Below are 72,089 nucleotides of genomic sequence, written 5' to 3' on the forward strand. Positions count from 1 at the left end.
GGAAAACAACACACTAACCAAGCAAAGTGCATTTCAGAATTAAGGCTTTTGTCAGGCTAACTTTAATTAAACATGTAAACGTTCACTTCAAATACATTGTTATACTTGTGCACATGTAACTCAAGAACAAATGCAAATGTGAGAAAAATCATCCATGATTACACTTCCAAGTATGACTTTCAGAATATATGCATACGTGACAAAGTATAAATGCAAATGTGAATACAGAATACGTCTTCCTCACAGAAAGGGACTTCAAAACTGCAGTTCAAGCCCTCATACTCCAACATATAGATGGTAACAGAGCTGTGTTCCATAGCATCCCAAACGTAGCACTGTTCTCCCTTAAGGACGTCATAAAAGCTGTAGCACAAACCATCCAAGGCCAGAAGACACATGACCGCATTACTCTCAACTTGATAGAACTACCAGCTCCCTAGTCTACCTGGCTGACAATCTCACCAATCTCACCTTCGGCAGCTGTCCTTTGCACATCAGCTGCCAAGACACCCTTACACTGAAGACAAAGTAGTCTAAAAAGGAAAGAAATGGCAGCATAGCTTTGTCATATAGCGCCCAAGATCTGGAATGATATACCTGTATCAATTAGAACCTCTTCACCTCTACCAAAAATTTGGAAAGCAATGAAAACTCACCTCTTCAAAGAACACTACTTCACAATGCAGTAACAGTGCACTTTTGCTACCAGAACCCAGCTACATCTTCAATCTTTTGTTGACTGTTTGACTTTGACCCTGTATGGTGCTTCACTGTCTTTTGGCTAGCTCTGCGCTATATAGATACCACATAGGTACATTATGCATACATAGTGAATGTGCTGGCCATGGCCTTTGTTAATAATTTTTTTCTAACATTTACCTATATGATTCATAATTCATAATAGTTAAGTTTGGTGTGCCCCCAAAATATTGAGATGGGATTCTTGATCACACGAAGTATAGTGAACAGAATATGGAGGCCAGAATATTGAAAGTTAAACAGAGATTTTCTATAACTAGCTCCATATCTTGTTGGCAACACAAGAAGACGCCGAGATCCACTTTCAAAGAGTTTCAAGCGCTTTATTTTCTCTCTGGAGATATGCTGCAGTTCACTTCCAACCTTACGCGTTTCAGCTCTCTCAGGAGCCTTGATCACAGGTGAGCTTTCATACCACTTTTTTATCGTAGCTCTCTAGTCATGTTCTTTCTAAGGAATGTGCAATGAAAACCATTAAAATCAATTCACTTTCCCAGCAGCATGTTTTTAAAAATCACAGTCCATTATTAAACGCTGCACTTATAATCGTATTTTCAAAACAGTTCCATTGCACATAAAACGTTTGTTGCCACATAACTTGCTTTTCCGTCTGCTTTTATGCGCTGTGAGTCCCTTCAAAATCTGTGATATATATCTAAATATATATATATATTACCTACTGGCGGTCGCCAGTAGGTAGTTATAGTTAGGACCACGTTTCCATAGGAAAACCTCAACATTCTATTTTGAATAACTTTGGCGCCGGTCGACGAATCCTCGCGAATTTCTCAAAATAGGTGGGGCGCTACGCTCCGCTCCTACCCTGAAAGTCTCGGGGGGATTCGTCAAGCGGGGGCTGAGATAAAAGGGGGGTCCCAAAACGCGTTTTTCCCATGCATTTTTCCATAGGACCTTTAGAACGAGCTACAGCCCGAACGGCTGAACAGAATTACTAGAAATTTGGCAGAGAGGTAGTCCCTAGGTCAAGGAAGTGCCTTTTGTAGGTTTGGTGTAAATCTGTTCAGTAGATTCTGAGAAAATAGCCTTTAAATCAATATATATATCTGAGCCCGCTTACGGTACGCTTACCGTACGCTTACGGTAAGCGTACGGTGGCGTGCGCGAGCGCGATTCTGATTGGCTCTTAGATCTTAGTAAACATTCGAATCGGCCGAAACCAGGAAGCAGCGGCCGCCATTTTGTCTCTCGCACTGAGTGTTGTTTATCAAACATGATGGCCAAAAACATGTTACGGGGATGTTTTGACAACTCCCTCTCACATAGTCATGTTGAGGGAGTCCCCAAACATCCCCCAAGAGCAAAAACGGCATTATTTTTTTTTCGGCAATTTCGCGGGGTACGCTTACCGTACGCTTACCGTAAGCGTACGGTAAAAAATTATAAAAAAAAAAAAATCCACACTTTCTCCACCCCGTGTGCAAATGGTGGCCGAAGGCCACCATTTGTGCATGGCTTATCAGAGCACAGAAATTCCCAAAAAAATTTCAACAGATTACCTATCACAAGGAAGCGCATAATATGTCCTCCATGTGCGCACGGTGCGCGAAGTGCATCGTGCGTACATGGCCCATCTAGCGTAACGTGGGCACGGCACTAACTGCGTAAAGTGGGTGCGCGGTGCGCGAAGCGCACCGCGTGCTCACTGTGCGCGCACGGTGCGCGAAGCGCACCGTGCGCGCACGGAACGAACTGCGTTAAGTGGGCGCGCACGCCAAGAATGGCGTAAAGTAACTTAGCATTTAAAAAACCGTACAAATTCACTGAAAAAACCATAGGTTTCACACACGTTATAGTTAGGAATTAGCATTTAAAAAACCTTGCAAATTCACTGAAAAAACCATAGGTTTCACACATGTTATAGTTAGCGGAAATTTTACTGATAAAAAACCAATGAAATTGCCCCGTTATAGTTAGTGCTGGCAACTATAACTCACGCGACCGCAATCTTCTGCTGATGACATATGTGTCTTTATGAAAAAAAAATATTTGTAATATATGTATAGCTAAAAATGTATGGAAGAAGACATGGGCAAATAAGTGTCTAAATACAGTATTAGCATCAGCAGAGGATTGCGGTCGCGTGAGTTATAGTTGCCAGCACTAACTATAACGGGGCAATTTCATTGGTTTTTTATCAGTAAAATTTCCGCTAACTATAACATGTGTGAAACCTATGGTTTTTTCAGTGAATTTGCAAGGTTTTTTAAATGCTAATTCCTAACTATAACGTGTGTGAAACCTATGGTTTTTTCAGTGAATATAGATATATATATATGTATATATAATGCTTCAACCATATGTTGCAGGTACCTGCAACATTTGGTTGAAGCATTGTCTGCAGCACGTCGCCCCCCCGGTGCTATCAATTTCCACAAGGAGGTAACTGGCGCATGGGGAGAGAGGAGGCAATATCGAAGTGCCTGATAAGGGAGACTGGAAGTGATATATACCCCCCAAGCAACAGCGAGGGTGTGGGGGAAGCTGCCAACTTGGTTTGGGACATCACATGGTGTTTTGAGAGGCCCCGTTACTGAATGGGCTCTCACAGAGGACTCCAATACCCATAATGCAGCGGCTTGGTGGGTGGAGCGCAAGCTGCCTAGTAGTCACTAAAGGCGGAGGAGGGGCAAGAAGTCACCTGATGGGAAGTGGTCACAGCAAACATCTACAAATTAACTGACCCCCAGAAAAATGAAGAGCCATAGAAACAGGCACTGATGAAGCTATTTGAAAGCAGAAACGCGTCTGCCAAGCGTTTCTTTGGACTTTGCACGCAAAGCGCTATAAGATTAATAAATTCATTTCCAGTCCATCCCGGAGCTGTGTCGCACTCTGTTCTTACCTGAAGAGAGCCTGGTTTCTATATATGTATATATATATATATATATATTCACTGAAAAAACCATAGGTTTCACACACGTTATAGTTAGGAATTAGCATTTAAAAAACCTTGCAAATTCACTTAAAAAACCATAGGTTTCACACATGTTATAGTTAGCTGGACATTTCACTCGTGAAAAACCATTGAAATTCCCCCGTTATAGTTATTGCAGGCAACTTTAATTCACGCGACCGCAATCTTCTGCTGATGACGTCAGATATTACATCACTGTATTTAGACACTTATTTACCCATGTCTTCTTCCATAAATTTTTAGCTATACATATATTACAAATATTTTTTTTTCAGAAAGACACGTCATCAGTGATGTAATATCTGACGTCATCAGCAGAGGATTGCGGTCGCGTGAGTTATATCTGCCTGCACTAACTATAACGGGGGAATTTCAATGGTTTTTCACGAGTGAAATGTCCAGCTAACTATAACATGTGTGAAACCTATGGTTTTTTAAGTGAATTTGCAAGGTTTTTTAAATGCTAATTCCTAACTATAACGTGTGTGAAACCTATGGTTTTTTCAGTGAATTTGTACGGTTTTTTAAATGCTAAGTTATGTATTTATTTATTTATTTTTTTTAAGGTTTTTCACCGTGTGCGTACCATACACGCACGATGCGCTTCGCGCACCGTGCGCGCGCCCACGTTACGCAGTTCGCAGAATTTCTCCGTTTCTACCATACGCGCACGCTTTGCGTACTCCGTGAGTTTTTCGCAAAAAAATTAAAGGAAATTTTGGCCCTTGGGGGTCCTTCTGGGACCCCCTGACTAAGGCTAGGGGGTCAGGAACTGTCCACCCTGCCCACTTTTCATGTTCTCCACCTTTGTTTTTCACCCCCTCAGACTGCGAGAGACAAAATGGCGGCCGACACTTCCTGGTTTTGACCGATTCGAATGTTTACTAAGATCTAACAACCAATTAGAATCGCGCTCGCGCACGGCAGCGTGCGCGTACGGTAAGTTTTACCGTATGCGCACGGAGCGCGCTTATAGATATATATATGCTTTTAAATGCTATTTTCTCAGGAAATACTGAACAGATTTACACCAGACCTGCAAAAGGCACATCCCTGACCTGAGGACTACCTCTCTGCCAAATTTCAAGTAATTCTGTTCAGCCGTTCGGGCTGTAGCTTGGACTAAAGTTCCTATGGAAAAATGCATGGGGAAAATGCATTTTGGGACCCCCCCTTTTTCTCAGCCCCCGCTTGACGAATCCCCCCGAGACTTTCAGGGAAGGAGCGGAGCGGAGCGCCCCACCTATTTTGAAAATTTCGCGAGGATTCGTCAATCGGCGCCAAAGTTATTCCAAATAGAATGCTGCGGATTTCCTATGGAAACACGGTCCTAACTATAACTATCTACTGACGACCGCCAGTAGATAATATATATATAGCGGTGCTGGCAACGGCTCAGCAGGTTGACCGTTGCTGAGCCGTTGCCTGCACCGCGACTTGAGGGCACAGCATGCCACACCGCTATGCTGCACACTGCAACCGTTGTCACGATCGGCCCGCACTGACGTGTTCGGCCGGAACCAAAGGTACTGTTTATGAGTCTGCTGGTCCACACCAACGCGGTCGGCCAGAACTGTTGGATTCCGTGGTTTTCAGCACAGCAGTAGCCCCGGACCAAGCTACCAGCTTTAAGGAAATGCATTTTAAACTTGTTCTTGTAAAATGCACATTTTATCGGTTTGGTCTTGTTTGCACAAATAGACCTTTTTTGATTCCCCAACTGCCATTTCCCAGATCACCATAACTGGATGGATGTGGATGGATGCCCTGCAGCTGATCAAAAAATGTGAATGACACTTTCAGCATCAAATGGCTGAAGGGGGCTGCCCCAAAGCTCCTCATTGTATTATTATTTGTATTATTATTATTATTATTATTATTGTTATTTTTATTATCAAAGTTCTGGAAATCTAATAAAGCTGCCTGTAGCCCAGACCTAAAACAGCAAGGTGCAAATTATTATCATGGAAACTAAATTGTAGAACATTACCATCTTTTGCATGGCATTCCCTCAGATCTTTGCCATAACTGTTTCTGCCGGCTGTAGAACTCTGTGCATTTTACCACTGATTACTAGTGATAAAGTGCCTTTGCTCCCCCTGTCAGCATGATGGAATTGGCATACCAATGACTGGAATATTTAACTTACCTTTGTGTCCCTAGTATATGGTATAAAGTGTACCCATGACATGTAAATTAAATGTCACTAATGGACTGCAGCACCCAAAGTGCCATCCACTACCCTGGCAGTACAAATTATGACCTCCTGCCTAAAATCTGCATCTGCAAATTCAGCCTGGCAAAATAACCTTTTTGGCAAGTAAAAATCTTGCTGTTAAATATTTATAAGTCACCACTAAAGTATGCCTTGGTACCCATAAGGCAGGGTGCATGGTACTTAAAAGTAGGACTTGTAAGGGTTTATTGTTAAATATGTCCTCATGTTCTTACAGTGAATAAGCCATGTAAGCTGTTTTCTCTGTGGCAAGGCTGGCTGGTCCATAGCAAAACATTGGGTTACGTTATTACATTTAATAATGGCAATTCTAGTTAGGAATCAGCTAGAAATATAACTCAAAGACTCTTGTTGAAAGTATTAAAAATCCAATATAATGGTAAAATTGAATTTTTAATAACTATTAAGCAAAGGGTACTTTCAGAAAGTTACCTTTTCTCTGCCTAAAACCTATGGGGGCCCACTGCATGGTCTCCAACTGTCACCTGGCAACTGAATAGCCCCCTTGAAGAGATGTGAAAACTGCTCCCAGAGCAGAGACAGAAGCCTTAGAATGGGGGGTCTGTTTTTTCCCTTGATAGGATGGACACAGCTGTGCTCAAGAATTTGATAAACCTTAAAGATAAGTACCCTGTTACATGCAGATGTCAATGACACCTGCACAGGTCCATTCCTTTGTTCCCCCAGTCAGGCAGGGTCCAACCCCAGTGGAATTGCCTCTAGAATTGGTTTAAAGTGATCACAGAGGAGGGTTTGCTCATTTTTCTGGCCACACCTGTGGAGTGTGGGCATATGCTCTGCAGAAGGGGAGGGAGGTTTTACCATCCTGGATTCAGGCAGTTAGGGTATTTGTGATTGTATGCTGTAGATTACATAGGAAATTCTTCAAAAGTGGGTAGAGTTACCCCTGGGAACATTCACCCTTTTGGTTAGTGAAGGCCCAGTAGTCACTCAAACCCACAAGATGGTGGCCAGGCATAAATGTGGCATTCTAATAACCTTCTCAGAACACATGCTTGACATCATGAAGATCTAAAGAGGACTAAACCTGCTGTCTGAGACCTGAGAAGAGCCCTGCATGACTGGACAAGCTCACCTTTGTAACCAAGACAATGAAGTGGACTCCAAAATTCATAAGGCTGACATACTGTATGAGCTGCACGGATTCCGCTCTATCTCATTGCTCCCCATTTTTTCAAAAATTCTGAAGAAGCACGTTAATGGGCAGCTATCCTCCTTCGTTGAAACCTAGAATTTTCTTCATTCCTCCTAATCGGGTTTCAGAACTGGCTTCTCTACTGAATCCACCCTTTTGGGGTTTACAGAAATGCTATGACACCCCCTGGATGAGGGTGAAACTGCGGCACTCATCCTGTTGGACCTCAGCACCGCCATCGATACGGTGTCCCATCATATTCTCCTGAGGGCTCTGCAGATACTGGGCCTGGACCGAATGTCCTTGGAATGGTTTTGCTCCTTTCTTACGGACTGAACCTTCCAGGTCTCTTCTGTTATGGCCAGTTCCACCTCCCATGCCTTCCCATCTGAATTTCCTCTGCTATTTAATATATATGTCCGCCCTTTAGCGGAGATGGTTGAAAGTGTGGAATTGTCTGTCTTTTCTTAGGCTGATGAAACACAGATTGTTTAATTTATTTTTATTTTATTTAGAGAGGTTTATATAGCGCTAGCAAGATCCGGAGGTATCAGAGCGCTTTACATAAGGAAACAGCGTGTTACCAGTTACAGAAAAATTCACATTAATTACAGAAAAATTACAAATTCAATACAGGAGTTATTGGCAGGATGAGTGTCAGGATTCAAAAAGAACAGGGGAAGCTGGGAGTCCATTGGAAGGCGACAGCGGCGGAGAGAAAGGCAAGACCGGCTAGGTAGGCGACGGCCAAAGCGGTGTGCCAGGGCCAATCTCCCCTATCGCTGTTGGTGCAGCTCCACCAGGAATCGGCCATGCGGTTCGGGCTCTGCCGGATGAGTTTCAAGATTCAAAAAGAACAGAGGGAGCTGGGATTCCATTGGAAGGAGACATCGGCGGAGAAAAAGGCGAGACAAATGTCCGAAGTTCGGCTGGGTAGGTGATGGCCAAAGCGGTGTGCCAGGGCCAGTCTCCCCTATAGCTGTCGGTGCAGTTCCACCGAGAATCGGCCATGTGGTTCAGGCTCTGCCGGACGAGTTTCAAGATTCAAAAAGAACAGGGGGAGACAGGATAATGTCATGCCCATGACAACTGGTATAAATATAAAATTGAGGGTGGTGACTTGCAGCAGGCAGCAGCCCTGATCTGGGTTACTATGCACTTCCTCATATCTAGAAGGAGGACGCAGTACAGGATGACTGTTCTTCTTGGATCTAGGAAACTGCTTTTGGAACTTGAACTTAAACTCCCATATTGGTTCTTGCCGAATCCCAATAGTCTTTTTTAGAATAAGCTAAATTGCTAGGAGTCGATTCCGGGATTGTAGGACTTTTTGCCAGTCAAGAAATAAATGGCTCATACATATGGTACAATGAACGGATCACACAGGCTCGCAGACATCGCAGTTTTTCAATGCACTCTGGCCTCAAGCGGACTGGAAGCAGAGCGGTAGTTTGATAGTGCCTTTGTTTCTCTTGCTCCTTTTCTTTTTCCCTGCTGCTAATACCTCCTTTGGCATTTCTGCCATGTCATTGTCACTTTCGCTCTCTCCATTCACAATAATGGATGAAAGATCTTCCTCCACTGGTACGAGAGATGCTTCCAACCCGCCAAGTGATTTCACTTCTTTTTGAATTGAGTTGGCCACAGCTTTCCTAACACGACCAGACTTCCCCACAGCAGGATCAGAATTGGCATAATCCGCCACTGTAACATGGCGCGCGGTAGTTAGGCTCACTGCAGTTCAATGAACGAGAAAAGAACGGGGCACCTCTTGCCTCCGCAGCCATGCTTGATCTTACAATTAGCCTGTTTTCAGTCCAGTTTTCAGATTGTGTTCTCCCGCTCTTCGTCACATGGTAACAAGCCCTCAGACTTCAGCTTGGGACTTAGCAAAGTCATCCTCTAGATACAGAATAACCTGCTCAAACTAAAGGGTGATAAAACCGAAGTCATGATCCTAGGCAAAAGACCTGATCTTTGGGGGCCTCAGCATTGGCCCCCCGAATAGGAAACTCTGCCCGCGCCTGTGATTAGTGTTAAGAACTTGGGATTCATTGTGGATAAATCTCTATCTATAAACAACAAGTGGCCAAAGTGGCATCTACCTGCTTTGCAGTCTTGAAGTGGTTAAAAAAGATTCTATGTTTGATTCCCCTCCCAGCACAGAGAACGGTGATCCAAGCTCTTATGATTTCAAGACTAGATTACGGTAATGTACTGTATCTGGGAGCTGAAAAATCCTTAGACTGCAAATGGTGCAAAACGCAGCAGCAAGGCTTCTTTATCGCCTACCCAAGTTCGCCTCTGTCTCAGGGATTCTGCGTCACTTACACTGGTTGACGGTGTTGAATCAGGTCAAGTTCAAAGCACTGTGTTATATGTTCAAGGTCAAATCAGGATCGGCCCCTAAATGTTTGGAGGATTTGGTCCAGTTATAGAATCCCTCACGCCACTTGCGTTCTGCTCGACATATCCGGTTTGTGGTTCTAAAAGTGCGACAGGCCCATATGTAAGGCCGGTCTTTCTCTTATCTTGGGCTGACATTATGGAGTTCCCTGCCTGCTTCTGTGAGAGATGCCACATCTCATCTCACATTCCGCAAGGGTCTAAAGACCTGGGTGTTTTAATCCAGCTTTTTGTGTTTTCCCTGTTTTCTCCCTATCCTCGCCTGGTGCCGGGAAACCCTTTTGGGTAGCTGTGTGCATTACACATTTTGTAATAATAATACAACAAGCAACAAGAGGCCTTAAATCGCACCTAGGTACCGATCAACCAAAAGTAGATCACCATGGTTGGTGTTTAATGATTTTGGTGCTATTTTTCATTTAAAATTTAAAACTCATGACTCCAGTTCGTTTAGTGGATTTTTGTTATTTTGGTGTAATTTTATTGATGAAAATATTCTCTATTTTCCTAAATTGTTTGGGACTTTTCTTTTCTTGTGTTGTGATTTGACTTTATTACTCTGTTTAAAGAACCATTGATGGACAGAATGCAGAACAATTTCATACATTCACCCCAGTACAGAGATTTGGACCTAAATCCATAGTTTTTTTGCTCACCATGCCATTCCAGTTTGGACCCAGCCATATGCAAATCAGTCTTGACCCTGTGCCCCATGGCAACAGTCCAGCCCGAACTGCCAGGCCAGGTCCTCCCTGGACTGGAAACAAGCATCCTAGGACCGGTTTCGGGGTTTCACCCCTCTTCAGGCAGGATAGCTTGATTCCAGTGGCATGGAGAGCACGGGACTGACGTCTGAGCGTACCCGTCCCACTCGGGGTGACAATTGCAAAAAGAACTATTGATGGACAGAATGCAGAACAATGTCATACATTCACCCCAGTACAGAGATCTGGGCCTAAATCCATCTTTTTTTTGCTCACCATGCCATTCCAGTTTGGACCCAGCCATATTCAAATCAGTCTTGACCCTGTGCTCCATGGGAACAGTCCAGCCCGAACTGCCAGGCCAGGTCCTCCCTGGACTGGAAACAAGCATCCTAGGACCGGTTTCAGGGTTTCACCCTTCTTCAGCCAGGATAGCTTGATTCCAGTGGCATGGAGAGCACGGGACTCTCGTCTGAGCATACCCGTCCCACTCGGGGTGACAATTGCAAAAAGAACTATTGATGGACTGAATGCAGAACAATGTCATACATTCACCCCAGTTCAGAGATCTGGGCCTAAATCCATCGTTTTTTTCTCACCATGCCATTACAGTTTGGACCCAGCCATATGCAAATCAGTCTGGACCCTGTGCCCCATGGGAACAGTCCAGCCCGAACTGCCAGGCCAGGTCATCCATGGACTGGAAACAAGCATCCTAGGACCGGTTTCGGGGTTTCACCCCTCTTCAGCCAGGATAGCTTGATTCCAGTGGCATGGAGAGCACGGGACTCTCGTCTGAGCATACCCGTCCCACTCGGGGTGACAATTGCAAAAAGAACTATTGATGGACTGAATGCAGAACAATGTCATACATTCACCCCAGTTCAGAGATCTGGGCCTAAATCCATCGGTTTTTTCTCACCATGCCATTGCAGTTTGGACCCAGCCATATGTAAATCAGTCTTGACCCTATGCCCTATGGGAACAGTCCAGCCCGAACTGCCGGGCCAGGTCCTCCATGGACTGGAAACAAGCATCCTAGGACCGGTTTTGCTCACCATGCCATTCCAGTTTGTCCCAGACATATGCAAATCCAGATTAGTTGACTGGGGGTGAGTGTTTGATTTGCTCAAACGCTCCGTCCATCATCCCCTTTGGTATCGCTTTGTTCGCCCTAAGTTGACAGGATATGCCCAGACGCGGGTCCCTTGCTCACTTTGCCACTGGATTCAAGATAGCCTGGCTGATGAGGGTTATGAACCTGAAACCGGTCCCAGGATGCTTGTTTCCGGTCCAGGGAAGACATGGCTTGGCAGTTTGGGCTGGACTGTTCCCATGAGGCACAGGGTCAGACTGATTTGCATATGGCCATGTCTGAACTGGGGTGGTGGAGTGAGCTAAAGAATGATGATGGATTAAACCCAGATCAGTTAACTGGGGGTGAGTGTTTGATTTGCTCAAACGCTCCGTCCATCATCCCCTTTGGTTTCGCTTTATTACTCTGTTGGCACTGCATAAATGCCTTGTACTTTGCCTCTAAGTTAATCCTGTCTGTTCTGTGCCATAGTTGCCAGGCGGTTGAGCTCCGGTTTAGTGAGTGACTCCAGCGGTTCCCCCTGGCAAGGATGATGATTATTTCTTGATGTGGGTGCATACACCCCCCAACTAATGCTCCAATTTCTTACATATATGCATAAAAGGCAAACAAACAATACCCCGTGTTGCCGATTTCCATACTTTTCGGGAAGCAGCTCCCGTTTCTGCCACATGGCTTTATAAAATACATTCATTTCTACACTTTGGAAGAAAGTGCAAATATGTTTTCAATCGGTTGTTCCTGAAACATGCCCTGGTTCTGCACGCACAATGCCTGTCAGAGAGAGAGAGAGAATTATAAGTGGAAGGCCTCTGCTTATTTTAGCTACGAAAGTAAGGGTTTGGTAAACCCCGCAGGGACACCATTATTAACGCCTTTATTAGACCATAAAATGAGTGTGATCCAAAACATCACGGGGGCACAACCTCTCCAAAGCATGCGCAACTCCGTGTGGCCAAGTATAACCGCGCAGTTTCCTTTTTGTCCCTCATCAATCAAATGGTTTGCTCTTGCCCGTGGGTCTCCCGAGACCTAATGTGATTGAAACGTCTTCTTTTAGACAGGACTCCGTCATCAGCATGTGGAAATCGGATTTCTATAAGCGCACAGGTAGCACAGAGTGCAGCCGCCACTGTGCCCTGCTTTCTTCACCTACAGCTTCTTCGATTACCTTAGTGAGAGGTCTGTTCGCTCAGTATAAGCTTTAAGCATACCTACCATAACCAAGTGTAAATTGTGCAAACCACTATGAACAATGTGTCTTGTTAACAAGTGTATATATTTTTTTCAATCGCTAGGAACTAAAATTAGCCGATACTTCAATTCCCAACATTTGCATCACATGCAAGAAAAAGTGAGCCTCCCAGCTTGCCGCCTTCTCAATAATGATCCAAGTCGGCCTTTTGAAATCAAAATGTTTGAAACTCGTTTAAATGTATCTTGTGTCCATAAAAATGATGTGTTCAGGAGCTGTCTTAATGTACTACCTTCTGACTTTTCAGCACGGCTGGTATTAGGGAGGTGCGACCTTTGGGGGGGGGGGGTGTTTTGATATCCTATATGGATTTAAAAGCACCTGCTGCAGAGTTCATTGTGTGTCCAGCACGTTTAATGGAACACTAAAGAGGTCAAGGTAACTCTGGAGATTAATAAGTAGCAAGAGGGGTTAAATGCCTCAAAGCACAAGTAGCATGCATATCACTGAATTTCATATCATGTGGATAGCTCAGTGGGTTACTACATTTTTCGCAGAGATCATTTTGTTACTTGTATTTCATAAGTTACAAGTGTCATCAAAGAGCTGCATGCAAGATTATGTTTTCCCTCAGTGTTTCATTTTCTTAGTGTTGCTCAAGGGGTTTACTTGAGCAGAAATACATTCTTATTAGTACAGCCAACTTTAACCACTGTTACATCTTAATTACAGTTTGTGCTTCTCCAGAACGAGCAAAATATACTGCCTACCAGTATGAATGATAAGTGTCTCCTACACATTGTAGTCCTCATTGGCATATTTGCATTTCCTATCCACTGATTTACACATGCATGATTCATTGCCTCTTTACAATGAGTGTGTGATGTAAAGTGCTTTGACACCTTACACTGGTCTGAATAGTGCTATTAAACAAATTAAATAAATGTGAGAGATGGGACTATGGAGTAATAAAGGGCAGTGTGGGAGCTTGGTAGAGAGGAAATCTGTGAAGAAGGGCACTGTGAGCACGAATAAAGATAGGCACACTAGGCACCACCAGTACTAAAGCTGGTTCTGTTTACAAAGCAATATACTTCCTGACCTTTGGAAATTGGTAACCTTTCAGAGTGTGGAGAGAAACTCAGTCGGATCCTTGCTTAGATGTCGTACCTGCTGTAGATATCTGTGTGTAAGTGTAGGTCCTTAGGTGTGTTGGACCTGGCCCTCTCAGCACAGTCACCCCCAAACCTTTTGCCTTCCTCCTCCTATTATTTTGCTGATGTTGTTTTTTCTGGCCTTAGGCCTCTGCACACTTCACCAGTGCTAATCATTGGTAAAGTGCTTGTGCTCTCTCCTTAAATTTTTTTTAGATTTACTTCTGCTCATTTAGCATATTTAATTTCCTTGAATGTCTCTAGTTAAAATGGCACTACCGGGGGGGGGGGCGTGGCTAGTGCCCGGAGTAATGGCGGCGTTTTCCTGACTCTCCGAGGCGGCGGTGATGATGGCGGACCTAACGCGGTACACATCACCTCCAAGATCCTGAAAATGACCGTCTGACTGCCTCTGACGGGTCGACGCATGAGGAGCTGCTTTTGAAGTGTCTCCTCTGCATGAAAGCAGCATTTTGTGTTATCTCTCTCACGGAGCGGCTCCGCGACCAGAACGGCCGGCATTTTACATGCGCACCTCACGGAGACTTTCATTTTACCGCGCGGCCAGCTGAATATTCCCTCAAAATTTGGTTATGGCTTACATTTGACTCTCAAAACTTGCTGTGCCTAATGCTTTACACACAGCACCAATTTTATGGGTCTCTCCGATAATTTTAAATAGTGCCTCAGACATTTTCTCACAAGTGAAGCATTAATAGATACCTCAAAGCAATTTCAGCACAATGAAGGAAATAGCCCTTAAATTGTTATGTAAGTGATTAGCGTCACTGGTTATAACATCTTCTGGAGGGATGTATGACGTTACAACGCATGCTGTTACAACGCATGCTGTTACAACGAAAGTTTTACAACGCGAGTGCATTGACAACGCAGGACATTACAACGCAAGTCTTTACATCGACTTGCACTAGATGGCGTGCTAACATTAAAAAAGTGTAATTTACTATTCCAACTCCAGTCCACATAACAGTAGGGAAGGTGTTGGGATAGTAAACTACACTATTTTTAATGTTAGCACGCCATCTAGTGCAAGTCGATGTAAAGACTTGCGTTGTAATGTCCTGCGTTGTCAATGCACTCGCGTTGTAACAGTTTCGTTGTAATGGTAGTGCGTTGTAAAAGTTGCGTTGTAAAGGTTGTTCCCCCTTCTGGAGCGTTGACTTTGAATGCTGAAAGCACGAGTAGCTTTTACTCTGCGTCTTCCTTATTTGAAGTGTTGGCGACCGCACAATTGGGCTGTTATGCGACATTGTGTCATGGATGTGGTCCTGGGGATTTCTCCTCATTCCACCAGACTTTAGCTGCGTGTGAGACGTTTGCACAGGAGGTGCTCTGCTGTTAAATGGAAATGATACGATGGAGTGGAGGGGATAGAAGGAGGAAAATTATAGTGCGTATTTAAAAGATGCTCTAAATGTTGCGGTTGTGCTCTCATGCTATATAATTGAGGGTTTGTTATTGCGCACACTCACTCTGTCTACTTTCCGGCTATTGGAGTGCTGTCTTTATATAAAAGATATTTGTTTCTTTGAATTAACAGGTATTATGCCATTTCTTCCCACCTAACTGCATGGGCAAGCTAATTAGGGTTCTGTCACACTCATCGACCCGGTCATGAAACTTGGCAAGTCTTGCTTATATTGCACCTCAATGGAAGATTCAGTAAATACCTCACCAAAAAGTTCCAATGCTTCCACCATTGCAGCTTCATCTGGCAGTAATAAAGCACCAGGCAAGCGCCTGAAAAAAGACCCCCAAACAACCTTACTCCATGTCCTTGGACTTCTTGTTGGAGGAGATCAGAGCTCTCCGCCCATTTGTTGAGGAAACTAATTCCAAAATACAAACTCCATCTGACAGATGGTCAAGCTTGGAGGATAGAGTTACGACAGGGGAGCAGAACATCGAATAATTATCCTCCTCTCACACTAAAATGGATGCCCTTCACTCTCAAATGTCTTTGCTCCAGAAACAAGTAGAAAACCTTGAGAACAGGAATAGACAAAACAATTTGCGCATTTATGGTCTAACAGAGAGTTCAGAGGGAGCCGACCCCCTCACCTTCTTCAAGTCTTTTCTCCAAAGATCCTCAAAGTTACCATAGGATACTCTTCTCAACATTCAGCGAGCCCACAGACTGGGCCCTGTTCACACAGCATCACCCTCCACCATGAAGAAACCTAGAGGCTGCATTATCTATTTTCTAGAATACACTGACTTGCTCAAGATTCTATCAGCTGCCAAAGCTATCAATCGTATTACTTGGTCAAGTAATCCTCTGTTTTTCTCTCAGGACTACTCAAAGCCCACAGCGGATAGACGCAGAAATGTTCTAGCTATGAGACCGCAGCTGCGTTCCCTGGGTGCGAGATACGGCCTCTTCCACCCATGTCTCTTCAAGGTGACCATCAACAATAAGACAACTACATATGAGGACCCTATAAAACTGAAGAGTTTTCTTAATTCTTGCAGTGCGGAGTCTATGGACACGCCCACGTTGCATAAATATGTAACTGGTTTCACTTAGATCTAACCTGTGCTCTTTTTTCTTTTTACTCTTTTTCTTATGAAGTTTGCTCCGCTTTGTTGACAATTTTCTTCTGGTTAAAAAGTTAAGGATGATGTTTTCTTTTTTCTATCATCCTTTGGTTAATTGTTCAGAATGATTATTAACTTTCTTTTTTCATTGCAGGATTTGTCTACTCTTTGTACTCCCCTTGTGTTGTACTGTAGTCGGTTCCCCTGTCCTCCCCGCTTCCCTTTTGGAGTCTGGATCCATCATTGTCATATGTGGCCTCATCTCCCCCCACCTCACATATGTCTTGAATTTTTTGTAAGTATGTTATTTGTGTTTTTCTCATCTCATCTTATGCAATTTTTTTCTCTTTAAGTACTTGCACTATTCTCCTTTTCTTTCCTTTTCTTTCTTATTATTTTCCTTGCTTTTCTCTTTATTGCACTTTACATTTTTGCATGTCCATCACTCTCTGCAACTTTCAATTTAACTGTCTATACTACTCTTTCATTGCTCAGATTCTTTACTTCCCCCTAATCTATCCATCTTCACATCTATACAAGCATTTCTCTTTTTACTTCTCTTTCTTTCCTTTCGGCTTGACAAACACTATATGTAACTGATTCATTCTTTGGTATTCTTTGTATTGTCTAGTAATTTGCCTTGATTGGTGCTATATATTTACTTCTATGCTAGTCTCATGTCCTTAAAACTTATTTCTTGGAATGTCAAGGGTTTACACTCGCCTATTAAATGGCAGAGAGTATTGACACATTTAGCTAAACTAGGAGCAGATATAGCATGTTTACAAGAATCCCATCTATCGGCAGAAGAATCATTAAAATTAAAGAGAGACTGGGTGGAGGGGGGGGTTTATTCACCAGGAGATGGCAAGCGAGATGTAGTCTTAACTCTCAGTGGTAAATCACTCCCTGTTAAATTGCTCTCACAATGCTCTGATAAGGGTGGTAGATGGTTGTTTACCAAATTGTTGTTAGGGAATGCTCCAAACTCTTTACTTAACAAATATGCGCCCACTACTGGGGACTCCTCTTTTTGGACATCCCTAGCTCAGCAAATTACACTTTGTATAGATGATAACTTCATCCTTACAGGTGACTGTAATCAAGTCTTTGATCCCTTCTTAGATCGCAAGTCCCAGGTCTCCTTTGTCCCTCATAAAGCGCACAAACATTTTATTTAAGCAATCAAACAGCACAAACTCATAGACGTGTGGCGACTTTGTAATCCCACTCTCAGGGAATATACATATTATTCCCCGGCTCATCACACCCAATCTCGTATAGATTATTTTTTTATCTCACACAACATTTCCCAGTCATTGATGGCAGCGGACATTGGATTCATCCTAATTTCCGACCATGCTCCCATCACTATCCAACTTGATGTTTTGCAGAATCCCAATACACCCCGGGAATGGCGATTTAATAACGCCTTACTTTTAGACCCTGTGTTTACAATCTCCTTTGTTTCTTTTTCTAATGAATATTTTTTATTAAATCAGTCTATTACTTTACCTTTTCATGTGGTATGGGACACTTTTAAACAGTAGCTAGAGATTTTATTATTGGTTCTGTCTCCAAAAAACGCAAAACAAATCCAAAAATCTCACAAAAAACTTCCTTGACAAGATAAAGAGATTGGAACATTCTTATTATTCTTCGAAGACCATGTTTATCTGAACTCATGAAAGGTAAATTTCAGTGTAATAAGACATTGACAGATAATGCTTCAATGTATTTATTAAAATCCAGCGCAAAATTTTATGGAGGTCAGAACAAAGCAGGGAAGGTACTAGCTAACTATCTGAAAGTTAAACATAATAAACTTAACAAAGAGTCTATTTTGGATGAACATCAAACATTGAAATTTAAAGACACTGATATTCTAAATTAATTTTTCCAATTGTATAAAACCTTGTATGCCTCAGAAATTCCTTCTTTGGAACATCACATTTCTCAATTTTTCTCAGACATTCAGCAGCCTTTTGATGCTCCACCAGATCTTGCACTTTTGGAATCTGACCTGTCACAAAAATAACTCATTATTGCATTGCAAACACTTAAGAGAGACAAGGCCCCATGACCGGACGGTTTCACTGTTGAGTTTTTCTTGCATTTCACTCACTTGTTAATCCCCAAATTGCATTATCTTGTAAACTCCTTTTTACACTCAGATAAATCTCTTGGCTCTTTTGCAGATGCCCTAATTTGCCTTATTCATAACGAAGGTAAAAACCCACAATATTGTAAAATTTATCAACCTATTTCTCTAGTTAATATTGACTATAAAAATTTTTTTTTTTAAACTTTGGCTTTACGCCTAGAATCTTACTTGCCGGATTTATTAGGAAGGGAACAATCAGGCTTTGTTAAAGGTCATCTTCTTACAGATAATACCCGTTTATTTTTTGATGTTTTGTCCAAATCCCCCCACATCCCACATTCCTTAGCAACAATAGCCCTTGATGCTGAAAAAGCGTTTGATAGAGTGGAATGGCCTTACCTTTTTTACACACTTAAATGGCTCGGTTTTTGCCTCAAAATCATTTATTATCAGTTCTATACTCTAACCCACGCGCAGCCGTATGTGCAAATGGCAGTACGTCTTCTTATTTTAATTTAGGTAGGGGTGTCAGACAGTGTTGTCCGTTATCTCCTTTCCTTTTTAATTTAGCCCTGGAGCCTTTTCTTTTAAAAATTCGTCAAAATAATGATATACATGGATTTGAATTCAAGGACACCAAAATTAAATTGGAAGCTTATGCTGATGATGTTTTACTATTTATTTCACAATCTCAAACCTCGCTCCCTGTATTCTTACAAGAGGTTGATTCCTTTGCAGCTGTGTCTGGATATAAACTAAATAGAGAGAAATGTGAAATCTTACCTTTAACAAAATATACTTTCAAAGAAGTCTTCCTTGTCTCTGGTTTTGCATGGAGTCCCTAGCAGATTAAATACCTAGGTTTACATTTTACCCCCTCTATTTCAGGCACAGTCTCCTGCTGTATGAAAAACTGCTTACAGAAATTATCTTCCTTATCCACCAGATGGCACCCTTTGTATTTGTCTTGGTGGGGTTGTCTAGATACTATGAAAATGATGATGTCCCCTCTAGTCCTTTTCACAATTTCTAGCATTCCAGTACCCATTCCCCTAAAAAATTTACAAAAATGAATTCCATATTATCTTCTTTTTTGTGGAGCAACAAAAAGTCACGTATGTCTCTATCAAAATTAATTCATCCAAAGTCGGAGAACGGTGTCAATTTCCCTGATTTTCCTGCATACCACAAATCTTTTTTGCTCTGCCAGGCATCTAGATGGTTAGTGGACTCCACCGTACAATCTCCCCTCTGGGCTGAACTTGAACGATCTTTTATTTCCCCTTTTTCATTTTAAGAATATTTATCTTTTTCCCACAAACCACAATCTGCATCCACTCCCATACTTAAACATACATCAAAAAATTTAAATCCCAAATTTCTGTTGGGACCTATGGATTACACTTCCTTTTCTAACTCCACGATATGGCACAATAACATGATCTTGATTCATGATAAACCTTTATATTGGAAATCCTGGACGAAAAAAGGTCTAATATGGATACATCAATATACCTACAAAATGAGATTATGTATTTTTCGCAAGCTAGCAGACTTTTTGATTTACCTAAATCTTACCTCCCTAAATATCTCCTTTTGAAACAGGCCATTTTAGACGCTCATGTCAAATATATATTACCAGACTCTCTCAATGCTCTTGCATCTTCCTCAAATAATACTAATCTACACACTCTCCTACGTCTTAATCCCAAAGCTTCTGTTATTTATAATTACTTACATATTCCAATTACACCACAAGATAAAACTAAGGTGGAAATATCATGGGAATATGATTTAGAGGTTTGCTGGCCCATGACACTATGGAATAAGATATGGACTAAAATTAGAAAATCTTTTAAAGCAGCTAACACCACACAGACACTTTTTTTGTTTATAACAGACTTTTACTATCTATGACTACTCTGAATGCAAGACACGCTGAACTCTCAGATAGTTGCTGGACATGTCTTCGCCCTCCCGCGGATATACACCACTTACTATTTGCATGTCCGTGATTCTTGGGGAAAGGTTTGGACTCAAATCAATTCAATTTTCGGTTCCAAGTATCCTTTCTTCATTTCTCACATTTTATTGGGAAGTGTATCCCCTATTTGGAAGAAATCTAACTCTATTCCAAACATCATAGATCTGTTGATAGCAGTGGCTTTCCAGCAAATAACCAAAAACTGGAAGGACTTTTCCAAATGATCATATCAGGCATGGGGGTATGCTGTCTGCTACAATCATAGATTGGATACAACTTGTGTTTATCCCATCCGCATGGCAACAAAACGTTCAAACATAGGGTTACCCATCACACTGTTTATTGATGCTAGCGCTAAACGTTAATTTTTCCCCTATCCAATGCAACAAGAAGTCTCTAAACCTCCTTGACTTTCCTCAAGTTGATATTACAGCAATTGGTTATTATATAGTTTATATTATCATTTGTATATGAATTATAATTTTCCTTTCTTTGCACCGATTACCTTGCATACCCTTGCCATCTTTTCTCTACTTTAAGGTATGTTACCATGTTTTATACATTTAATATTTTTGTCTCTGAATTTTCTTCTCATGTATGAAATTCTTTGTTGTTTTTATTATCCTCTGTAATGTCATTTTGAATTCTCTCAATAAACTTACTTTTGAACTGAAAAAAATGGTACTACCCTGCATCACTGATTGTGGTACTCAAGTAGCACTTTAAACATGTCTCAGACCTGCCACTGCAGCTTTTGTGTGTCCAATTAAAACTGCCATTTCGACCTGGCAAAGTTTGCCAGGCCCAAAGCTTCCTTTTTAATACATATTAGTCACCCCTAAAGTAGGCCCTGGATTGCCCAGAGGGCAGGGTGCAATGTATTTAAGAAGTAGGACACGTACTTTTAGGCTGGTAGTGAAAAACATTTAACTTTCTTTTTCACCACTTCAATACCTACCTCTCCCATAGGATAACATTGTAATTACCTTATTACAATTTATTAGTATAGTTTCCAAATGGGAACAGGTGATCCATTCATATTTTCTTGTGTCTCTGGAATCTCAATTTAAAATCCTACCTTATGGTGAAGTCTGATTTTAAATTGCAATTCTGAAAAAACAGTTTTAAAAAGTTGTCATTTTCTAACCTTAGCCATTTTATGGTTGTAGCCTGTTTCTGGATCACATGACTGGGTGTAGTTGACAGTTGGGCATTGTGTGCTCCTCTTGGACAACCACACATAATGGGGAGCTTGGAAGTGACTGGATGGGCCATCACTGTCAGGATGGGAGAGAGGAGCTAGATACAGACCCACTTACACTTGAATAGGCGGTGTCCGATCGCCACACAAATGGCTGCATTCCCCCTGTAGTAAGTCTGAAGTCAGGGCCAGGAAGACAGGGTAGCTGTGAACCTCAAAGGCTAGAAGCTTCTTCCCACTTTAAAGGCACAACTGTATAAAAAATACTGGACCTCAGACACCAGTTCTTTAGTACACTTCTGGACCTGTGGATACTCTGCCAGAAAGAAGTACTGCTCTGCTGCTGAAAGGACTGCCACTCTGCTGAACTACTGCCCTGCTGTGCTGACCTGCTGTCTGTTGCCCTCTTGCTTGGGTGAGGAGAGACTGGACCTGCAACTTCACCCCTGAACGCAGGATCCCAGCGTGACTCCAAGGGCTAGTCCACTGGCCTCCTGATCTGAGCCTCAGGAACTTAAAGGGCTCCCCAACATCCTGCTCCAGCTCCTGGACCCAGCTGCAGTGAGTTTCTGGCCCCCAAATGGTAGCTCTCAGTTCTTGGACCCTTGGTGTGGTTCAAGGGACCTGAATTCAGGCTTTTTGGCTTTTGCAACTGCAAAAGAGGTAATTCGCACCTAGACATCGCTGTTCGCACTATGATTCAGTGTGAAGCTCCATCACGGCAACTCTCCACGCTACCAACATTGACCACTCGTGAGAACCACCAACACGAAGCTCCAGCAACGCCTGTGACACCAGCTGGCTCTTTGCATTTCACTAACAACCTTTGTGACGCTCTCCCTGTTCCTCGAGGTCGTCTTCAATGTGAACAGGACTCTTGGCACAAACTTGAGAAGGTAAACTAGGGCCTAACCTAGTGACTGTATCCAACCTGCGCTCCATCACGGTCAACCTCGTAGTGTGGCTTTGACCCAGTCCAACACAACCAGATATCACATGTTGGTGCTTTGTGCTTTTTGGAGCTACTTTCACTAACATCTTTAAAAATTCATAACTCCAGTACTATTTGGACTTTTGCTGTTTTGGTCTTGTTTTATTTCTTAAATTCTTTTCTATATTTCTAACTTGGTGTGGGATCCTTTTGCATGGCGTTTACACTGTATTACTGCTTGAAGTGTTGCAGAAATACTTTACACATTGCCTCTGAGTTAAGTCTGACTTCTCTGTGCCAAGCTACCAAGGGGCTGAGCACAGGTTAATTTAGGGATTGCTTGTGCCTCATCCTGACTAGCACTGTGGTTGCTGCTTGCTCAGGGCTCATACCAAAGTCAATCAGTAACCCAGTTAATAACAAGAGCCTTCCCAGAACTGAGAAAAACACTTTACCCAGTCCTATATCTCTAACAATCACCATTGTTAAGCACTCTAGAATGTCGCTTTGTTTGACAATCTCAACTAAAGTTTTGTGATGCATTATGACGTCATTCACTGGATGACATCATTAAATGGGCCTAACACAGGGCAGACACCGCAGCCATTTACATCACCTAAGACAATGATTCTACTTTCCTTCTTTGCATTAGGGCCCATGGTAATCTTGCTACTGCACTGTAACCACCCAAGCGAGGCAGATTGGAAACAATTTATCACACCGCTTTTGCTGTGCAACCAAGCAAACTGTGTACAGGTATATGGTTTGAAAAAATAATAGTTGAAGATTTGATGAAGAGACATGTGTCCCAAGGTTGGTGCAGGGTCAGATCTCCAAGATCATGGGTACTCACAGGGATTGTGTAATTGTTTGAAAAATAATGTTCTTAGTTCCATAACCACCAGAGACATTTTTGGGTTTTAACTTTCCAGGTTTGACATGGTCATCCTTTTGGAGGAAGACATAGTTTTAGTTAACATTTGGAATAACATTCAATAAGGTGAACCTCTAATTCCAATATACGTGAGAAGATCGCGGTACTTAGGGGTGAATTGGCCTCAGTGCTCAATCAACGCATTTTTCAGAGGTGGGAAGCAAGTAAGCTTGCTCATTTTGAATTTGGAGAAGGGGCGGGCAAACTGTTAGCCTGGAAATCTAGAACGGACAGGTCCCGTAATAACATTAACTCTATTATAACCAGTGCTGGGAAGGTATCCTCAGACCTAGAGATAAGATCTGCCTTCAAAAACTTTTTTCAAAACATCTATCGGGAGGATAAAAACATCTCCCCCGAGAAAATAAAAGACTGGCTAAATGGCATTACGTTACCATCACTATCTTCAGAGCCAGAGCAGTGTTCTTTTCTAGAAAGTGCAATCACTGAAGAAGAAGTAGTAGGGGCAAGGGGGGGTAAAGCGGCGGGCCCTGATGGCATGCCCGCCGAGATATATAAACATCTTGCTGTAGAGGATGCGCCCTTCCTTGCGGTTTTATTCAATCAAATCCTGCAAGAGGGTGTTCTACCACCCTCCTCTTGGAATAATGCTTCCATCACTCTTATTCTTAAGCCAGGTAAGGTTGCAACTGACTGTGGCTCATATCGCCCAATCTCTATACTAAATGCAGATTATAAAATCTTTGCGTCATTGCTGGCCAAGAGATTGGGTCAGGTGGCCCCCTCAGTTTTGCATCTTAACCAGAAAGGCTTTGTTAAGGGTTGCCAGCTCTATGAGCTGACATATGACCTTATAGGAGCTATCGATATGGCCACAAACTCAAATGCGCCTCTGGCTATTTTGACGCTGGATGCCGCCAAGGCCTTCGACAGGGTTAACTGGTCGTACCTGTCGGGGGGCCTTGGAGAGGTTTGGCGTTGGTGGTGCTTTCCGCAGAGCTGTAGAACTCCTATACCACAACCCCCTTGCATCTGTTTTGGTTAATGGAGGCCTGTCCGATCCCTTTACTATCACAAAAGGAACGCGACAGGGTTGCCCCCTTTCCCCCGCTGCTTTTCGATATATTCATCGAGCCTTTTGCCCAAAAAATTAGAGAGGACAACAACATTAAATCTTTTGAATATAGGGATTGGGAAAAAAGGGTGTCCTTATATGCCGATGATATTTTGATCATGACATCTGAGATCAGTACGGCATTCCCTGCAATTATCAACTTAGCTCTTGAATTTGGAAGTATCTCAGGATACGAGGTCAATTCTGCCAAAACCGAAATCATGGCATGGAACAGCGACCTTTCAGGATTTAATGTGCAAATGAGCAACAACTTGAGATATCTGGGTCTGAGAATTATTAAAGATATAAACAAGATTGCCTCTATGAATTTCTCTATCGTTGCTAAAGAATGCCGAAAGTTAATGGGATCTTGGGTCCATCTCCCCCTTACCATCTTGGGCCGTGCAAATCTAGTAAAGATGTCTATTTTACCTAAGCTGACCTACATCTTTAATACTATCCCACTATATTTCGAGGCAACACTTATTAGCAAGATGCAGAGCGATATCTCCTCATTTATATGGAAAAATAAAAACGTGAGGATAGCATGGAAAAAAATCAGACGGCGCAGGGAGAAAGGTGGACTGGCTGGTCCTGACCTCCAGATTTACGCTTGGGCCTTTCAGATGACACATGCTCGAATGTTACTAAAAAACCCGTCATCCCATGGAATAGGGAATATGTTTTCTGCCTTATTACAGGGAGAAGGAGTTGGGCAGTCAGGTTTTCTATTTAAGTTTGGCAACCCCAAGTTAAAAAAAAAAATTAAACTGAAGGTGCTCCATGGCTTAGTTAAAACTTGGTCTAACCTTGGGGCTGCTATCAAACTAGGGTATTTTTCAAACAGATCTCCAATATGGGACCTTCCAACCCCCCCTGGCTGGGCTAATGACGCCTTGGTAACTCCATTAAAGGATGCGGGTATTCAATCATGGGGCGATCTATTCTTGGAAGGGTTAGTGTTTCCTTGGGAGCATCTGGTAAACAAGGTTGTTCCAAATCTCTCTAGATTAAAATACATACAAATCTCAAGTTGGGCCCACTCATATTCAACTTCTAGTGCCCCTCGGAGTTACAACATGCCCCTAGGAGGAAATAGCCAACTGGTGTCAACATTGTTGGACAGAGCACCTCAACCTAAAGAAGTTTCCCTTTGGTATAATTTAATTTTGGATGAGATAGATGGGGAATTTCTTCTCCCTGATCATCTGTGGGGCACCCTATTGCCAAATGAAAATTTGAATGAACTCTGGCATGTGTCATGTAACACCATGTGGGACTTGGTTAAACCTGCCTGGCTCCGCAGAAACCATCTCTTTACTATCCATAGGACCTATTATTCCCCTCAGAGGCTTTCTAAATTTACTCCGGGTGTTCAGGTGGCATGTCCCCGCTGTGGTTTAGTCGAAGCTTCTGATGCCCACATGTTTTTTGAGTGCCCCCATTTGTCATCTTTCTGGGATTCTATTGGCACTAAACTTTCTTCTGCTGTGGGTTTCACAGTTGTTGTGGACTTGCGGTTAGTAATATTTGGGATTGTGGACCAGAAGCGAAGTCCAGAAAAAAATCTTATGTTCTATTCCATCCTGACGGCTCGAAGAGAAATATGCAAGCGTTGGAAAGAGGCATCTCCACCTTCTATATATGACTGGCAGTCGTCAATGTTACAAATCTCCAAAATAGATCTTCTCAGGTCCGCCAATTTGAAAAAAAGAGCTTTCTGGCACCTACTTGATTGGTCTCAATGATGGCCTGGGGTTTTTTTTTGTTTTTTTTTTCCCCCCAGGTCCTATGATTATGAAGCCATGGTTTACTCTCCTTGCTAGCCGCATGGCATAGATGTTAATTTTCCTGCGGTTTTTAGCTATGGTGGAATGTGGCTTTTGGTTGATGTGCGCTGAGTCCAATTAAAGATGTTAAGATTGGCTTGGATGTATGACATAGCTGTGGGTCACGGTCAGCATTTACTTACGGTAATACCTCACCCAGCTATCAGCTGAGACAGCTTGTCAATGCCCCATATGCCTTTCTCTTCTGTTTTGGCTTACGCAAGTTTCAGCCATGGTGAAGATGAGGACAAAAAAAAAAAAAGGTGAACCTCCAATTACGGCTATTTCATTGTTTTAAAAAAACACAAAGGAGGCATTCTTTAGTCATTATTTCACCAATGAAGCAAACCGCATTATCCAATACGTACATGATCTCAACCAACTTCAGAGAATGTAGGGCCTGATGGGCTATTATTCCATTTTAACAAAGTGGCTGCAAATTGCACACCGACATTTTGCGAATGGAATAGTATGTTGTGGACTCACCTATGTACTAAAAGGCCAATTTGCAAAATACTGGATCACAGGTGGGTGCACAACTACCTTCCTAATTAATAGGCAGGTCACAATTTGCAACCCCCTCTGATTGGCTGCAATCACAGGCATGGTGGTCTCAAGGAACTGCAGAACACCATCCCTATAATTGCTTTCCAAAATGGAAAAACATTTCTTAAAGCAGCCTGTCTTCCTCAAAGGAACCAGTGCTGCTAAAAAAAAGTTTTCAATTTTGGAAAACTTCAGGGGAAGTAGGCATTGGCCCTCTGAACCATTGCTTTTTTCCCTTGAGGCTCCCAACATGATTCTCAAAGAGGAATGCATCCAAAGGTGACCGCTTTCCCTTTGCAAATCTCTTACCACCCTAACTTGCAAATCAACTATCGCCCCAACTTGAGGTCGGTAACTCATTATGCCAACCCTGTGATTTTGCAAATCGCAGAATTTGTGATTGCAAAAGGGCTTTGTACCAAAGGCTGATGATTTTCTTAAACACTATTCTATGATAGTGCTCGAAAATTAGATCAGGGGAACACTACTGTGTTAGCCTCTGCAAGCAGCCCTGCATTGTTTGGCGAGTGGTGCAGTGTCGAGGACACTGAGTGATTCACATAGTCTTACTTATTGCGGGTGCTAAGAGCTATTCGGTGAACAGTCTACACGTGTAAGATGGTTGAAGGTGTTCACCTTCAATCTACCAGAGAAGATCATGTTCTGGGAAAAGGGAACGTGTGCTCAAGAAGCATGGGCTTTTTCAGGATTTTGTGATAATGTTACCTTTCTCAAACTATGGGGCATATCAACAAGGGCTTTATCTCTGCTTTTTTGGCTTTAAAAGACAAAAAAGCAGAGATAAAACTAGCACCCTATCAACAACAGGGTGCTAACATGCAAATTTGCATGTTAGCACCCTTTTACTCTACGCTTCCCCTTGCATCTCTAATGAGATGCAAAGGGGGCGTTCCGTAGTAGAATAATAGGAGAAATGTCGCTAAGCGACATTTCTCCTATTATCAAGAATATCGCTAACCCTGTTAGAGACAAAAGAAAGCAGCGCTAACCACGGTTAACGCTGCTTTTTTACGTCTGGTATTTTTCTGACTTAGCCATGATATCCTATGGAAGGAGGATATCATGGCTAAGTTTGTCTGTCCCTATCAACAAGCTAACGTGAGATTATCGCTGGGTTTCCAGTGATAATCTCATGTTAGCCACTTAGCGTGAGGAGTTTTATTGCTATTGAGATAAGCGTTGCTAATAGCACGCTATCTCAGCGATAAAAATCAACGCTAGCCGGGGATAATTATCCTAGCGCTAAGTGCGCTTAGCGATAGTTATCGCCGGTTGTTGTTGATATGCCCCTTATTTGTCAACCTAAGATGATGTTTTGTATTTGCTTGTAAAGTTAACTGCCCTTGCAGCTCTGTTGTTTCATTCCCTCTGTAACATGATTCTTGTACGGTTCTGCTATTTGCATAATTTCTCATTAATTTACGTGTTTCCTTTTTCATTTGTCTTTTTCGTGCATATTCTATTCCATCTGTTCATCCTTTTGGAAAAGGGGATGATATGTGGGTGACATGGAAACAAGTGAAGCTGTGACATTGGTCACAGAACTTGGGAGATTGGGGAATTCCTGGAAAGTCAGTTGACTAGGTCAAGTGGTGAAAATAAATAAGTTAGCTCGTGCGCAGCCAACACCAATCAGTGATGCAGCCAGCCATGATTGTGCTAGTGTAATGCACCCATCTAAGGCAAGGAATCCCGAGATCAGAGAATGCCAATGGCTGGTGGAAATGGCAAATGGACAGCCTCCGCTCCCCCGTTTAGTCTATCCCTCCAGCTAGGGAAAGCAAAGAATGTCAATGGGGTCACCCCAAAACAAACTACTGCCAGTGCGCGATCTGCTACCCCCTAAAGCCCTATGCACAGCTCACATCGTGGTGCATTTCCACAAGATAGGCCGTGTGGAGCAATACAGAGGGTTCATCAATCGAGCTCACTAACTGTGTGGTCGAATTTAGTGATGCAGGTCATTTAACCTCTCTGACGTGGGCTATAGAAAGGAAGCAGGAGTAGTGAAGGAACATTCAGGCAGAGCAACTCAAGAGGAGAAAGCAAGCCACCACTGAAGTAACTGCAACCTAGAACTTTAGTAGCTTATTGGTACAGGGCATTTCCATGCTGCAGTCCATTCTTGAGCAAGACATGCAGAGAATTCTCTGATCTGGAGTCAGTGTACATGGTATGCAGACATTTAGTCACTTTTTTTTGCAATTATTATTTCGCCAGCTGCAGTGCAGCGCCTAATTAAATAGTGCTGTAGTTGGAGGTGGTGAAATGACCATGGGTAGGGTAGTGAGGGGAGTGGTGGTATGGGCGGCTCCCTCTGTAGAAAAAAAAGAATAAAAATGGCAATCACCAAGGGGAAAATTCCAACATCAAGAACGTATTGGTGTTTCCTCCACAGTGGAATGTCAGCCAGTCAGTGTGTGTATGGCAACCTTGCAGTGACCAGGAGATCTTTTGGAGATGATCGCCTTCAAAGAAGTGATCACAGAAGCTGCATAGTGGGAGAGCACTGTGTGTGATCTACCGTCAAAGCAGGGTTCACCCAGGGTTCACATTTGAGCTCTCGCTGTGACTTTTAGGCCTCCACAAGACCACAGAAAATAAAGGTTCTTTAACAGGAGGATGTGGAGAGGAATAAAATCCAGTTTCTCCATACAGTCGGATGCATCTTGAACAGACTGGGCAGTGGCTACAGCATGCACTACTCACAGTCAGCAGGTACCTCATGGTTAAGTAAGTGAATTTGGATTTGGATTGCATCTTGAAAGTTCACCTCCTTCCACCCAGGCTGCTTCAAAAGTTTTCTTCTTTATCAGTCGTAGTGCCTTTACCTGGCTCAAACGTTGGGCAGCAACGTTAAATCTTGGATCTGGTGATATTTTAGGTGCATAGACCTCCCAGAAAGAAAATGCCAAATTTATATTATATTCTTATGGACAGATTACTGTACCAAGGTTGTGGCAGTTCATGCCAAGTCGACCAGTCACTCAGATGCAGAACGAAATTACTCATTTAGCAGGGTCTATCAAATTTACGTAGATATTTAATCGTGAAATGCCTAATCCAATGGCAAGAAGGGATTCTAAACTATTTGCAGTGTCTCATAATCCATGGTGATAGGAGACATTCTTCAACGTTTGAAGTCATGATGCGAAGAACTCTACCAGCTGTCAGTCAATTAGAGTTTGATGCTGGAACAGTGGCACATCTTCCTTAGCTGAACATGTGATCCATGGGGTGAGCACCAAACACTATCTTTGTTGCAGGTCCGAGCAAGACGTCCTTCTCTTGGCTTTTTCTTTAACAAGTTTCACTCACACTGAACCTGCTGCATGGTTCAGGAAAATAGGCCAGCCCCCCATAAAAGGTAAAGACACACCACAATTCACCAGTTACATCATAACTTGGTGAAAAGAGAAGGAGTTACCTAACCTATGTAAAAGAGGATACACTTGATTTGCACCTCCATCATCAACAAAGCAATATGCAGAATCATTATAGACCAACTCTGAGGGCACGCATGAGCAAGAAGACGTAGCAGGCATTCTGCAAATGTTCAAACTGGGAACAGGGAACACTATGCCAGAGTTTTCCAGGGAACGTGTGTGTTTTATTTTATATATTTTGTCTCTGTGATATCTTGGGACATTATGGTGCCGATTCCGATCCGTTAAAAATATTCCCCGTACGAATCGTATCCGGATTTTTTTACGTACGAATCGTACAAGTCCCGTACAAACTGGCAAGTACGATTCGTATGTTAAAAAATCCATACGAATCGCATTGGGAAAATTCCCCGACACGTCCTCGGGTCGGAAAAAGTGTCCGACACGTCCCCGGACAGTTTTACGTACGAATCAGGAAACTGAAGTGCGAGCGCGCAAGTACGATCCGTCCCGTCCGTCCGAATGCACAACCGTATGGAAAAAACACCGAACGGAGCGAACTCCCATAGCAACCATGGAGACATCCAAACATGTGCCCGCATACGTGCCGAACACCCCCCCCAGCCCACCCCCCCAAGTACGCGCCATACCCCCAGCCCCCCATGTACGTGCCGTACCCTCACCCCACCCCCGTAGGCACGGAGCGTACCCCCACCCCGTGTAGGTACGGTGCATACCCCCACCCCCGTAGGTACGGAGCGTACCCCCACCTCATGTAGGTACGGTGCATACCCCCACTCCCGTAGGTACGGAGCGTACCCCCACCCCATGTAGGTACGGTGCGTACCCCCACCCCCCGTATGTACGGTGCGTACCCCCAGTGCATAGCGCTGGGGGTACGCACCGTACATACGGGGGGTGGGGGTATGCACCGTACCTACGGGGTGGGGTGGGGGTACGCTCCGTACCTATGGGGTGGGGTGGGGGTACGCTCCGTACCTACACGGGTTGGGGGTACGCACCGTACCTACGGGGTGGGGTGGGGGTACGCTCCATACCTACGGGGTGGGGTGGGGGTACGCTCTGTACCTACACGGGGTGGGGGTACGCACCGTACCTACGGGGGTGGGGGTACGCTCCGTACATACGGGGGGTGGGGGTACGCACCGTACCTACGGGGTGGGGTGGGGGTATGCTCCGTACCTACGGGGTGGGGGTATGCTCCGTACCTACGGGGCGTGGGGGTACGCACCATACCTACGGGGTGGAGTGGGGGTACTCTCCGTACCTACGGGGTGGAGTGGGGGTATGCTCCGTACCTACGGGGGTGGGGGTACACACTGTACCTACGGGGTGGGGTGGGGGTACGCTCCGTACCTACGGGGTGGGGTGGTGGTACGCTCCGTACCTACACGGGGTGGGGGTACGCTCCGTACATACGGGGGTGGGGGTACGCACCATACCTACGGGGTGGGGTGGGGTGGGGGTACGCTCTGTGCCTATGGGGTGGGGTGGGGGTACGCTCCGTACCTACGGGGGTGGGGGTACGCACCGTACCTACGGGGTGGGGTGGGGGTACGCTCCGTACCTACGGGGTGGGGTGGGGGTACGCTCCGTACCTACACAGGGTGGGGGTACGCACCGTACATACGGGGGTGGGGGTACGGTGCGGACGTGTAGGGATGGGGGTACGGTGCGTACCGGGCCCCCTTTTCGCCGTGCATCGTGGCGTACTTAGCTTTTCCGGCACTTTTTGGGTCCTGTAAAAATATTGCCGTGCGAAGTGCTGTGGGTACGAATCGTACTTGCTGGTCCGAAAAACGCTGCCTGACTCCGTGCGAATGTCGCATACGCGGTGTCCCGGATCGGAATTGTGGGTATATTTTAGCCGGTCGGTGTTTTTTACGATTCGTACGGAAATGGTGTTTCTGTACGAATCGCACTTGCGGGTTTGTAAGGTGGTTTTCCCAGGTACGAGTCGGACGGAGAAAACGCTCCGTCCGACGATTCGTACCCGGTTTTTCCAGGATCGGAATCGGCCCCTATGTTGTTTATGTGTATATTTTATGTACACAAATGGGCTGTTCTATTTTTTATACCTAAATGATCAATGATAGTTTCTATTCAATATCCACTTCTTCGTTTAATATTGTCACAAATAGGAAAAAGCTGTACTTGATGAGCACCTAGTAGGGGTGTATGATGTTATTGTATGTTTTTCATGTTTTTTTGAGCCTCTCTAAACCCTAGTCTAAAATGTTTTCCCTTCTGATTGCTGTGCATGACTCTAAATTGGAATTTAACAATGGGAGCCAAGTTTGAGCAAGACAAATTTAAATTAACCATGATCACAGACAATATCATGGTGATGGTCCAGTATCCATTGAGGTCAGTAGGAACCCTGCTAGATGAACATGCAAACTTTAGACTTGCATCAGATTTTAACATTAATAAATTAAAATCAGAGGCCTTGCGCCTACACCTATACCTATTTAAGTGCAAACGTCTGGTAATATTACTGGGACACTGCACAATAGTTTCGTCACTTTGGTCTATGGGGGAAGCCCCAAGCTCTCAGTGGCACCTTAAGCTCCCTTGTATGGGGCCAAGCAGGAGACAGTTATTTTTTTCTTTACTTCTGGGGTGCACTGGTACCCACCTGGGGCGACTCCACATCATTGCTAATGTTTGAGGTTGCAGGGGGTGCCTCAAGTACCCCACAGTCCTGCTGACTCACCAGTCAGCACCTCTCCCAGTTATATTGGGAACTGGCACTGCTCCCACACGGCAGGAGTGCTTTTCTTTTACTCCTTCCAGGCTAGAGCAAATCTGTGTCCTCCTGCCCTTCAGAGCGTGGACAGGGAGAAACGTTTGTGCTCCCAGCCAGCATGTGCAACTGCCTGCTCCTGTCAGGTGGGAGCACATCAGACTTACCTGCCTGCACTCTTACTGGCAGGGAATCCATGGTGTCCCAGGGTTGGGGTCCCTGGGACACATTCCAAGGGCAGGTCCAGGGGCATGGGGTCCCCAGGGACTCAATGAGGCTCAGGGAGCGCCTCTCCTTTAATTTAGAGATCACCCAGGGAGGTTGGGTCCCTGGGGCCTTAAGGAGGCTGGGGGCGTGCGGCCACCTGCCCTATAAAATACAATGTTCCCTGGCCCATGGCTCACCCTCGGGTTATTTTCATTTAAAGTGCAGGAGTCTGTGATCTTCTTTTAAATTTGACCATGGGTTCACTGGAATCTCCCCCCCCCACCACCACCACCACCAGGCCTTGGGGGTCAGGGTATCCCTAATCTATCCTTTTCTATCTGTTTTTAAAGTTTTGTTTCGACTTGGGACTCAGTTCCCAAGTCCTAAAATGCCTGCAGCTACATCTTTATTGATGTGGCGGCAGTAAATTAGATCTTATCTCACATCCTGACAGCTTCGCTGATCCTCAGCAACGTGAAACACACAAAGTTTTTAATCTTACAATTGCTAAAAACTACTGACACAAATCACAAAAAGCACACTTTCTGGACCAAGATCTAGCTTTCTGACAAAATTGGTGTAATCCCGTTCAGCAATTTTGTATGTGTCTGTATCAAATTTATCAGCGAAAAAATGATGGGAAAGCTTATTTTGGGAACCCGTCCCCTTTTTCTATGCCCCCACTTGACAGATCACTCCAAACCTTTCCAGGAAGGAGCTGAAGTGGGCAACACATTTTATAAAAACTGATTAGTGATGACATGTCAAACAGCGCAAACCTAAATATTCCAAAATACCACAAATCACTCCCAGCAATCCCGTTAGTGCATGTTCACATTGCATTTTAGACCGCATGATTAAATGTGCACTGATATCTGCATACCATAAAAGTGTATTCGCGCATGTTGTCATTTTCAGGACCTCAAGCAGAGCTAATATATTTTTTTTAAAAGATAATTCTTCGCTGCATCAAAATTTAGCACTGGCCAGGAAAATGTCAATGTTCTCTTCTCAGTACAGGCAGAACACCTTGTAAATGTTAATGAAATTCAGACCTTGTTCAGTTTCATATCACCGTAACTTTGATTACTATGATCTTCAGCTGATGCCAGTTCTTGGCTCTGTGGGTGCTGTGTCAGAATGAAGAATTTTCTCTGCGTGTTTTGCTTTAAATATTCCCATGCCAGTTCACACATAATTCTACAATTCTACATAGAGTAATACTTGTTTAGATATTGGTTACATCTTCTCCCTCTATAGTGCTAATTCTAAAGTGTAATATTTGATAACAAATTAACCAGATGGTGTGTGTTCTTTGCTTTTAGATGGAACAAAGACAGTCAAGGAGGCAACTGAAAATGACCATGGTAAGCCTTTTACCCCTCTGCTGGCAAGAGCTGGAGGGAACATTTGTTGTTAAAGTGAATACTCGTAAAAGAGGCCTGGTTAATTACTGATAATGTTCATTGCACTCAGTTCATCTTTCCTCAAATATGTAGGGACCATCAGAGAGAAGCTCTTGACTGAGAGCAGTGCAAAAATGTGAATACCTAAATTATTAAAAAATAAATATATGTGAAATAATATGTGAAGTCATATGCAGTGCATTGCGCGGGTGTAAGTTATACTTAGCTCAGGTAACTATAACTGCCTAATGCTTACGGTTTTGTGTGACTGAAATCTCAGTCTAACTATAATGTCACTGTAACCTTTGGGTTTTTTTCAGTGAAATTCGAGGTTTAAAAAAAATTAGATTTGCTATCTATAAAGTCCCTGCGACCTTTCTTTTCAGTGAATATATACATACATTTGAACATACATATATGTATATATATTCATGGAAAAAACAAAGGTTACAGGTACATTATAGTTAGGCTCAGATTTCATTCATACAATACCAGTGAAATTCAGCATTTATAGTTACCTGGTCTAACTATAACGTATGCCCTGCAAATCACTGCTTATGACTTCACATATTACATCACACATTACATGGTCAGTGAGACCACTGATGACATCTCAATTGAGGTCACTGATGACATCACTGATGATATTATCAAGTGAGTGTAAGTGTTTTTAAGAGTTTATGGGTGTTAAAGATATATACTAACCTACTACAAGAGTTAAATAGGTATACTAAGTGCCCTACTACTGACTGATACTACTTCTAACATATATTTGGTGAGTAGCTGTGAGCCTGCATGTATCCTTTTGTGTATGGGTGTGTAAGTGGCTGTAAGGGTGTATATGTGGGTGTGTGAGTAGCTGTGTGGTTGAGTGAGATGTTGTGTGAGTGGCAGTATTGGTGAGTGAGTGCGTGTGTCAGTGGCTGTATGGGCGAATTAGTGGTAGTCTTAGTGGCTCTATGGGTGGATAAGTGGATGTGTAGTGACTGCATGTGTGAGTGAGTGGTTGTCTGAATGGTTGTATGAGTGAATGACTCAGTATGTGAGTGGCTGTATGGGTGAGTGAGTGGCTGGGTATTTGGTTAAGTGAGTTGGTGTGTGAGTGCCAATATTGGAGAGTAATTATTTCTGTGAATGGCTGTATGGGTGAGTGTTAACTTTCACTCACCTGAAAGGCAGGACGTTCAACTTGAGAGATGTGTGGATTGTTCTCGACTTCCCCCAAGAACTTCCTTTGGACGCAACTGAATGTTTATAAACACAGTTTGCACAAATTAAATCCTTAAGGGAAGGGGGAATAGGGACAACATAATAAACAGAAAAACACTTCCAGTCACAGCTTGCTTCTATCTTTTCCTGTCTGCTTTTCTTCAGAAAATGTCTCTAATTTTAAACAAACAACAAAAAAAAATATTAGCACGAATAAATAAATAAAGGTTAACAACAATTATGCAAAATATCAGAACACTGAATTTGTACCTTTGCTTTACTCAGGTTTAGTCGTCACCTGAATACAATAAATATTATGGTTCTGTAAGAATAATAAAAACAGAAGTTTAAGTGTCTTGTTATGATTCTTTTCCTAAAGAATTGCTGTATAACGATTTGTCCCAGTCTTTTCACTTACAAAGAAACTGTTCGAAGATGCCCAAAAGAACTCTGATTCAATTAAATGTCTAAAAGTCTATCCTTTTCTGTTCTCAGGGCCTTGGATGAGGAGATCGCGATGCAACAGTGAAGATTCCAAAACAAAATAAGATAAGCAAAGTCTTTTGTACTTGTAGCGTTCTTGCTTATTGATTAATTATATTTTCCTGCAAACTTGGCCAAGTATGTTGTTTAAATGCGCTGACAGAAAATATTTTGTACTAACATGCAAAAATTATGCAAGAAACTTACTGTTCGTCTTTCACGTTGCCAGCCGATTACTCACTGTTTTGAAATTCTCTTTTGTTTCCTTTCTACAGCGTGGGAAGCCTGTTCCCGTAACTCCGGGAGAAAGCTTGAGTTGTTTCCAGGACGACGAGGGAAGGAATAGATGACCGGAACGGAACCTGCAAAACAACTCGGGAGCTGTATCAGGATCTTGGACGAGGGAGCTTGGATTTCTTCCTTCGGGTAAGTTTAGGATGCAACGAGCGTAAGCGCGTTTGATAGTGTGTCTGGGGCTTAAATAGAGTTGCTGAAGGGTGGGGTTGGCACAAGGAGGAACCAGTATTACACATGCTCGCATTAGCCTGATTCCGTCTGCAAGGAACGTGACCTGCAACTGCCGAACATGGAGCATGTCTTGAAAACGTGCATAATTAGGGAAGAGTGAGCTGAATCAAGAACGTGACAATGAGCCTCATGTCAAAATAGGAACACATGTTAAACAAAGGAGTTTGTTAAAACGAGGCTGCCTAAACAACATCAGCACGACTTCTTAGCTTTTAATTTACTAACAAGCATTGGCAAATGCATTTGGAACCATAATGTAACTCCAGAGAACATACTAACATGACATTGTATCAAAACCATGACCAGTTTATAATATCCTTAAAGCGAGAATACAGTATTGTCTCTTGTCAAGACTCTTCTAACTGAGTCTGAGCATGATTGTTACAACAGACTGTAACAGTGAGTGAGTGGATCTGTGAGTACTTGTATGGATGTGTGAATGAGTATGTGAATGGTTGTGTGGGTGTATTAGTGAGTGTGTGAGTGCTTGTATGGGTGAGTGAACAGCTGTGTTCAGAGGCTGTATGGGTGAGTGAGTGACTGTGTAGGTAAATAAGTGGGTGTGTGATTAGCTGTATGGGTGAATGTGTGGCTATGTGAGTGACTGTATGGGTGAGTGCTGGTTGTATGAGTGGCTGTACAAGTGAGTGAGTGGGTGTGTGAGTGCCTCTATGTAGGAGTGTGTGGGTGTGTGAGTACTGGTATGTGAGTGGTTGTATTGGTGCGGGAGTGGGTGTACGAGAGGTTTTAATGGAGTGTGAGTGGGTGTCTGGGTGGTTCTCTGGATGATGTCATCAGATGAGTGGGCTCTTGTGCTTGTTTAAAAAAAAACTGGGTGCGCCTGACCCCAGGGGCATGTATATAGAAAAGAAAAATAAAGGACGGCGTAGTGGCCCCTCCTCCTGAGGCTTTTATGAGCCCTGTGGACCACCATCTCCCCAGGCTTTACTGAAATGAAAGAGGGGGCGACAGGGACCCCCCTTCATTGGACTCTAAGAGTCCTAGCGACTGTCACTTTCAAAGGGCTTCAATTGAAACAAAGGAGAGAAGCCACAGAGACCCCCCTACTGGAGCTTACATATGCACCAGGGACCACCACCTCTACGGGGCTAAATAAATACTAATGGAGGCCCGCATATCACCCCCGGACCCTGGGTACCCCCTCCTCCCCGGGGCCAAATACATATTAGAGAATAGGAGGGGGGCCACCCAGCCCCAATCCCGAGCCATATAACGCCCATGGACAACCACCACCAGGCCAGCCAGTGGCCAGCCAGTACTATTTAAAAGAGGGGAGCCGCACAAGCCCCATCCAGGAGCCATTAATGACCCTGGGAACTGCCATCCCCAGGGACAGCACTTACTATCTCCTGAGGTGCCCACCTTTAGGAAATAGCAGTTTTCTTTTGCTCGAAGCCAAGCGAGAGCAAACAGTAACTCTGCTCCCAGCAAACAGGAGCTTTCAAACTGCTCCTGATTGCTAGGAGCAGGGTTTTCATCTGTTTCCCTGCCCGCTGTAATGCGGGCAGGACAACAGATGAAATAATTGCTCCCACATGCAGGGAGCGGCATTTTTAACAGCTCCCTGTGTGCTGTATCAATGCTGGCTCCTGCATGAGGCAGGCAGCCGGCTGGGATGGCGGAGGCATCAAAGCACACCGACAGGTAGACAGACTGGACCACGGGGGGTGGGCTTCCTGGGGCCACAATCAGGGAGGGGGCTGGGCAGCCCCTCTCCCCATTGAATTATGGGCGGTCCCGTGGGGATGGGGTTCCCAGGGCCAAAATTAGCCCGAGGAGGGAAGCTGTGTGGCCCCCCTCCCCCACAGCACAAAAAGAAAAACAGGGGGCAGAAAAATGAGCAGAAAATGTAAAACAGAGTAGAATAGCGTAGGGCAAAAGAGAGGACAAAAAACAAGCTGCAGAGACAAAATAAAGGGCAGAAAATCGATCAGAGAAGGCAAAACAGAGTGCAATAAATGAAGAGGAAAGACAAAACACAGGGCAGAAAACCAAGCAGAAAAAGGCAAAAAAAGAGGGCAGAAACATGAGCATGAAGGGAAAAATGCAAGGCGGAAAAGTAAGCAGGAAAGTAAAAAAGAGGGCAGAAAAACAAGCCAGAAAGCGAAAACAGAGGGTAGAAAACCAAAAAAGAAAAAAACAAAACAAAGGGCTGAAAAACTAGCAGAAAATGCAAAACAGAGCAGAAGAGGGCAAAATCAAGGGCAGAAAAGTGAGCAGCAAAATGTAAAACAGAGGGCAGAAAATTGAGTAGGAAAGGCAAAACAGAGCAGAAGAGTGCAAAACAGAGGGCAAACAAGCAGCATATAGGCAAAATTAAGAGCCAAAAAATTAGCAGAAAAGACAAAACAGAGGGCAGACAAATGAGCAGGAAAGGCAAAACAGAAGGCAAAAAACAAACAGAAAAGGCAAAACAGAGGGCACAAAATGAGCAGAAAAAGCAAAACAGGGCAAAAGAGGTCAAAACAGAGGGTGGTTGGATGAGCAGTGAAGGCAAAACAGAGGACAGAAAAATTAGCAGAAAGGGCAAAAAGGAAGAAAGAAAAACTAGCAGAAGAGTCAAAACAAAGGACAGAAAAACTAGCAGAAAAGGCCAAACAGAAGGCAGAAATATTAGCAGAAAAAGGCAAAACAGAGGACAGAAAATAAGAAGATAAGGCAAAACAGAGCAAGAAACAAGCGGAGGAGGCACAAACAGAGGACAGCAGGTAGACAGGCAGCAGAGGGTAGCAGACTGCAGTCAAACTGGACAGAAGAACTGTCACAGGGAGAGCTGGCATGAGGACCTGCTTCATTTTTACAGAAATTAAACCTCAACAGGAAACACTTACATTTATAAAGATAGCAGATGCTCCAATTCAAGCTGCAGTTTTGCAAAGGTCAAATGATCCTGATTTCTTGGGCTTGACAAAGGCAACACAAGAGTGTTTTCGCTGCAATTCCACATTGAAAGATGATCTGAAATACTTTGTGGAGGTGAATGCATTGTTGATCTATTGGAGTGCAATGTGTATTGACTGTCAAGAGTGGGTTCTTTCTTGTCCTTACCTGGTGAAAGCAGAGTCCATGTTTCTCACTTTATATGACTATACAAATGTGCAAACTGACCTGAAGCCCTGCCCGCTTGGCCCCCATGTCCACCTTAGTAGTATGCAATGATCTTCCCACCTTTGGCCAGGTTGAAGGATAGCTTACCAAAAGGCCACCAGCTCTTTTCCTGCCAATTTTGGTGACCTTTTCTTGTTTCTGAGGAATATGAGGACATCTCCACCACACAAAGAAGCACTTACTTCATATAATTGAGAGGAAGGACCCTTGTTTGGTGGAGATTTACCTCTTTGTACTCTAGTTGTCATCTCTATAGGAAGATTCATGTTATCACAAATTTCTGAATAAAGACACATGAGGAACAATCACATTGCCAAAATGCACACAAGGTCATTGGTGACATTTCCTTATGCTCCATTACGCAGCTGTAGTGTAGAATACATGCTGCATATTTACCCGAGGAGGTAGCATTTAGTGATTAATCAGTAAAGTACTCCACTTGGGTAAATATTATGTGCAAAGCTATGGATTCTTTTTGGATAAAGGGGCAGGTGTGCTTCCACTGTGGCCCAGTCACTGACACATCTACTGACTCAACCACACAGACACTTAGACACTCGGGCACTCACACACCCACTGATAGACCCACTCAGACACTGATATACCCACTCACATACCCACTCATACACTCATACAACCACTCACAAACCCACTCACAGACATCCTTAGACTTTTACATGCAGTCATAGACTCACTCAGACACTCATGCATCCATTCACATATATATTCAGACACTCTCACACCCACTCAGGCACTCATGCACCCACTCACAGAACCACTCAGACACTTATGCACCCACTCATAAAACCACTTAGACACACTCACATCCACTCACAGACCCATTCAGACACTCATGTACCAACTCACAGTCACACTTAGACATGTACACCTACTGACAAACCCACTCAGCTGCTCATGAACAACTCATACTCTCACACACACACACTCACAGGCCTACTCAGAAACTCATGCACTGATTTACAGACCCACTCAGAAATATATGCCCCCACTCACACACCTATTCAGAGACTCATGCACCCACTCACAGACCCACTCAGACACTCATGCACTCACTCACTCACAGACTGACTCACACACTCCTGGTGGCACTCACAAACCCATGCAGACACTCACAAACCCACTCACAGACCCACTCGGACACTTGTGCACTTATTTACATGCCCAGTGAGATACTTATACAGCTTCTCCCAGACCCACTGGGATACTCACACACCCACTCATATACCCATTGAGACACTCACACACTAATTCACATATCCACTGAGACACTTGCGCACTTACACACTCACTCTCAAAGGTTACAGGTTACAGTCAGGAAATAACGTTTAAAAACCTTAGAAATTCACTTAAAAAACAAAGGTTACAGGGACATTATAGTTAGGAAATAACAATAATCCCTTTAGTGCTTCGCGTCGGCCAATGGCCGACTCAAGCTCTACCTCCCTGTTGCGGCGCACATCTATTGGCCATCACCAGGGAGGTCCCCATTTAAACCTCCGGTGCAAAGCACCGGAGATTGTTTTTTTTAAATTTCCTCTGAGGGAGACACGGAAGGCTTTCTGCATCTCCTCCCGAATCCCCCTCCCACCCATCTGTGACGTCAGCGCGCTGCGAGGTGCTCTGACATCACTGATTTCCCCACCGGAGTCGAGGACAGCCGCAGGTAAGGCTGTGCTCGACTCCAATGGGGAAATCAGCCCAAAAACGACCTCCCCAGCTTTCAGGGAGGCCTTGTTGGAAAGGGGAGAGTCTCCCCTTTCAAACGAGTCCTTCCTGAAAGAGTTTCCTGGCCGTGCTGCGATCCCCGGCAAGGAAACCCCACTAGACACCAGGGATGTCTTTTTGGGGGGTCGGCCTTCATGGTAATGGGTCGCCCCCCCAGTGGGCATGTTTATTTTATAAAAATGTTGGCTTTCCTTGGGGGGCATGATCGCCCCCCCAAATGTTAATAAAATTAAAAAAAAAGATTAAATGATGAAAGGTTATACTAGTGTATGATGAGGTGTATCAGATTGTCACGTGGATGATGTCATCAGTGATGTCATTTGAGATGTCATCAGTGATGTCACTGACCATGTCATGAATGATGCAATATGTGACATCATCAGCAGTGCATTGCGGGCGCGCAAGTTATAGTTAGCAGAACTAACTATAATGGAGTAATTTCTATGGTTTTGTACGAGTGAAATGGCCAGCTAACTATAACACCCATGAAACCTATGTTTTTTTCTGTGAATTTCTAAGGTTTTTTAAGTGCTAATTTCTAACTATAACATCTCTGAAACCTATGATTTTTTCAGTGAATTTCAAAGCTTTTTTAAATGCTAATTTCTAACTATGATGTCTCTGAAACCTATGGTTTTTTTCAGTGAATTTCAAAGGTCTTTTAAAGGCTAATTTTTAAGTGTGATAGTAGTTATACCTATTTTTTTGTACTGATTTTCTACAGTTCTTTAACTGTTTATTAATAAATATTTTATTAATTAAATAACATTATATATTTTTCTGAAAATTGCAAAAAAAAATGTTTAAAAAAATTCAAACTGAAATATTGATAGATTTTCTTGTTTTAATTTTTAATTTTAATATATTTATAATATTTTCTTTAAAAAAAATTGCTTTTTTTTTTTTCGGAGTCACGCACTCAAAGCGTACACATCACAGTGGGTGCGCGCATTCTAGTCGCCATTTTAGAAAAGTCGTGAAGGATCCGCATACGGTGTGCGACGGCTGCGTGTTTTTCAGATACATCATATACATTTAATATTACATGATGTGCGCGATTGGTATGCGACCAGTCCGCGACTCCTGCTCCTGCGCATTCGCGACACATGCGCATTACGGTACGAGATGCTTGCATATCCGAGATATGTATGTGTCTTTAATATACATATTAGGGCAAGAGATTATCTAAGATATTCATAAAAATAATATATTTGCACTTATAATAAAGTCGGGTGCGTGCATAGTGAGTGCAGAGAACCAGGTCAGCAGAGCTGCTGTAGAGCCTAAGAAGCAGGTCAGCAGAGCTGCTCTAGAACCAGAGACCCAGGTCAGCAGAGCTGCTCTAGAGCCAGAGACCCAGGTCAGCAGAGCTGCTCTAGAGCCAGAGACCCAGGTCAGCAGAGCTGCTCTAGAGGCAGAGAACCAGGTCAGCAGAACTGCTTTAGAGCCAGAGAACCAGGTCAGCAGAGCTCTTTAGAGGGAGAAAACCAGGTCAGCAGACCTGCTTTAGAGCCAGAGAACCAGGTCAGCAGAGCTGCTCTAGAGCCAAAGAACCAGGTCAGCAGAGCTGCTTTAGAGCCAGAGAACCAGGTCAGCAGAGCTGCTCTAGAGGCAGAGAACCAGGTCAGCAGAGCTGCTTTAGAGGGGAGAACCAGGTCAGCAGAGCTGCTTTAGAGCCAGAGAACCAGGTCAGCAGAGCTGCTCTAGAGCCAGAGAAACCAGGTCAGCAGAACTGCTTTCGAGGGAGAGAACCAGGTCAGCAGAGCTGCTCTAGAGCCAGAGAACCAGGTCAGCAGAGCTGCTTTAGAGCCAAAGAAGCTGGCCAGCAGAGCTGCTCTAGAGGCAGAGAACCAGGTCAGCAGAACTGCTTTAGAGCCAGAGAACCAGTTCAGCAGAGCTCTATAGAGGGAGAGAACCAGGTCAGCAGACCTGCTTTAGAGCCAGAGAACCAGGTCAGCAGAGCTGCTTTAGAGCCATAGAACCAGGTCAGCAGAGCTGCTTTAGAGCCAGAGAACCAGGTCAGCAGAGCTGCTCTAGAGGCAGAGAACCAGGTCAGCAGAGCTGCTTTAGAGGGAGAGAACTAGGTCAGCAGAGCTGCTTTAGAGCCAGAGAACCAGGTCAGCAGAGCTGCTCTAGAGCCAGAGAAACCAGGTCAACAGAGCTGCCTTAGAGGGAGAGAACCAGGTCAGCAGAGGTGCTTTAGAGCCAGAGAACCAGGTCAGCAGAGCCACTCTAGAGCCATAGAACCAGGTCAGCAGAGCTGCTCTAGAGGCAGAGAACCAGGTCAGTAGAGCTGATTTAGAGGAAGAGAACCAGGTCAGCAGAGCTGCTTTAGAGCCTGAGAACCAGGTCAGCAGAGCAGTTCTAGAGCCAGACAACCAGGTCAGCAGAGCTACTTTAGAGCCGTAGAACCAGGTCAGCAGAGCTGCTTTAGAGCCAGAGAACCGGGTCAGCAGAGCTGCTCTAGAGCCAGAGAACCAGGTCAGCAGAGCTGCTGTAGAGCCAGAGAAACCAGGTCTGTAGAGCTGCTTTAGAGCGAGAGAACCAGGTCAGCAGAGCTGCTTTAGAGGGAGAGAACCAGGTCAGCAGAGCTGCTTTAGAGCCAAGGGACCAGGTCAGCAGAGCTGCTCTAGAGCCAGAGAACCAGGTCAGCAGAACAGCTTTAGAGCCATAGAACCGGGTCATTAGAGCTGCTTTAGAGCCTAAGAACTAGGTCAGCAGAGCTGCTCTAGAGCCAGAGAACCAGGTCAGCAGAGCTGCTGTAGAGCCAGAGAAACCAGGTCAGCAGAGCTGCTTTAGAGGGAGAGAACCAGGTCAGCAGAGCTGCTTTAGAGCCAGAGAACCAGGCCAGCAGAGCTGCTTTAGAGCCAGAGAACCAGGTCAGCAGAGCTGCTTTAGAGCCAGAGTACCAGGTCAGCAGAGCTGCTCTAGAGCGCGAGTACCAAGACAGCAGAGCTGCTTTAGAGTAATAGAACCAGGTCAGCAGAGCTGCTTTAGAGGCAGAGAACCAGGTCAGCAGAGCTGCTCTAGAACCTAGGAACCAGGTCAGCAGAGCTGCTCTAGGGCCAGAGAACCAGGTCAGCAGAGCTGCTGTAGAGCCAGAGAAAGCAGGTCAGTAGAGCTGCTTTAGAGGGAGAGTACAGGTCAGCAGAGCTGCTCTAGAGGGAGAGAACCAGGTCAAGAGAGCTGATCTAGAGCCAGAGAACAAGGTCAGCAGAGCTGCCTTAGAGCCAAAGAAGCAGGCCAGCAGAGCTGCTCTAGAGGCAGAGAACCAGGTCAGCAGAACTGCTTTAGAGCCAGAGAACCAGGTCAGCAGAGCTGCTCTGTAGCCTAAGAACTAGGTCAGCAGAGCTGCTCTAGCGCCAGAGAACCAGGTCAGCAGACCTGCTGTAGAGCCAGAGAAACCAGGTCATCAGATATGCTTTAGAGGGAGAGAACCAGGTCAGCAGAGCTGCTTTAGAGCCAGAGAACCAGGTCAGCAGAGCTGCTCTAGAGGCAGAGAAACCAGGTCAGCAGAGCTGCTTTAGAGGGAGAGAACCAGGTCAGAAGAGCTGCTTTAGAGCCAGAGAACCAGGTCAGCAGAGCCACTCTAGAGCTAGAGAACCAGGTCAGCAGAGCTGCTTTAGAGCCATAGAACCAGGTCAGCAGAGCTGCTCTAGAGGCAGAGAACCAAGTCAGTAGAGCTGATTTAGAGGGAGAGAACCAGGTCAGCAGAGCTGCTTTATAGCCTGAGAACCAGGTCAGCAGAGCAGTTCTAGAGCCAGACAACCAGGTCAGCAGAGTTACTTTAGAGCCATAGAAGCAGGTCAAGAGGGCTGCTTTAGAGCCAGAGAACCAGATCAGCAGAGCTGCTCTAGAGCCAGAGAACCAGGTCAGCAAGCTGCTGTAGAGCCAGAGAAACCAGGTCAGTAGATCTGCTTTAGAGCGAGAGAACCAGGTCAGCAGAGCTTCATTAGAGGGAGAGAACCAGGTCAGCAGAGCTGCTTTAGAGCCAAGGGACCAGGTCAGCAGAGCTGCTCTAGAGCCAGAGAATCAGGCCAGCAGAACTGCTTTAGAGTCATAGAACCGGGACAGCAGAGCTGCTTTAGAGCCTAAGAACTAGGTCAGCAGAGCTGCTCTAGAGCCAGAGAACCAGGTCAGCAGAGCTGCTGTAGAGCCAGAGAAACCAGGTCAGCAGAGCTGCTTTAGAGGGAGAGAACCAGGTCAGCAGAGCTGCTCTAGAGACAGAGTACCAAGACAGCAGAGCTGCTTTAGAGCAATAGAACCTGGTCAGCAGAGCTGCTTTAGAGCCAGAGAACCAGGTCAGCAGAGCTGCTCTACAACCTAAGAACCAGGTCAGCAGAGCTGCTCTAGAGCCAGAGAACCAGGTCAGCAGAGGTGCTGTAGAGCCAGAGAAACCAGGTCAGTAGAGCTGCTTTAGAGGGAGAGAACCAGGTCAGCAGAGCTGCTCTAGAGGGAGAGAACCAGGTCAGCAGAGCTGCTCTAGAGGCAGAGAACCATGTCAGCAGAACTGCTTTAGAGCCATAGAACCGGGTCAGCAGAGCTGCTTTAAAGCCAGCGAACCAGGTCAGCAGAGCTGTTGTAGAGCCAGAGAACCAGATCAGCAGAGCTGCTCTGTAGCCTAAGAACTAGGTCAGCAGAGCTGCTCTAGAGCCAGAGAACCAGGTCAGCAGACCTGCTGTAGAGCCAGAGAAACCAGGTCAGCAGAGATGCTTTAGAGGGAGAGAACCAGGTCAGCAGAGCTGCTTTAGAGCCAGAGAACCAGGTCAGCAGAGCTGCTCTAGCTGACACTGACTGACTGACATTGACTGATTTACACTGACTGACACTGATTGACTGACACTGACACTGACACTGACTGACACTGACTGACTCTGATTGACTGAAACTGTTTGACTGACAATGACTGACACTGATTGACTGACACTGATTGACTGACACTGACTGACTGCCACTGACTGACTGACACTGACTGACACTGATTGACTGACACTGACTGATGACTGACTGACACTGACTGACACTGACTGACACTGATTGACTGACACTGACTGACACTGATTGACTGACACTGACTGACTGACACTGACACTGACTGACTGACTGACACTGACTGACACTGACTGACTACTCTCTACTACTCTACTGCTCACTCTCTACTAATCTCTACTACTCTCTCTCTCTACTACTCTCTCTCTACTACTCACTCTCTACTACTCACTCTCTACTACTCTACTACTCTCTTGTACTCACTCTCTACTACTCTCTACTACTCACTCTCTCCTACTCACTCTCTACTACTCACTCTCTCCTACTCACTCTCTACTACTCACTCTCTACTACTGTCTCTCTACTATTCACTCTCTACTACTCACTCTACTACTCTCTACGACTCACTCTCTACTACTCTACTACTCACTCTCTACAACTCACTCTCTACTACTCTCTACTGCTCACTCTCTACTACTCTCTACTACTCTCTCTCTACTACTCTCTACTACTACTCTCTACTATTTACTCTCTACTACTCACTCTCTAATACTCTCTACTACTACTCTCTACTACTCACTCTCTACTACTCACTCTACTACTCTCTCCTACTCTCTACCACTCACTCTCTACTACTCTACTACTCACTCTCTACTACTCTCTACTACTCACTCTCTACTACTCAATCTGCTACTCTCTACTATTCACTCTCAACTACTCACTCTCTACTACTCACTCTCTACTACTCACTCTCTACTACTCACTCTCTACTACTCTCTACTACTCACTCGCCACTACTCACACTGCTACTCGCTCTCTACTACTCTCTACTACTCACTCTCTACTACTCACTCTCTACTACTCACTCTCTACTACTCTCTCTCTACTACTCACTCTCTACTACTCACTCTCTACTACTCTCTACTACTCACTCTACTACTCTCTGCTACTCTACTACTCACTACTACTTTCTCTCTACTACTCACTCTCTACTACTCACTACTACTTTCTCTCTACTACTCACTCTCTACTACTCACTCTATTACTCTCTACTAATCATTATCTACTACTCTCTCTCTACTACTCTCTCTCTACTACCCACTCTCTACTACTCTCTACTACTCACTCTCTACTACTCACTCTCTACTACTCACTCTCCACTACTCTCTACTGCTCACTCTCCACTACACCCTCTCTACTACTCGTTCTCAACTACTCTCTATTACTCACTCTACTACTCATTCTCTACTACTCTCTTTTTCTCTCTACTTCTCACTCTCTACTACTCTCTCTACTACTCACTCTCTACTACTCTCTACTGCTCTCTACTACTCACTCCTTACTACACACTCTCTAATACTTGCTCTCTACTACTCTCTAGTATGCACTCTACTATTCACTCTCTACTATTCTCTACTACTCACTCTACTACTCACTCTCTACTACTCTCTACTACTCACTCTCTACTACTCCACTACTCACTCTCTACTACTCTACTACTCTCTCTCTACTACTCTCTCTCTACTACTCACTCTCTACTACCCACTCTCTACTACTCTCTCTCCACTACTCACTCTCTACTACTCTCTCTCTACTACTCTCTACTACACTTTACTACTCACTCTGCTACTCACTCTCAACTACACACACTCTACTACTCTCTACTACTCACTGTCTACAACTCTATACTACTCACGCTCTACTAATCACTCTCTACTACTCTCTGCTACTCACTCTCTACTAATCTACTACTCTACCACTCTCTACTCCTCACTCTACTACTCTCTACTACTCTCTCTCTACTACTCACTCTCTACTACTCACTTTACTACTCACTCTCTACTACTCACTCTCTACTGCTCACTCTGTACTACTCGCTCTCTACTACTCTCTACTACTCAATCTACTCCTCACTCTCTACTACTCTACCACTTTCTACTACTCTCTCTACTACTCACTCTTTACTACTCTCTCTACTACTCACTCTCTACTGCTCACTGTCTACTACACACTCTCTACTACTTGCTCTCTACTACTCTCTACTACTCCCTCTACTACTCACTCTCTACTACTCTCTAATACTCACTCTACTACTCACTCTCTACTACTCTCTACTACTCACTCTCAACTACTCCACTACTCTCTACTACTCACTCTCTACTACTCTACTACTCCCTACTACTCTCTCTACTACTCACTCTCTACTACTCACTCTCCACTACTCTCTACTACTCACTCTCTACTACTCTCTACTACTCACTTTCTACTACTCTCTACTACTCACTCTCTACTACTCTCTCTACTACTCTCTACTACTCACTCTACTACTCACTCTACTACTTACTCTCTACTACTCTACTACTCCCTACTACTCTCTCTCTTCTACTCTCTCTCTGCTGCTCACTCTCTACTACTCTCTACTACTCACTCTCTACTACTCTCTACTACTCTCTGCTACTCACTCTCTATTACCCACTCTCTATTACTCTCTACTACTCACTCTCTACTACTCTCTACTACTCACTCTCTACTACTCACTCTCTACTATTCACTCTCTGCTACTCTCTCTACTACTCTCTACTACTCTCTACTACCCTCTACTACTCACTCTCTGCCCTCTATTACTCATCCTGTACTCTCTACCTCTCTCTACCTCTCTCTCTGCTACTCTCTACCTCTCTACCTCTACCTCTCTACCTCTACCTCTCTACCTCTTCACCTCTACCTCTCTCAACCTCTCTCTACACACACACATCTGCACATATATATGCATATATATGCATATGCATTTATATATATGTATGTGTATATATATATATATACACATACATATATAAACATATATATAATCTGCATATCTATATAAATACAAATATAAATGCATGCATACATATACATATCCATATCCATATATGAATGCATATGCATGTTATGTACATGAAAGTTTGAAAAACACTAATAAAAGCAAAGCTAAAAAGCCACCTAATTACAAACAGAATTGCTTTAACTTAAACGAGGGCGAGACCTATTGCATTTTCAATGCTTGTTTACTTTGGTTCCAGCAAGAAGGCATTCAGATGTGTTACACATTTGCCATAAATTCTGAATGGTAGCACTCTAGTTGCTCATTAAATCACTGTAGTAAAGCTACTGCTCACCAGGGAAGTTTGCTGCTGGTATTCAAAGTGCATGTTTCAGTCTGCATGTCAGAATTTGTTTATGAAATAGAAAAGGATTTGAGAAGTCAAAATGTGCCCTAATTTTTCTTTCTGCAGCACTAATCATAATTTCTATGGCAAAATGAACGCCCTCATTTTGTTCCTTTGCAAATTAAATGTTTTAAGTGTTACCACTTTATTCCAATCAAGATGGCTTCAGGTGTGCCATACTTTTGTCATAAGTAAGACTGTTAGTGCTCTAGTTGTTCTTTAGAACACTCTGGGACATTCTGTCTTTGGGCTATACTTGGGCTACATCTGGGTGATATTTGTGCTACATTTGGGCTCTTTTGTCTCTGGTGGCCATCTTGGGAGACTTATTTGTTATCAAGTTTCCTAATTTCCTCATGTACTACAATCTCCTCAGTAGGAAATAATTTTAGGTTTTTTACTTTGATTCCATCAAGAAGGCATTCAGATGTGTCACACATTTCAATAAATTCAGAATGTTAGTACTCTAGTTGCTTATTAGATCACTGTAGTAAAGCTACTGCTCACCAGGGAAGTCTGCTGCTGGTATTGAAAGTGCATGTTTCAGTCTGCATGTCAGAATTTTTTAATGAAATAGAAGAGGATTTGAGAAGTCACTCAAAATGTGCCCTAATTTTTCTTTCTGCAGCCCTAATCATACTTTCTATGGCAAAATGAACCCCCTCATGTTGTTCCTTTTTAAATTAAATGTTTTAAAAGTTACCACTTTATTCCAATCAAGAAGGCTTCAGTTGTGCCATACGTTTGTCATAAGTAGGACTGTTTGCGCTCGAGTTGTTCTTTGGAACACTCTGGGAAGCTGCAGTAGAACACAAAGGAATCAACTGACAGTCTCTGCCCTTGTTGGATGTACATGTTTTACTGAGAAGGTCAGACTTCATTCTCACATGACTGAGAAAGATTAATGTGAATTTACAGAAAATATGCTATCAGTTTAGCTTATAGATCACCTTCCAAACCTCTGTGGGAAAAGCATGAGAAAATAGTTTTCTCTCAAACTTGATTCATGATATCCCAGCAGAAGGCTTTTTCACATGGTAAAATCACCTTAGAACAAACCACAATTCCTAAAATGAGTATGGTACCATCAACAAATGATTTATAATGTAACTAAAGTCTTAAAACCTTCTATTAACTGCAATGCTTTTTAATGAGGTGCTATCATGTATATTGGTCCCAAGATGGCTGCCAACACTTCTTGGATGAAGTGCTGACAGCCAGTCAGATATCATGATGAGATGTGTGGTTAGGCTCCGCCCAGATATATATGTGATTTTGCTTTTGATTTTCTCAGGAACTACTGAACGGATTTACACAATTTAAGCAAAAGGCATGACTCTGAACCAAGATCTACCTTTCTGCCAAATTTGGCGTAATTCCGTTCAGCAGTTCGGGCTGTAGCTGCGACTAAAGGTCCCTATGGAATATTGCATGGGGAAAACATGTTTTGGGACCCCCGCTTTTTTCTCGGCCCCCACTTGACGAATCACCTCGAGACTTTCAGAATAGGAGTGAACTTGAGCGGTCCACAAGTTTTGAAAATTGGGCGAAGATTCGTCATCCGGCGCCAAAGTTATTCTAAATAGAATGTTGGGGATTTCCTATGTATAATAGGTCCTAACTATAACTACCTACTGGCGACCGCCAGTAGGTAATAGAGAGAGAGGAGAGAGAGAGAGAGAGAGAGAGAGAGAGAGAGAGAGAGAGAGAGAGAGAGAGAGAGAGAGAGATAGAATCTCTTTCTCTATGTAGATGATAAATGTATGTATGTGTATCTATATTTATATTCACTGAAAAAACCATAGGTTTCAGGGGTGTTATAGTTAGCTGGACTTTTCACTTGTACAAAAACCATTGAAATTCCCCCGTTATAGTTAGTTCAGCTAACTATAACTCGCGCGCCCGCAATGCACTGCTGATGACGTCACATATTACATCACTCATGACATGGTCAGTGACATCACTCATGACATCACTGATGACATCTCAAATGACATCACTGATGACATCACTGATGACATCATCCAGTGAATGTGTGTTTTTCTGAAAATTAAATATGTTTTATACATGTATATCTCAAGGTCGATGGAAGAATAAATGGGTATATAAGTGTCTAAATGGATGATTTGTTTTTGAAAAATTGATTGTGTAACTGACTGATTAGGTGTATCATAGTGAATACATGGCTTAGTGAGTAATGTTTAAATATGTAAATATCTGTATCAGTCTCTCACTTTGTGTATAAGTGGCTGCATGGGTTGGTGAGTAGCTACATGGGTGTCTATATAGGTTATTAGTTGGTTTTTTGAGTATCAGTCTGAGTGTCTGCATGGTTCGGTGGGGGGTATTACGTAGTGCATCGGTGCATGAATGAGTGACACACTGTTTGTATGTGTTGAAGACAGCATGTGTGCAGGAATGTATGGGTGGATGAGTGTGCGTATGGGTGTGTTAGTGAGTGAATGACTGTCTCAATAGTGTCTTTATGAGTAACTACATATGTTTTAAACTAGTACATGTGACTATTGGTGTATATAAGTGAGTATATGTGAGAGTGAGAGATTGAAAGAGTTCCTGTATGAATAAGTATGTGTTTCTATAAGTGATTGTTTAAAAGACTAAGTATGTGTAAGTTTCCGTAGAAGTAAGTGTGGTGGTGTGTGTATAACTGTATATGCAAGTAAATGTATGTTTGATTCTTTATTAGCATGAGTGACTATGTGTGTGAGTAACTCTATGGATAAGTGGCATTGTGTAACAGGATGTATAGGTGTATGAGTACATATGATGAGTGAGTACGTGTATGAGTGACTGTATAGGACTGTTGGTGAATGAGTGGATGTGTATGTGGATCTTAGAATTTCTGAAGAGGTTGTTGTAACTGGTATTGGTATGTCCATTGTTTTGAAAATTTTAGTCTCTATTTTTGAATGTGCGTATCAAAGGTTATATTAGGGTGAGAGGAGGTCTGCCACTCTATCACAAGGAAGATGTCATCAGTGATGTCATTTGAGATGTCATCAGTGATGTCATGAGTGATGTCACTGACCATGTCATGAGTGATGTAATATGTGACATCATCAGCAGTGCATTGCGGGCGCGCGAGTTATAGTTAGCTGAACTAACTATAACGGGGGAATTTCAATGGTTTTGTACAAGTGAAAAGTCCAGCTAACTATAACACCCCTGAAACCTATGGTTTTTTCAGTGAATTTCTGAGGTTTTTTAAATGCTAATTCCTAACTATAACGTGCTTGAAACCTATGGTTTTTTCTGTGAATTTCAAAGGTTTTTTAAATGCTAATTTCTAACTATGCCTACAGAGATAGGACATGTGAAGAAAGAAGAAAAAATGCACAGAAAGAAAAAAAAGAAGTGCAGAAAGAAGCAACAGAAGTCCTCAAAGACGAAGAAAAGTGCAGGAAGAAGGATAACGTGCAGAAAGAACAAAAAGAAGAGCAGAAAGAAGCCTTGTTGCAAAATCATCCTGTACCTTCAACTTTTTCAGACGGATACTGGTGGTAACCGAGTCTGACTAACCAGTCCTAGAGCCAGTGCTATGTTAAAAGACACTTAGAATACAGTGAAAACACCTACATACACTAGGGAACATTATGCGTTGGGGTCCCCCTGTGATTAGCATGACCTCTGTAAGCCCCTAGTATATAATAGGTCCGTTTTTAGTTGGGAGATTAAGTTCATTTGAATCCTGAGGGTCCCTAGGGTCCAACTAGCCCACTAGGTACCTCCAGTAAGTGCCACAGAGCTGCGTTGCAGAGAGGTGTAAAAAGTGGCACGGCCTGGACCACCTCTCTGCAATGCAGCTCAGTGGCGCTTACTGGAAGCACTTGGTGGGCTAGTTAGCCCCCAGGGGCCCTCAGTATTGAAGGGAAATTATATCCCCAATTTAAAATGTGCCATAGTGCGTGTTTGCACACGTCACCTCAGGCCCCGTCCCCTCCCTTCACCACTGTGTAAAAGCGCCCTGTGGCTGTTCTAAGTTGAGATATTAAGTCCCCTTGAATCCTAAGGGTCCCTAGGGTCAAACTAGACCACTGGGTACCTCCAGTAAGCGCCACAGAGCTGCGTTGCAGAGAGGTATAAAAAGGGGCTTGGCCTCAGAACACCTGTCTGCAGCGCAGCTCCCTGGCGCATACTGGAGATGCCTGTTGGGCTAGTTGGCCCTCTGGGACCCTCAGTATTGAAGAGGAATTAACTCCCCAACTTACAACTCGCCAGGGGGTGCGTTTGCAGAGTGCTGCAAGGAGGGGGCGTGGCCTCCGGCACAATGCCAGTCTTTTATTTATTTTAATTTTTTAAGTAGGGGGGCTGTGTGGTTCCCCTTCTTATTCTAATTTATTGGCCCTGATGACCCCATCCCCCAGGGCCTGTCTCCTAATTATATTTTTTTGACCCCATTCCCCAGGGCCGGCCACTGTTTTTTATTATTTTTAAAAAATATATATTTATAGACACACCTAGGACATGCTGGACAAACCGTACGTACCTATCACCATGACGATTTGTGTGATATTCATTAAAAGGCGACTATGCATAAAATGAATCCACGTGGAATGTATTTACACCACTAGTGAAGCTCTGACATGTCTGATGCCCTACCGTGCCTAATCCCAGTAGACACCCTTGTCGTTTATTTATACAAACATGGCTAGCTATTGACGGGCACATTTAATACACATGCACACCAAGCCATTCAAAGGGGATTCGACAAAAATTCGACCAAAACTATGCAAGAAACCCCCCTCACGGTTAATAAAACACACATCCACTGCCGGATGTGTAATACTTTTTATTTTACTCTGGAAAGGGGACGAACATCACTTGAGAGTCACAGCGCACTCCTGGCAGAGCCCAATGCTGTGTTACACCCACCATTGCCTGCTGAGTGCCACATACCTCTGTGTTGTATTCCACTAGCTAGTGCATATGCTATGACACTCTCTAGCCCATGTGCACTGTAACACCACCCCGTGAATATGTCATGCCACACTTGTCTTCACACGGGTTATATTGCCCCATCTAACGTGCCTTCCTCGATGCCTATGTTATAACGCACAGTGCTATGCCATACATATTACAATCTGGGATCCATATCTTTGTCACAGTGCATATGCAACGTTACACTCCCCAGCACATATTTTATATTACAACTTTAGAGACTAGTTAGGTTACACAACACTGCCCTGTGCATATTACCCTCCAAGGCGCATATCGCATAGCACGCGCTAGTGCCTGTGCTATCTCGCGCTCTCCAATGAATCTGTCATTGCGCACAATGTATTGCATATTATATTTCACGCCCGGTTCATCTTATATCACACTTTTTGGTGCATAGTTTATACCATACACTATATCTAGTTTTCATTTTCAATCGTGCTCTCAGGACTATTTTCTATATAACACTGTGTTCACCTACCCTTTTCACGGGCATTACATTTTGCGATAGGGGGTGGAGGGTCAGGGGGTGTTTCTGCCAAGTGAGCCCGGAGTCACAGTCACAAACGTCCTCTTCTTCCTGAATAAAAGTGAGATTATGCTGCATACTTGTTCATATTTTAAGTAGTTCGCACAGACACACGTTTTAAAAACAGTAAAGTTTCCTAATACCCGCCTTCTCTGAACAGTTAGCTTGTTGCCCCATCCCCCTCCTCCCTATCCTCTGTTGTGTGAATCCATGGACTAGCCTCCTCCCTCCTGCCATGCATGGTCTGATGTGCTGCCACTGCCCTCAATTTAGTATGATGTACCAGTCCACTCCTCCTGCCCTCCATTGCCCAATTCTATGCCCAATCATTGATCTCCTGCTTAGCCTCTGTGCTTAGCTTGCTGCCCCTATTCTCCTTCCCCCTGCCCTCCGATGTATTTGTGCATGCCTCTGCTCCATCCTTTTTGCCCACCATGTACCATGGACCTGCCACTCCTATCTACTCTGAGTGTTCTGTTGAGCTGCCACTCCCCTCCCACCTGCCTAGCATTGTCAGATGACTGTAACCTGTCCCTGCCACCTCCACCCTGCCTGTCCACATGCCATGTCCCTATCCTCTTCCTCCTGTCGTACATGGTCCATTGTACTGCCACACCCTTCTGCCCTCCCTGGTCTGTTGTGCTGCAACTGCACTTCCTGCCTGCCCCATGTGGCCTGTTGTGAGGCCCCTTCCCCTGAACTTTCTTGTCTGTGCACAGGTCCTGGCCCTCCCTTCTATCCTCCATCGTCCTTTGTGCATGCCCCTGAACCCTCCTTCTTCCCATCATAGCCATTGTGCTGCCACTAACCCTCCCACTTGCCATGCATGGTCTTCTGTGCTGCCATGGCCCCTCCCACCTTCCCTGTGTGGTCAGTTAGCTGCCCCTGACCCTCCTCCCACCTTCACTCCATGGTCTGTGTGTATGCCATCACAGTCTCACTGTTGCTCTTCATGGTGTGTCTTGCTTCTAGTGCCCATCCTGCCTGACCTCCATGGCTATCTTGCTGCTCCTGCCCTGCCCCCTTGCCCCCAGCCCTCTGTTTACATGTGCAGACCCCTACTCCCTCCCTCCTGGCTTGTCTGTTCCATTGTAATGCCCCTGATCCGTCCCTCCTGCCCTTTATGGTCTGTTATGCTGCAGCTTTCTCTCATGTCTGTCCCTTATGGTCAGCTAGCTACCATTGCCTCTTGCCCCTCTGTTCTCTGTTGTCCATGTGCATGGTCCTGTCCCCTCCCTCTTGCTTTCTATGGATTGTTGTGCTGCACTCCCGTCCCGCATGCCCTGTGTGGTGTATTGTGCTGCTGCAAACCCTGATGCCTTCCCTGCAGGGTCAGTTTGGTGCACCTCTCCATGTCCCTCCTGTCCTCTGTTATCCAAGTCCATGTCCCTACCCCATTTCCTTCCATGATCCAATGTACCATACTTGCGATCATTTTGAACTTGGTAAGAGGGAGATTTGAAAAAAAACTGGGGTATTGATTTTCCCCTTTGAGTTACATTGAAAAAGAGGAGATTGTAGACATGAGACAGATCAAATAAAGCCCATTTGAGCTTAAAAACATTGGACGTTTCCTGGCTGAATCGGGTCTGTTGGCACGTATGGTTGTACTACCATTGCCTCTTACTTCTGCCCACAATGGTCTATTACATTGCCAGAGCCTCTCTTGCAAGTCCTATATTGTTGGTTTGCTGCCCCTGCCCCCCTTTCCACTGCCCTCCATAGTCTGTTGTGCTGCCACGGCCCTTCCTGCCTGCTCAGTGTGGTTAAATTGTTGCCTTTGCACCCTCCTACCTGCCTTCAATTTTCAGAGTCCGTGCCCCTGGCCTCTGCCTCTCAACAGTATCCTAATAAACAACTAGATTGCTAACATTCTATATTTATTACAAAAGTGTGGAACGCCTGACGTCATCTTGATGTAATCAAAACTGTAATACCTAGAGCATTTCCTTTAGAAATTACATATATGAAAGAGTCTTATTGGCATCAAAATTATGGTTAGTGCTCTAAAAGACTAAAATAAGGACATATTTTCTGAGTTTTCAAATAGCGACAAAGCACTTTTAAATTCTTTATGTTTTTTTATCCAGTTGACCACTTGATTAAATGTTGCACTTAGGGGAGAGGTTGTGGTGTTACTTCCAGAACTGCAGACTTTGCAACTGGGGAACCAGGTTGGAGTTTCTGCTTCAGCTCGACATTCTGTGATTCTGGTCAAATCACTTACAGCCTCATGCATCAAGCCAAAATCCAGTCGGTAAAATACCGATTCGCTAATAGCTCCCGGTATTGAGTTAAAAATACCCAATCCCAATGCATCAACCCAAAAGCAAAAATCGCTATTTAAGGAATCCTTAAATAGCGATTCCTTAAATAGCGATAGCATTTAAGGAATCCCAAATTGAGATTCCTTAATTTAAGGAATCTCTATTTGGGATTCCTTAAATGCAATGCATGAAAGTAAAAAAATTTGCGAATTTGCTAATAGGGGGAGCAAATTACCATGAAGATGAACTGCATGGTAATTTACTAAAAATTTGAAAAATGCACTTTTGTGCATTTTTCAAAGTTTCATGTTGCGCACACACATGCCCTTAGAGCATGTGTGTGTGCAACATATGTGCACATATCAATTTCAGGGGTGCAATAGGGTGTCATTTTGACACCCTTGCACCCTTGAAATTGCATGAGCAATTTGCGAGAACCTACTGGTACTCGCTATTTGCTCATGCAATCTCCAATTCATTCCTATGGGCCTGGAGGCCCATAGGAATGATTGGGATGGCATTCCTTAATTGCTACTCGCAATTTGCTGGTAGCAATTAAGGAAAGTTAAGGAATCGCTATTTGAATAGCGATTCCTACATGCATAGCCTTTTGCTATTCCTTATTAGCGATTCCTTATTTTTCGCTAATAAGGAATCGCAAATGCCAATGTTGATGCATATGCCCCTTAGTCTCCCCATGTCTACAACCAAAATGAATTTGTTCTTGTGTGATGTAACCAATGCTCATGTAAAGCACTCCAATACCTGACAAGTCTGCACTATATAACACTGCAAAAACACAAAATAATAAGTGTTTTGTACACTTCTGTCATTGGGCTATATTTGGGCTACAGCTGGGTGATTTTGGGCTACATTTGGGCTCTTTTGTCTCCGGTGGCCATCTTGGGAGATTTATTTGTTATGAAGTTTCCTAATTTCCTCATGTACTGCAGTCTCCTCAGTAGGAAATGCTTTCAGTTTTTTCCTTTGATTCCATCATGAAGGTATTCAGATATGTCACACATTTGCCATAAATTCTGAATGTTAGCACTCTAGTTGCTCATTAGATCACTGTAGTAAAACTACTGTTCACCATGGAAGTCTGCTCCTGGTATTAAAAGTGCATGTTTCAGTCTGCATGTCAGAATTTTTTAATGAAATAGAAGAGGATTTGAGAAGTCACTCAAAATGTGCCCTCATTTTCTTTCTTCAGCATTAATCATAATTGCTATGGCAAAATGAACCCCCTCATTGTGTTCCTTTTTAAATTAAATGTTTTAAGTGTTACCAGTTTATTCCAATCAAGATGGCTTCAGGTGTGCCATACTTTTGTCATAATGAAGACAGTAAGCGCTCTAGTTGTTTTTAAGAACACTCTGGGACATTCTGTCATTGGGCTATACCTGGGCTACATCTTGGTGATATTTGGGCTACATTTGGGCTCTTTTGTCTCTGGTGGCCATCTTGGGAGACTTATTTGTTATGAAGTTTCCTAATTTCCTCATTTACTGCGGTCTCCTCAGTAGGAAATACTTTCAGTTTTTTACTTTGATTCCATCAAGAAGGCATTCAGATGTCTCACACATTTGCCATAAATTCAGAATGTTAGCACTCTTTTTGCTCATTAGATCACTGTAGTAAAGCTACTGCTCACCAGGGAAAACTGCTGCTGGTATTGAAAGTGCATGTTTCAGTCTGCATGTCAGAATTTTTTAATGAAATAGAAGAGGATTTGAGAAGTCACTCAAAATGTGCCCTAATTTTTCTTTCTGCAGCACTAATCATACTTTTTATGGAAAAATGAACCCCCTCATTGTGTTCCTTTTTAAATTAAATGTTTTAAGAGTTACCACTTTAATCCAAGCAAGATGGCTTCAGGTGTGCCATACGTTTATCATAAGTAGGACTGTTAGCGCTCTAGTTGTTCTTTGGAACACTCTGGGAAGCTGCAGTAGAACACAGAGGAATCAACTGACAGTCTCTGCCCTTGTTGGATGTACATGTTTTACTGAGAATGTCAGACTTCATTCTCACATGACTGAGAAAGATAATGTGAATTTACAGAAAATAAGCTCTCAGTTTAGCTTATAGATCACCTTCAAAACCTCTGTGGGAAAAGCATGAGAAAATATTTTTCTCTCAATCATGATATCCCAGCAGAAGGCTTTTTCACATGGTGAAATCACCTTAGAACATACCACAATTCCTAAAATGAGTATGGTACCATCAACAAATGATTTATAATGTAACTAAAGTCTTAAAACCTTCTATTAACTGCAATGCTTTTTAATGAGGTGCTATCATGTATATTGGTCCCAAGATGGCTGCCAACAATTCTTGGATGAAGTGCTGACAGCCAATCAGATCTCAGGATGAGATGTGTGGTTAGGCTCCGCCCACATATATATATGATTTTACTTTTGATTTTCTCAGGAACTACTGAACAGATTGACACCAGACCTGCAAAAGGCACTTCCCTGACCTTAGGACTACCTCTCTGCCAAATTTCAAGTAATTCTGTTCAGCCGTTCGGGCTGTACCTTGGACTAAAGGTCCCTATGGAAAATTGCATGGGGAAAACGCGTTTTGGGACCCCCCTTTTTTCTCAGCGCCCGCTTGACGAATCCCCCCGAGACTTTCAGGGTAGGAGCGGAGCGGAGAGCCCCACCTATTTTGAAAATTTCACGAGGATTCGTCAACCGGCGCCAAAGTTATTCCAAATAGAATGTACCGGATTTCCTATGGAAACACGGTCCTAACTATAACTATCTACTGGCGACCGCCAGTAGATAATATATGTGTCTATAGATACATATATATACATAAGTCTACAGAGTGAATGATATATATATGTATCTATATACATATATATGTATATAAATGCATAGATATGTATATAGATGCATATATATAAATATATGTAGAGATAAAATGTATATACATATGTGTGTGTGTATATATATATATAAACTGAAAAAAACAGATTACGTTATAGTTAGAAATTAGCATTTAAAAAACGTTAGAAATTCACTGAAAAAAACATAGGTTTCAGGGGCATTATAGTTATTTGAACATTTCACTCGTACAAAACCCGTGAAATTCCCCTGTTATAGTTAGTTCAGCTAACTATAGCTCGCACCCCCGCAATGCACTGCTGATGCCGTCACATATTACATCACTCAAGACATGGTCAGTGACATCACTGATGACATCTCAAATGACATCACTGATAACATCATCCAGTGACTGTGTGTTTCTGTAAAGTTTAAATATGTTTAATATATATAGGGAAAGGCGTATTGAAGAATGAGTGGGTGTATAAGTGTCTGAATGGATGATTTAGTAGGTTTGTGAGTGACTCTATAAGTGAGTGATTAAATGTATCTTACTGAGTGCATGGGTTAGTGACTAAACTGTGTGAATGTCTGTATCCATCTGTCTGTTGGTGTGTAAGCGGCTGCATCGGTTTGTAAATAACTACATGAGTATATATATGAGTTATTGATTTGTTGTCTGAGTATGTGTATGGGTGCCTGAATGTTTGTGTGGGTGGGGTGTGTGTGACTCTGTTCATAGCTGTATGAGGGGGTGATTCACTGGGTGCATGGTTTTAAGACTGCATCTGTGATGGACTGTATAGGTGGGTGAGTGTGTGTATGGGTGTGTTAATGAGTGAATGTATATCTCAGTGGTACATGTGTGAGTAACTACATATGTGAAAGGTAGTATATATGTGTGTTAGAGTATTTAAATGGCTATACGTGAGAGTGTTTGATTGTAAGAGTGGCTGTATGGATGAGTGTGTGCTTGTATCAGTGATTGTATAAGAGCGTTAGAATGTGCTAGTATTTGTATGAGTAAGTGAGCTGGTGTGTGTATAACTGTATAGGTGAGTAAATGGGAGTGTGATTAATTATTTGCATGAGTGACTAGGTGTGTGAGTACCTCTATCGATGAGTGGCGGTGTGTGAGTGTCTATATAGGTGTATGAGTGCATATGATAGTCCTGTACTGAGTGACCGTAAGTATGAGTGACTGTACGGGTGAGTGAGTGGATGTGTGTGTAGACCTAAGAATCAGTGAGCGGGTATGTAGTTATTGATGTTGGAGTGTCTATGGTTTTGAGAATGGCAGTCTGTAATTTAGAGTGGGTGTATCAAAAGTTATATTAGGGTGTGATAAGATGCATGAAATTATCACATGGATGATGTCATCAGTGATGTCATCAGTGACGCCATTTGAGATGTCATCAGTGATGTCATCAGTGATGCCACTGACCATGTCATGTGTGATGTAATATGTGACATCTTCAGCAGTGCATTGCAGGGGCGCGAGTTATAGTTAGCTGAACTAACTACAACGGGGGAATTTCACAGGTTTTGTACGACTGAAATGTCCAACTAACTATAACACCCATGAAACCTATGGTTTTTTCAGTGAATTTCTAAGGTTTTTAAATGCTAATTTCTAACTATAACGTGCCTGAAACCTATGATTTTTTCAGTGAATTTCTAAGGTTTTTTAAATGCTAGTTTCTAACAATGCCTACAGAAGTATGACATGGAAGAAAGAAGAAAAAATGCACAGAAAGAAGCAAAAGAAATGTAGAAAGCAACAACAGAAGTCCACAAAGACAAAGAAAAATGCTGGACATGTGCAGAAAGAGCCAACAGAGGAGCAGAAAGAGGCCTTGTTGCAAAATCATCCTGTGCCCACAACTTTTTCAGATGGGTACTGGTGATAACTGACTCTGACTAACCAGGCCTAGAGCTAGTGCTATGCTATAAGACTCTTAGAATACAGTGAAAACACCTACATACACTAGGGAACACTATGCGTTGGGGTACCCCTGTGATTAGCATGACCTCCTCTGTAAGTCCCTAGTAAATAATAGGGCAGAGGGATTAAAACTACCTCTTAAAACGCGCGTTTGCACAGTGGTGAAGGGAGGGGGGGGCCTGAGGTGACATATGTGCAAACACGCCCTGTGGCCGTTTTAAGTTAGGAGAATAAGTCCCCTTGAACCCTGAGGGTCCCTGGGGTCCAACTAGCCCACTAAGTACCTCCAGTAAGCGCCACAGAGCGGCGTTGCACAGAGGGGTAAAAAGGGGCATGGCCTGGACCACCTCTCTGCAACGCAGGCCTGTGGCGCTTACCTGGTGGCCTAGTTGGCCCCCAGGGGCCCTCAGGATTGAAGGGAACTTAATTCTCCAACTTAAAACGAGCTACAGGGCGTGTTTGCACACGTCAACTCTGGCCCCGCCTCCTCCCTTTACCACTGTGCAAAGGCGCCCTGTGGCACGTTTTAAGTGGGGGGATTAAGTCCCCTTGAATCCTGAGGGTCCCTGGGCTCCACCTAGCCCACCAGGTACCTCCAGTAAGCGTCACAGAGCTGCGTCGCAGAGAGGTGCAAAAAGGGGTGTGGCCTCTGAACACCTCTCTGCAACGCAGCTCCCTGGCGCATACTGGAGGTTCCTGGTGGGCTAGTTGGCCCCAGGGACCCCCAGTATTCAAGGGGAATTACTTCCCCATCTTACAACGCGCCAGGGGGCGCGTTTGCAGAGTGCTACAGGGAGGGGGCGGGGCCTCCAGCGCGATGCCGGTCTTTTTTATTTCGTTATTTTTTAAAGAAGGGGACTGTGTGGCCCCCCTTCCTATCCTATATTATGGGCCCTGTGGACCCCATCCCCCAGGGCCTGACTCCCATTTAAAAACAAATATATAAATATTACGTGAAGGGGGCCGCTTGGGCCCCCCTCCCGTGGACAATTCCGGCCCCAGGGATCCCATCCCCGGGGCATGACCAAATATTTTTTTTTATTATGGAGGGGGGCTGCGTGGCCCCTCTCCTAAGGCCTCTATTGGCTCCGGGGACCCCATGCCCCGGGGCCGGCCTTTATTTATTTATTTATTTTCTTTGAGAGGGGGGCTGCGTGACCCCCTCCCGGGCCACTTCTCGCCCCGGAGACCCCATTCCCTGGGGTCTGGCCATTGCTTTTTTTTGTTGTTTTTTTTGGAGGGGGGCCGCGTGCCCCCCTTCTCAGTCCAAATATGGTCCCGGGTACCCCATCCCCAGGGGCTGGCCCTCTCCTTTGGGGACAGTGGGGGGAGCCCCAATGCCCCCACGGTCCCTGCCGGCTCCCCGCGTCCTGCGGGAGCCAGCATTGATTTTCCACATGGGGAGCTGCTAACATGCAGCTCACCATGTGGAAAAGCAATCTGCTTTGCTTCATTGAAGCTAGAGCAGGTTTTCCTGCTCTCGCTTCAATGAAGCAAAGCAGTTTGCAATGACAGGACGGGAGCAGTGAGCCTCCCGCCCTGTCATTGTAAACAGCAGTGTCCCGGGGGGTGGGCACCCCGGGACACTGTAGGAGCCGGCCCTGGGGGGTGGCGGTCCCCAGGGCCATCACTGGCTCCAGGAGGGGGGCAGCACAGCCCCCCTCCCACTTAATGCAAAGTCCCAGGGGGTGGTGGTCCCCGAGGCACGGGGGTCTGTAACGGACCCCCTAATTTGAATAATTAATGCCCCGTGGCATGTGGGGGGGCTCAAGCCACCCTGCACAGTTTTTTTTTTTAAGAGGCCCCCACACATTTAAAAATTTGCCCCGTGGGTGGCGGTCCCCGGGGCTGGGGGAGCTGCGTGCCCCCCCACCTCTTTGATCAAGCCCCGGGAAGATGGCGGTCCCCAGGGCAGTGTGGGGGGGATTGGGGCCCCCCACACATTTTGTAACTGCCCAACGGGACCTGGCCCACCTAGGGTCTTAATTAAACGAAGCGCAGGAGCCATCATGGTGTCAATATCACCTATTGTGAGTTCCTCACTGTGTGTGGGGTGTTCCCCATGTTTAGGTTCTCTACTTCTGGCTGGTTTCAACTTGTGCCATTTCTTTCATTTTAATTTTCTACAGAATTTGAAAATATCAATCCGATCATCTACATAGTTCATAGGCACAGACGGACAGAACGAGAGTCCTAGACATAAAGTTCTCTTGTCTTTGTTTTTATTTTTTATTTTTTATTTAGTCCTCATTAAAGAAATAAAGTGAGTGATTGTAAAAGGCACCCTCTTGAGCCCGACAGAGGGTAGATGTAGCCCTATAGATCTCTTTCCACCTCAAGGGTTTTTAGGGACACCAACCGCATGACACTTGGGAGATTTCCGAGGGTAGTATAGCACCCATGTTTTATCCATAAACCATTTTCCCCAAAACTCACTTGTTTTATAATCATTGGACTTTTGTGTTTGCTAGGAAGTTGCAGGACTCAAATTATTGGCCCAATTATCCCAGAGCCCCCTAAATCTAGTTCTTTTCTTTGCCTTACAATCCATATCCAACTTGTGAGTTCTTTTAACAGATGACACCCAATCTAAAACCTTTGGAGAATTAGGAGAGATCCAATTTAGAAAGATCTCTCTCCTTGCCAAAAGGATTAAAACAAACAATAATGAGACTTGGAAATTTGACAATTTGATATTAATACTGTCTTCAGGTAAGATCCCAAAAATAATTAATGTCAGGCTTACCTGACTTTCTTGGCCCGTTACATCTGAAATGGTCTTACCAACTTGCCTCCAGAAGCCCTGAATCTGAGGGCACTGCATAAACATATGCACGTCATCTACGCTTCTCAGATTGCATTTCACACAGGATTTCTCTCCGCCTCCCAGCTTAGAGAGCCTCTTCGGGGTCCATAAGCTCTGTGGAGTGTGAACAGATGATTTCTCCTCAATGATGCAGCCTTCACAACCTTCAACAAAATGCTTATAGTTACTTGCCATAAAGATGAAATATCGCTGGAGGCCAAATCTCTTCTCCAGGGCTCCTCCATAGGCAGCAGTGGCAAATCTCCTTTAATCAATATCCAGTACCATTTCGCCACTTCTTTTTTTTTTGATGGCACGGGACTAAAAACCTGCTCTCCAATTCCTCATGTATAGCACCATCTTTGCCCTGATTTATAAGCCAGCAGGAGAGTTGATAACATTTAAATCTGGATAAGCTTTGATTTGTTTGAGATTTAAGCTCGTCCCATGGCAAAAGTTTGTTATCACGCAATAATGGGCCCCATTTCTGAAAACCATATTCCCATAAAGGGGCTGATAATCTGTCATTTAAGCATTCTGGAGTGCCTGGAGAGTTCCAAATGGGGACGCTAGCACAATAATATGGAATTTTTCCTCATCTGGAACCATAGTTCACAGGCCGACCGTATCACCTTCAGTTTAATTTTTTAAAAGTATTTGGGGTGTCCAAATTTAAAAAGAAACCCATCACCCCCTTGCGGTGAGCTATTGGACATAGCTAAGAGGTAAGGCGTAAAACTGGAAGATTCAAGAAGCAAATGATAGGTCTGCCCCTTTAGAGATAATCTGGGACGCCTATAAGGCTTTCATCAGAGGCAGAATTATTGGCATCTCAGCTAATATGAATAAGGTAAATATAGAAATATTTAAGATATGGCAAGCCGAAATTCTCAAAGCCTCGCTTACTCAATCAACTAATCGGAATAGTGTAGAACAGAGGGAGGATAGTCGTGAGCTGTTAGCTAAAAGACATGACTGGTAGATTATCTAGACAGTATTACTAGAAGAAGATGGGAAGCCAGCAAACTGGCTAACTATGAATATGGAGAACGTAGTGGGAAGCTCCTGGCCTGGAAATCGCGAGTCAATCTAACGAGAAATGTGATTAAAGAGATATACAATATAGAAACAGGGGAGATGTTTTCAGATAGGGCCAAGAGGGAAAAAGCGTTTGAACTTTTTTTTTAAGGATCTATATACTGAAGATCTAGTAGTCACTGACTCTCAAATAAAAAATTACCTAGATAATACTTCCTTACAGTCGTTATCTGAAGATCAGGCTCAACAGCTTAATTGGAAGATCTCACTATCTGTTATCAGAGCTGTAATTAAAAATGTAAAGAGGGGAAGTGCTGCAGGTCTAGATGCAATCCCTAATGAGTTTTATATTGCATTAAATGAGATGCTTGTCCCGGTCATGGAGAAACTTTTTGATAGCATCTTTACAAATAATTCCCCAGTTCCTAGTTCCTGGAACGAGGCAGCCATCACCCTGATACTGAAACCCAAAAAAGACAAACAAAAATGTGAGTCTTACAGACCCATCTCCCTGCTTAATTGTGATTATAAAATCTTTGCGCAAATTATAGCAGGGAGATTGAATAACATAATGGGAAAGTTAATCCATCTGGATCAAAAGGAGTTTATCAGAGGGCGCCAATTGCATGATTTAACTCATGAGTTAATTGGTGCTATTGATATCGCTTCAGCCAACAATCTGCCACTTACGATCTTTGCATTTGACGCTGCCAAAGCTTTCGACCGGGTCAATTGGACCTGCTTACACCAGCTAGTCCAAGCATTCCGCCTAGGAGAAAATATTGCAAGAACTCTTAGGAAGATCTATAAAATCCCAACAGCTAGGATTATAGTTAATGGGAACCTAACCAACTCAGTTACTTTGGAGCAAGGCACTGGGCAGGGATGTCCCCTTTCCCCTCTTCTTTTTGATTTTCATATAGAACCACTTGCACAAATAATTAGGTCCAGTGAGTTCTTTGCCCCGTTCGAATTTAGGGGATGGTCTAAAAAACTGGCTCTGTACGCAGATGACCTGATGATTTTTACAAAGGATTCACCTGCGATCTTGCCAAGTTTAGAACTGGGGTGGCAGAGTGGGCTAAAGAACGGTGATGGATCCAACCCAGATCTGTTGACTGGCTGTGAGTGTTTGATTGGTTCTGATGCTCTGTCCATCACCACCCCCTTTTGTACCGCTTTGTTCGCCATAAGTTGGCAGGGTATGCTCAGACGTGAGTCCCTTGCTCACTTTGCCACTGGATTCAAGCAAGCCTGGCTGAAGACGGCTGAAATGCCAGAAACCGGTCCTAGGAAGCTTGTTTCCGGTCCAGGGAAGGCATGGCTTGGCAGTTCGGGCTGGACTGTTCCCATGAGGCACAGGGTCAGACTGATTTGCATATGGCCATGTCTGAACTGGGGTGGCAGAGTGGGCTAAAGAACGGTGATGGATCCAACCCAGATCTGTTGACTGGGTGTGAGTGTTTGATTGGTTCTGATGCTCCGTCCATCACCACCCCCTTTTGTACCGCTTTGTTCGCCATAAGTTGGCAGGGTATGCTCAGACGTGAGTCCCTTGCTCACTTTGCCACTGGATTCAAGCAAGCCTGGCTGAAGACGGCTGAAATGCCTGAAACCGGTCCTAGGAAGCTTGTTTCCGGTCCAGGGAAGGCATGGCTTGGCAGTTCGGGCTGGACTGTTCCCATGAGGCACAGGGTTAGACTGATTTGCATATGGCCATGTCTGAACTGGGGTGGCAGAGTGGGCTAAAGAACGGTGATGGATCCAACCCAGATCTGTTGACTGGGTGTGAGTGTTTGATTGGTTCTGATGCTCCGTCCATCACCACCCCCTTTTGTACCGCTTTGTTTGCCATAAGTTGGCAGGGTATGCTCAGACGTGAGTCCCTTGCTCACTTTGCCACTGGATTCAAGCAAGCCTGGCTGAAGACGGCTGAAATGCCAGAAACCGGTCCTAGCAAGCTTGTTTCCGGTCCAGGGAAGGCATGGCTTGGCAGTTCGGGCTGGACTGTTCCCATGAGGCACAGGGTCAGACTGATTTGCATATGGCCATGTCTGAACTGGGGTGGCAGAGTGGGCTAAAGAACGGTGATGGATCCAACCCAGATCTGTTGACTGGGTGTGAGTGTTTGATTGGTTCTGATGCTCCGTCCATCACCACCCCCTTTTTTACCACTTTGTTCGCCATAAGTTGGCAGGGTATGCTCAGACGTGAGTCCCTTGCTCACTTTGCCACTGGATTCAAGCAAGCCTGGCTGAAGACGGCTGAAATGCCAGAAACCGGTCCTAGGAAGCTTGTTTCCGGTCCAGGGAAGGCATGGCTTGGCAGTTCGGGCTGGACTGTTCCCATGAGGCACAGGGTCAGACTGATTTGCATATGGCCATGTCTGAACTGGGGTGGCAGAGTGGGCTAAAGAACGGTGATGGATCCAACCCAGATATGTTGACTGGGTGTGAGTGTTTGATTGGTTCTGATGCTCCGTCCATCACCACCCCCTTTTGTACCGCTTTGTTCGCCATAAGTTGGCAGGGTATGCTCAGACGTGAGTCCCTTGCTCACTTTGCCACTGGATTCAAGCAAGCCTGGCTGAAGACGGCTGAAATGCCAGAAACCGGTCCTAGGAAGCTTGTTTCCGGTCCAGGGAAGGCATGGCTTGGCAGTTCGGGCTGGACTGTTCCCATGAGGCACAGGGTCAGACTGATTTGCATATGGCCATGTCTGAACTGGGGTGGCAGAGTGGGCTAAAGAACGGTGATGGATCCAACCCAGATCTGTTGACTGGGTGTGAGTGTTTGATTGGTTCTGATGCTCCGTCCATCACCACCCCCTTTTGTACCGCTTTGTTCGCCATAAGTTGGCAGGGTATGCTCAGACGTGAGTCCCTTGCTCACTTTGCCACTGGATTCAAGCAAGCCTGGCTGAAGACGGCTGAAATGCCAGAAACCGGTCCTAGGAAGCTTGTTTCCGGTCCAGGGAAGGCATGGCTTGGCAGTTCGGGCTGGACTGTTCCCATGAGGCACAGGGTCAGACTGATTTGCATATGGCCATGTCTGAACTGGGGTGGCAGAGTGGGCTAAAGAACGGTGATGGATCCAACCCAGATCTGTTGACTGGGTGTGAGTGTTTGATTGGTTCTGATGCTCCGTCCATCACCACCCCCTTTTGTACCGCTAAGTTTAGAACAATGGTTGAGAGATTTTGGGAAGATATCTGGCTACCAAGTTAACTCCCAAAAAAACGAGATTATGTCATGGAACTGGCAATTTAGCTCGCCTTTGGTACACCATCAAATAAGATATTTAGGTATTCAAATAACCCAGAACATCAACAAATTGACTCAGGTTAACTTAGAGGTTAAACGGAAGGAGATTATAGCCTTATTGAAATCTTGGCGTAACCACCCATTATCCATTCTTGGTCGTTCTAACTTGGTTAAAATGTCGTTGTTGCCTAAAATGACATTTATCTTTGATGCAATCCCTCTACTATTCAGTTCAGTTGCTCTAAAAAACTTGCAGTCTGACATAAATAGTTTTCTCTGGGCTGATAAAGGGATCAGGATTGCATGGAAGAAACTGAGATGCGGAAAAAAAAGCTGGGGGAACAGCCAGCCCTGATCTCGGGTTTTACAGCTGGGCTTTTCTCTTTAAGAATATAAAATCTCTTCTTCTTGAATCTCTCTTGTCTTTGTTACTGATTTCTCTTGTGGATAGATTGACAATAGTCTGATTTACCTTTTCATCATCCATGATTAGTTCTTCCGGGAGCTACTAGGACATACACTCATCGTTATGTATACTATGGCATGCAGATACCCTGCATCAGCGGTTAATACACTCCCGCATTCTTGCACTTATCTAGATCTGTCGCGCACTCCTTAACCCCTTCAGTGCCCATGACGAGCTGGACTCGTCATGGGCTGCGGTGGCGCTGTGCCCATGACGAGTCCAGCTCGTCATGAACTCCGCCCGCTAATGGAAGGCGCGGCACTGGGCGGGGAAAGGGGCGGGCATGCAAGGGGTTAAAGGTTCGACACACATGATGACAGAGTTTGAAGGTATATAGAGATGTACATACATTCTATATTTCTATTCTCCATATCCTCATGAACTTTCCCTGAATAGCAACTTCTATACAGGTCCGGTATAGTTTAGGAATTATGCGGAACTACTTTTCCCAGCATACACCATGGGGGGGTACATCGCGGCAACAAATTTCAAGCTTCTGACACTTTCTCCAACACGCATTGCGCTATCATGTTTATGTGCCATTTTCACGTTTTACAATCAGGGGCACATACTTTTTCAACAATATACCCGATATACGGTACAAGAAAAAACGAGATGAACATGAGTTGGTAACAAACGTTTACAACAGGGCACTTGATGGAAATGTATCCACGTTTTATTTAAATCAATGCAATCTGATTTGTAACATGAAGTATCTGTAACTTTTACAAATTATGTTTGTTTTATGCAACTTCAATATATAGTTACATTTGTATAGAACCTTTTCCAAGATGGAGCCTAAACTAATGCGAGTTACCTACAGACAGTCCTCTTTCCATGTTTATTGTTGTGGTAACTTAAAATGGATGATCATACTGTACTATGTTGTGCGAACAAGCCTTTTCCGGGGCGAAACATTAGCTCCACACAACTTATGGCCCAATGTGAAATCCAACAAAGTGGAGGCTCTAGTCCATTTAAACCTGCATCAGTATTTCTTCCACAAATGGCCACTGATGCAATTGACACATTCTCCGATGCTGTGATTAAAGACCTTACACGCTTACGTTATGATAACAAATATAGGAAGAGAACCACGAACTTCTCCAAGCAGCAACAGAAGGTGTTGGATAATTTATCTAAGGACACCTCTCTTGTTTGTAAACCTTCGGACAAAGGGGGGAATATTGTTTTGATGACTAAGACCCAGTATGAAACTGAAGCATATCGTCAATTGAATGATACCGTATGCTATGAAAAAACTAGTGAACAGATGTATAATCAGAGCATCACCGATTATCATTTGTTGATTTCTTCTTGGTACAAAAAAAAAAAAAAAAGAATAAACTAAACTTAGAGGAACATCTATTTTTGAGATGTTTGAATCCTATCATCCCTACTTTCTACTACTTGCCTAAGGTCCATAAAGACATTAAGAACCCTCCAGGGAGACCTATTATTGCCTCTCAGGGTAGTCTTACGGATCATCTTTCTATGTATGTCGACTTTTTTATTTCTCAACATGTGGTTACATTGAAATCGTATTTGAGAGATACAAAAGATTTTTTAACACACATTGATGAAATAGAATGGCAAGCTAGTTACTGCCTTATGGTTCTTGATATTACGAGCCTGTATACATGCATTGCACACACAGACGGCCTTGAAGCCATACGTTTCTTTTTAGAAAGTCGTGGCTTGAGGTTTTATGAACATAATAAGATGATTTTGGAATTTGTCAATTTTTGCCTGACTCATAATATTTTTTTGTTTAAAAAACATCTGTTTCGACAGATGTCGGGGACCGCCATGGGAACCTGCTTCGCCCCCAGCTATGCGAACTTGTTCGTTGGCTGGTGGGAGGAGCGGGTGGCCTGGGCGGAGCCTAACGCATTTTAGAACATGAGGATAAAGGCTTGGTATCGCCATATTGATGATTTGTTCATTGTGTTTGATGGTCCACCAGATTTGGCCAAATCATACATTGATGTTTTAAATTGCAATAATGTAAACCTAAAATTTTCAGGTGAAGTAAGTACTGAGGAGGTGAATTATTTGGACCTCACTGTGTATGTAAATGACGGACAGTTACAAACTAAACT

General features: G+C 44.0%; 1 pseudogene; it reads right to left on the reverse strand.

Moving 5' to 3' along the window:
* Positions 1-8,059: 8,059 nt before the first annotated feature.
* LOC146868069 (transmembrane protein 183 pseudogene) lies at positions 8,060-38,383 on the reverse strand (annotated as a pseudogene).
* Between the last annotated feature and the right edge of the window lie 33,706 nt (positions 38,384-72,089).

Source organism: Triturus cristatus, chromosome 1_2 (genome assembly GCF_964204655.1).
Source record: "Triturus cristatus chromosome 1_2, aTriCri1.1, whole genome shotgun sequence".
In the NCBI taxonomy this organism is placed as follows: Eukaryota; Metazoa; Chordata; class Amphibia; order Caudata; family Salamandridae; genus Triturus; species Triturus cristatus.